At 42.4% G+C, this 72089-nt stretch overlaps 1 protein-coding gene across 4 annotated transcripts; it reads right to left on the bottom strand.

The window, feature by feature from the left end:
* Positions 1–36883: 36883 nt before the first annotated feature.
* On the bottom strand, positions 36884–55309 carry smfn (small fragment nuclease). Of its 4 annotated transcripts, none has more exons than XM_020464333.2 (8): positions 54715–55068; positions 53298–53381; positions 53017–53094; positions 49352–49463; positions 48791–48899; positions 48219–48272; positions 44104–44242; positions 36884–37503 (listed from the first exon to the last, which is right to left on the bottom strand). In XM_020464333.2, exons 1-7 carry the CDS (start codon positions 55015–55017, stop codon positions 44116–44118), a joined length of 867 nt encoding a protein of 288 aa, XP_020319922.1. In that variant the 5' UTR covers positions 55018–55068; the 3' UTR covers positions 36884–37503; positions 44104–44115. The 4 variants fall into 4 exon arrangements, with proteins under 4 accessions (XP_020319922.1, XP_020319924.1, XP_020319923.1 ...); XM_020464334.2 differs by lacking the exon at positions 36884–37503 and adding an exon at positions 43627–43864; XM_020464335.2 differs by lacking the exon at positions 44104–44242 and having other exon boundaries at positions 54715–55070.
* Between the last annotated feature and the right edge of the window lie 16780 nt (positions 55310–72089).

The following is a 72089-nucleotide window of genomic DNA, read 5'->3' as shown; positions in this document are numbered from 1 at the left end:
CCACCTACAGTATATTCATGTAACCCATCTCTGTGTGTCCATGATCAGGTGGTGGTGTGATAAACGGGGGTCACCTTGAGGGTGCAGCGGCACCTGGAGCAGAGAGAACACTGCAGAGTGGGAACACCAGCATAGCACATCCAGCTGCAGTCCACTTACAATACTATTGACACATGCAAAACACACTGCATCGTATGCAGCACTGAGGTACAACAACATGTACGTAAAATACACACATGGAAACACACACACGGAAACACACACACACACACACACACACACACACACACACACACACACACACACACACACACACACACACACACACACACACACACACACACACACACACACACACACACACACACACACACACACACACACACACACACACACACACACACACACACACACACACACACACACACACACACAATGTCCCTGTCAGTGCATCCTGATGTTCCCAGGTGATTCTCCCATTCAATGAATACAGTCTCCAACAACACATCAGTCAAAGAGCTCTGGTAGAGAAAATGAAATATAAATAATGTGTCTATATATTTTTTTTTTCTCTGTAAATTTATCCTCAAATGTATTTGTGAACGGATAATATCACACCAGACCAAAGTCCTGGGGATGATTGAGGAGCAGTGTGTGTGTGTGGGGGGGGTCTGTGTGTGTGTGTCTGTGTGGCTGCAGAGGCAGAGAGTGTGAGAGAGAGAGGCAGAGAGGGTGAGAGAGAAAGAGAAAGAGATAGAAAGAACGAAAGAGAGAGTGGGAGTGACTTTGAGGGTGTGTTCCTGAAGGACAAGTGAGAGCGGTAGCTAAAGCAGATGGTCAGCAGAAACAGCCTTGTATGTGTGAAGGACACGCACACACACACACACACACACACACACACACACACACACACACACACACACACACACACACACACACACACACACACACACACACACACACACACACACACACACACACACACACACACACACACACACAGGGCGGCTGGTGTGAGCCAAAGCAGCACAGGCACCTGCACAGAGAGAAGGGGGGTGAGGTGAGGGAGGGAGAGGGAGATAGGGACAAGAATGAGAGAGTGTAAGTGAATGAGAGAGTGTAAGAGTAGGAGGGAGAAAGAGAGAATAAGAGATGAAGAAAGGGAGAGATAGAAGTCAAGAGAACTGGACGATAATAACAGACAATCATTTCTGAATACCATATACAGTGAAAATGCTGTTTCTGAGTCAATACATTAAAGAACAAAGCATAGTTTATTGATGAAAATTATATTGTTGAATTTAAATTTCCCAAACAATATTTGCTTTTCAGTTAGATGTTATCTAAAAGACGATGTGTAATATGTACATTATTTGTGTCAAACCTGTGATTGTTTAAATGTGCAGTACACTGTATATAAAGAGCACGCAAAACTTGAATCCACTCCACTATACCTTATACGTATTGTATAAAATTTGTGCGAAAAAAATGACTTCAAATGTCATATTTATACAAGTCAGGATGAGGTCCCTGCCACCCACGTCCACTGATACAGCTCCTGGTCTGTGTGTGTGTGCGTGTGTGAACTAGTCCCCAGGCTCGAATCGCTGGTTCGACAGAGAGAGAGACAGCTGGTTAGTGTGTGTGTAGTTTGTCCTTGTGTGTTTCTCTCTCCAATGTCCACATGCACAGGGAACATGGTGTGTGTGTGTGCAACTCATGCTGTCTCTATCTCACCACCTTCACCAACGCCAACATTTAATTTGTTTCGAGAGGGAGAAAAAAAAACTAGTTAAAGACTCAATATGTTGGATAGATGGGAGGAGCGCTCTCTCTCTTTCTTGCTCTAACACTTTTGCTCGGCCGCTGCAATCTGTGGTCAGTGACTCACGACATCTGTTATTGATCAATCAGCACCGGGGACCGAAATGGCTCAAGTGTGTGTGTGGCTGTGTGTTTGTCTGTGACAGTGAGCGTGTGTGTCTGAGTGTGTGTGTTTGTGCATGTGTGCGGGTGTGTTTGTGTATGTGTGTAAGCGTGTGTGTGTGTTTCAGCATGCGTGCGGGCGTGTTTGTGTGTCCCTCTCTCCCTCTCTCTTTTTCTCTTACCGGTGGGTCTGACTCACTGCTTTGGGGAGTCTCACCCCTCTGTATGGGGGAATATCATCAAAAGGCAATTACAGTCACAAAAATGGCAACCCTACAGGCATCCCCTCCCTGGTAGCCTATAGATTTCTATCTGTACAGTAGCAGCCAAGATCATGTCAGGTGAATGCTGTGGCCCAAAAGCAATTTCTCCCAACTGGGGATAGGAGCCATCGGATTTCTCCCACTACCCCCCGGATCTATTTAAAGGATTGTTAATGATTAGCCTTCACCTGTTCAATTGTGTTTGGAATTCTAATCAAGGCCGACCGTAGTGTGAAGATAATGCAAATATCCATCCAGGTTATTTCCTATAGGTCTCTTTCCTTTTAAAGTCTTAAGTCTAGTGTAGCATGCATGACATTGTCATTTCAAGCATGTTCATGTCAATGATGTGAAGAGCCTTGGAATTGTTGGAAAGCGCTAGAGTGGGATGACCTGCGTTTGAAGTATGTAGAGCCAGAGGTGAATGAACAATAATGGGTAAGTGGGACACTGTACAAGACATGGGCACGTCCATTATACGTGATTCAAGCTTCATGCTCTGTCCGTCCCTATTCCATTTCACACAATGAGGATCTCCAGACCCACAGGCCAACTCTAACTAACTCGCCTTGCATTATTGAAAAGATTCCCAAAGAGTGTCCCCCACAGCCATTCTTGAGGTATTCTTAATGGTCCATCTCCTTCACCGGAGGTAAATGTAATTGCTCAAAGGTTTTGCATGAATAAAATAAGTTGGTCCCTTCCTGCACTGTAGCTTTTGCCCTTGCGGACATTGTTTCACTAGCTGGCAGGCAGCGCATGTCAATATTCAATCCATAACGTCACTTAGGAGATGAGACAATCCCATATAGCAGAGCATTGCATCAGCACTTTTTCACCAGGCCTGCTCATTGGTATTCTGTGCAGTGGGCTCCCATGCACATTACTCCGCTTGAACTTTCCTCCACTGAGGCCAGAACAAAAACAATCTATAGTAATTTTTTCTGATGCACCGGAGGGGATGGAAAGAGAAGGAGAGAGTGAGATGGGGGGATAGAGAAAAAGAGTTGCGCAACAGAGAGAGAGTAAAGGTGTCAGCATGCTTCAGTTCGCCTGGTGCCTAACTGAACTCAAACCGAACGAGTGTGCTCCTATACTCCCTTAAAAGACTTTCGATTGAAAAGCGAGAAAAAAGCGGCAATAATACTGTTTGTCCATTTTGAAAAGCCGTAGCCAGTATGCAGTTCCTCAAATTAGTCTGAATTGATCAAAGAAATCTGTTATTCATTTTGACTTTTTTGCCGAAGAGATCTTAGCCACGCAATTTTACATCTAAGATGTTTGGTGCAGTATTTCTCAATAAAAAAAATTGCATGAAAACGAGTCATCTCTCGTTGAATGATAACAAAGACTTTATTGAAGAATCCCTACTGTTGACCAGTCACCGCCGAAGGGGCGTAGACTCCAGAGAAAATGTTGTGTGCCTGAACAGCCAAAAAAAACCCCACAGAAGTTCAAAACTAACAAAAATGTCACATCATGTAATAATAAGCACAAATCAAATCAAATCCAAATCAAATCGAATGTATGTCACATACACATGGTTAGCAGATGTTAATGCGAGTGTAGCGAAATGCTTGTGCTTCTAGTTCCGACAATGCAGTAATAACCAACGAGTAATCTAACTAACAATTCCAAAACTACCACCTTATACACACAAGTGTAAAGGGATAAAGAATATGTACATAAAGATATATGAATGAGTGATGGTACAGAGCGGCATAGGCAAGATGCAGTAGATGGTACCGAGTACAGTATATACATATGAGATGAGTATGTAAACAAAGTGGCATAGTTTAAAGTGGCTAGTGATACATTACATTTACATTACATAAAGATGCAGTAGATGATATAGAGTACAGTATATACGTATACATATGCGATGAATAATGTAGGGTATGTAAACATTATATTAAGTAGCATTGTTTAAAGTGGCTAGTGATATATTTTACATCAATTCCCATTATTAAAGTGGCTGGAGTTGAGTCAGTGTGTTGGCAGCAGCCACTCAATGGTAGTGGTGGCTGTTTAACAGTCTGATGGCCTTGAGATAGAACCTGTTTTTCAGTCTCTCGGTCCCAGCTTTGATGCACCTGTACTGACCTTGCCTTCTGGATGATAGCGGGGTGAACAGGCAGTGGCTCGGGTGGTTGTTGTCCTTGATGATCTTTATGGCCTTCCTGTGACATCGGGTGGTGTAGGTGTCCTGGAGGGCAGGTAGTTTGCCCCCGGTGATGCGTTGTGCAGACCTCACTACCCTCTGGAGAGCCTTACGGTTGTGGGCGGAGCAGTTGCCGTACCAGGCGGTGATACAGCCCGACAGGATGCTCTCGATTGTGCATCTGTAGAAGTTTGTGAGTGCTTTTGGTGACAAGCCGAATTGCTGCTGCTGTGCCTTCTTCACGATGCTGTCTGTGTGGGTGGACCAATTCAGTTTGTCTGTGATGTGTACGCTGAGGAACTTAAAACTTACTACCCTCTCCACTACTGTCCCATCGATGTGGATAGGGGGGTGTTCCCTCTGCTGTTTCCTGAAGTCCACAATCATCTCCTTAGTTTTGTTGACGTTGAGTGTGAGGTTATTTTCCTGACACCACACTCCGAGGGCCCTCACCTCCTCCCTGTAGGCCGTCTCGTCGTTGTTGGTAATCAAGCCTACCACTGTTGTGTCGTCCGCAAACTTGATGATTGAGTTGGAAGCGTGCGTGGCCACGCAGTCGTGGGTGAACAGGGAGTACAGGAGAGGGCTCAGAACACACCCTTGTGGGGCCCCAGTGTTGAGGATCAGCGGGGTGGAGATGTTGTTACCTACCCTCACCACCTGGGGGCGGCCCGTCAGGTAGTCCAGTACCCAGTTGCACAGGGCGGGGTCGAGACCCAGGGTCTCGAGCTTGATGACGAGTTTGGAGAGTACTATGGTGTTAAATGCTGAGCTGTAGTCGATGAACAGCATTCTCACATAGGTATTCCTCTTGTCCAGATGGGTTAGGGCAGTGTGCAGTGTGGTTGAGATTGCATCGTCTGTGGACCTATTTGGGCGGTAAGCAAATTGGAGTGGGTCTAGGATGTCAGGTAGGGTGGAGGTGATATGGTCCTTGACTAGTCTCTCAAAGCACTTCATGATGACGGAAGTGAGTGCTACGGGGCGGTAGTCGTTTAGCTCAGTTACCTTAGCTTTCTTGGGAACAGGAACAATGGCGGCCCTCTTGAAGCATGTGGGAACAGCAGACTGAGATAAGGATTGATTGAATATGTCCGTAAACACACCAGCCAGCTGGTCTGCGCATGCTCTGAGGGCGCGGCTGGGGATGCCGTCTGGGCCAGCAGCCTTACGAGGGTTACCACATTTAAATGTTTTACTCACCTCCGCATGTTTTGATTGCGGGCCGTGTCAGTTGCACTGTATTGTCCTCAAAGCGGGCAAAAAAGGTATTTAGTCTGCCTGGGAGCAAGACATCCTGATCCGTGACTGGGCTGGTTTTCTTTTTGTAATCTGTGATTGACTGTAGACCCTGCCACATACCTTTTGTGTCTGAGCCGTTGAATTGCGATTCTACTGTGTCTCTATACTGACGCTTAGCTTGTTTGATTGCCTTGCGGAGGGAATAGCTACACTGTTTGTATTCGGTCATGTTTCCGGTCACCTTGCCCTGATTAAAAGCAGTGGTTTGCGCTTTCAGTTTCACGCAAATGCTGCCATCAATCCACGGTTTCTGGTTTGGGAATGTTTTAATCGTTGCTATGGGAATGACATCTTCAAAGCACGTTCTAATGAACTCGCTCACCGAATCAGCGTATTCGTCAATGTTGTTGTATGACGCAATACGAAACATATCCCAGTCCACGTGATGGAAGCAGCCTTGGAGCGTGGAATCAGATTGGTCGGACCAGCGTTGAACAGACCTCAGCGCGGGAGCTTCTTGTTTTAGCTTCTGTCTGTAGGCAGGGAGCAACAAAATGGAGTCGTGGTCAGCTTAACCGAAAGGAGGGCGGGGGAGGGCCTTATATGCGTCGCGGAAGTTAGAATAGCAATGATCCAAGATTTTACCAGCCCTGGTTGCGCAATCGATATGCTGATACAATTTAGGGAGTCTTGTTTTCAGATTAGCCTTGTTAAAATCCCCAGCTACAATGAATGCAGCCTCAGGATATGTGGATTCCAGTTTGCAAAGAGTCAAATAAAGTTTGTTCATCGATGTGTCTGCTTGGGGGGGAATATATACGGCTGTGATTATAATCGAAGAGAATTCCCTTGGTAGATAATTCGGTCGACATTTGATTGTGAGGAATTCTAAATCAGGTGAAGAGAAGGACTTGAGTTCCTGTATGTTGTTGTGACCACACCACATCTCGTTAACCATAAAGCATACGCCCCCGCCCCTCTTCTTACCAGAAAGATGTTTGTTTCTGTCGGTGCGATGCGTGGAGAAACCAGCTGGCTGCACCGACTCCGATAGCTTCTCTCGAGTGAGCAATGTTTCGGCTGGGAAGCATGCGGATACCTTAAGAAGGAAGTGGTAGAAAGAGAGGTTGTAGTTACTGTATGTTTATTCCTCTGAGCATACAGTACAATAGTTTACATTTGAGTCATTTAGCAAGACACTAACCCAGAGCAATTTGCAGTAGTGAGTACATACTTTTTAATACTTTCATCATACTGGGAATTGAACCCACAACCTCAGTGTTGCAAGTGCAATGCTCTACCAACTGAGCCACATGAGGACATCACTGTTATTAAAAGGTTTCAGCGTTTTATGAAATAGAATGTTAATATGTGTCATACACTTTTACCTGTGTGACTGCTTCATATTCTGTCTTCATAATCAATTATGACATGAAAATAACAAAATCTTAAGGGCTCATTCTCACTCATTCTCAGTGCTCATTGCATTATTAATTGCTTTTCAGCACACATTTGAATCTTCAGTTTGAACACTGTTGAACCTCCTTAAATTGAGAACTTCCTTAAACAATGAGGGCTCCTATTCTGTGAGGAGGAACAATAAAATTAAAATAAAACACGGCTAAACAAAAATCTTTTCAAACTTGTGGCCCGACGCCCCCTGAGACCCGAGTGGCACACCACGCCCCCTGAGACCCGAGTGGCACACCACGCCCCCTGAGACCCGAGTGGCACACCACGCCCCCTGAGACCCGAGTGGCACACCACGCCCCCTGAGACCCGAGTGGCACACCACGCCCCCTGAGACCCGAGTGGCACACCACGCCCCCTGAGACCCGAGTGGCACACCACGCCCCCTGAGACCCGAGTGGCACACCACGCCCCCTGAGACCCGAGTGGCACCCCTGACATTAAGATTGCACCACTCTATGGATTTCCCTGCCCACCACTGCCCATTAGGCAATAGCAGGTGTCTCTTTGCATTGAGACGGGTACTCTTCAAGACTTTTCATCTGTGACTTAATGGCTTTACTCGTCGACGTGCTGTCCTTCCTCATTAGGGCCTTTGTCTTGTACAATGTCTGGATGCATGACCTGGCTTCCACACTTGGGGAGGAGTGTGTCAGCATTATACTGCTGCTGTATCAGACCAAAGACTACTTTAAATCTTTCAAATACTGTGAGCGTTTGCTCTAGTCTGCCTAGAGTGTCAGATTGGCATGGTTTACCGTTTTGGGACTATTCTAATGGTCCATTAAGCAAGGCTAGCTCAATCAAGCAAAGATAAAGCCCTGGGTCTGGCTGCATGTCTATCCCGTCTAATCGTAGGATAAAGTGCGACTGAAACAACAGTCATGGCCAGGATGAATGTGTATGGAATGTCATTGCATGATTGTGACTGGGAATGAGAAATGTACATAACACAGCAGTTGCTGGACAACTGACTTCTAATTCTACATTTTACAGCCTTTAAAAATGTTCTCCCTAATTTTAGCTACATTAAGCTATAGCTTTCCCTAAACAATGGGCCTACAGGCCTAATGCAAAATGATACCTATGGGGATGGACAGCACCTCCAACCTACAAATGATTCAACCACCAAAAAATACAGAAATACAGAGGCGTACAGGATTGATGGATATTGAGCTACATTGATACAGCTATTACATTTTGATCTAGCATATTGACAAAGACCTCCCTACAACCATGTCAGTTGCAGGTCAATCATGGCAAACATATGGGCTACTCCAGAGGCTTCATAGAGGGTCACACCATAAAATTAGAATGAGTAGAACGGAAATAAAACCTCTGACCATGGCAGTTTGACTGGAAAACTCATGGCTAAGCTATTCATAATTGACTTGAATGGGTATTTCCGTTCTAAGTTTATGGTTCAGACCACGGTTCACACCACATGGCCGGTTACAACTCCCTCCTGGTTGTAGCAGGTCAAAGAAACATTGTTTATTAAATCATTTGTTGGGTTACTATTTTTCATCATTTGGTGACCTGGTAGGTCCAAGTGTAAAAAATGTTTTTTTTTTAAATTGTGCCACCAGGCTGGTCTGTGACTGTGTTCCAGCCAGACTAACTTGATTACGATGCAGCCAGCTCACACTTTTCATCAAAGGGATATAGCACAATAATGTAACTCCTCTAGCATGAAATTGAACAGCAGATATCATTTTTGTTGTTGTCAGCTTTGGTCATTATTTGACATAGCCAGAGGGAGGCAAGTTTTTTCTTTTAATGGTTGCTCACAATGTAAAGAGCTTTGTGATTTATGTCTGTAAATGAACAACAATTTTGTATTATTATTATTATTCCTTTCCATTTATCACCTATTTAACATGGCGAGATAGGACACATGTTATTTAGACTGTTTGTCCTGAGTACAGCTGCTTGAAGAATTCTGTCTCTAGGCCACTAATGTAATGTAACAGCCATAAAAGTAATGCCAGAGAGGCATTTATTTATTTCTAGTCCTGATGAGAAAAAAATACTGTCAAATTGAAAGTCAGGCTCTCTTTCCAAGTCAACCTCTGTTTCCATTTTCCCTGAAAACCGGATGCATCCGGTTGTTTCTGACTCGCAGAGCGTGCTAGACCACAATTCCACATCTATGCATTTCCTCAATGCAACATGAATGCAGTTGTATTCAAGTGTTGTGGAGGCACAACAACATTTGGCAAGTGCTGTCCCATTGGAAAAACAAACAAACAAAAGTCTGAGTAGAATTCCAGAAAGCAAACGAGACGAAGGCCTGGGAATATGTGTTAGGGCAGATAAACAACTCAAACGAATACATATAACGAGCGAGGCAAGGACAAAAAACGACAACAAAGGCGAAACAATTATTGACGCCGACAACTGGGAGTAACGGTTCTGGCATGATGCAGCCTTGGAAGGAACACACATAATGTAAAACACTAACATCTAATCTCTGAAGCTGGAGACTCACATCTCCCTCACTAGCTTTAAGCACCAGCTTTCAGAGCAGATTACAGATCACTGCACCTGTACATAGCCCATCTGTAAACAGCCCATCTATCTACCTACCTCATCCCCATACTGGTATTTATTTATTTTGCTCCTTTGCACCCCAGTATCTCTACCTGCACATTCATCTTCTGCCGATCTACCATTCCAGTGTTTATTTGCTATATTGTAATTACTTCTCCACCATGGCCTATTTATTTCCTTAACTTACCTCATTTGCACTCACTGTATATAGACTTTTTGTTTTCTTTTGTTCTACTGTATTATTGACTGTATGTTTTGTTTATTCCATGTGTAACTCTGTGTTGTTGTTTGTGTCGAATTGCTACGCTTTATCTTGGCCAGGTCGCAGTTGCAAATGAGAACTTGTTCTCAACTAGCCTACCTGGTTAAATAAAGGTGAAATAAAAAAAATATGTCCTATTTTGTTAAGAGCTAAATGTTTCAAATGGAGCCCTGTGAATTATAGTCTAAACTGCTCAGTCTGGTAGAATGCATCCCAAATAGTACCCTTTTCCCTATGCCGTGCACTACTTTTGACCAGGACCTACATGGGCCCACTATATAAGATGATAAGATGGCGCCGAAGAGGATGGCTGACGTTTTACATGCTCCTAACTAACTGTGCTATTTATTTATTTTTTTTGCGTTGTTTGTAACTTGTTTTTTTAACATATTTCGTACATAATGTTGCTGCTACCGTCTCTTATGACCGAAAATAACTTCTGGACATCAGAACAGTGATTACTCACCTCGAACTGGAAGAAGCTTTTTCCTTTAACTAGTCCGACTAGAAGGATATACTGCCTTCCCTGGAACAGGCCCAAATCCCTGTCATTTGCGTGAAGAAAAGACAGAGAAAAAGGGGGCGGAGGTTGGGCTGCCTTCTGAGAATTCGTAGGTGAGCGAGTAAACTCCCACTTCCATCCGTTCTATTGGATAACGTGCAATAATTGGAAAATAAAATTGATGACCTACAATTAAGATTATCCTACCAACGGGAACATTAAAAACGGTAATATCTTATGTTTCAGCGAGTCATGGCTGAACAACGACACGGGTAATATAGAGCTGGTGGGATTTTTCATGCACCAGCAGCACAGAGAAGCTGCTGTTCTATACTACAATTTATATTTTATATTTTTTAAATTTTACCCCCTTTTTCTTGGTATCCAATTGTTCTATACTACAATTGTGCAGATTCTAGTTTCCACCTTCATCCTTTGCATATACTGTGTCTTGCAAAAGTATTCAACCCCCCTTGGCGTTTTCCCTATGTTGTTGCATTACAACCTGCAATTTAAATTGATTTTTATTTGGACTTCATGTAATGGATTTACACAAACAGTCCAAAATTGTGAAGTAAAATTTTTTTTTTTTTAAAGGTTGTGGAGAAGTACATATCAGGGTTCGGTTATAAAAAATATCAGAAACTTTCAACATCCCACAGAGCATCATTAAATCCATTACAAAAAAATTTAAAGAATATGGCACCACAACAAACCTGCCGAGAGAGGGCCGCCCACTAAAACTCACAGACCAGTCAAAGATGGCATTAATCAGAGAGGCAACAAAGAGAAAAAAGATAACCGTGAAGGAGATGCAAAGCTCCACAGTGGAGATTGGAGTATCTGTCCATAGGACCACTTTAAGCCGTACACCACAGAGCTGAGCTATACGGAAAATAAATAAGCAAACATGTTTGGTGTTCGCTAAAAAGCATGTGGGAAACTCCCCAAACATATGGAAGAAGGTACTCCGGTCAGATGAGTCTAAAATGTAGCTTTTTGGCCATCATGGAAAATGCTATGTCTGGCGCAAACCCAACACCTCTCATCACCCTGAGAACAACATCCCCACATCCTCTCCAGGTCTGTGCCCAAACAGTTAAGCTTCTACTTTTAAAAATCCACCTTTCCAGAAATAAGTCTCTCACTATTGCTGCGTGTTACAGCCCCCCCTCAGCCCCCAGCTGTGCCCTGGACACCATATGTGAATTAATTGCCCACCATTTATCTTCAGAGTTTGTACTGTTAGGTGACCTAAACTGGGATATGTTTAACACCCCGGCCGTCCTACAATCTAAGCTAGACGCCCTCAAACTCACACAAATTATTATGGAACCTACCAGGTACAACCCCAAATCGTAAACACGGGCACCCTCATAGATATCATCCTGACCAACATGCCCTCTAAATACACCTCTGCGGTCTTCAACCAGAATCTCAGTAATCACTGCCTCATTGTCTGTGTCCGTAATGTGTCCGCTGGTAAAACAAACACCCCTTATCACTGTCAAACGCTCCCGAAAACACTTCAGCGAGCAGGCCTTTCTAATTGACCTGGCCCGGGAATCCTGGAAGGATATTAACCTCATTCCGTCAGTAGGGGAAGCCTGGATATTATTTAAAAGTGCTTTCCTTACCATCTTAAATATTCATGGCCCATTCAAAAAATGTAGAACCAGGAAAAGATCTAGCCCTTGGTTATCTCCAGACCTGACTGCCCTTGACCAGCACAAAAACATCCTGTGGCGTACTGCATTAACATCGAATAGCCCCCGCGATATGCAACTTTTCAGGAAAGTTAAGAACCAATATACACAGGCAGTTAGGAAAGCAAAGGTTAGCTTTTTCTAACAGAAATTTGCATCCTGTAGCACAAACTCCAAAAACTGTAAAGTCCATGGAGAATAAGAGCATTTCCTCCCAGCTGTCCACTGCACTGAGGCTAGGAAACACTGACACCACCGATATATCCACGATAATTGAGAATTTCAATAAGCATTTTTCTACGGCTGGCCATGCTTTCCACCTGGCTACCCCTACCCCGGTCAACAACTCTGCACCCCCCACAGCAACTCACCCAAGCCTCCCCCATCTCTGCTTCATCCAAATCCATATAGCTGATGTTATGAAAGAGCTGCAAAATCCAGACCCCTACAAATCAGCTGGGCTAGACAATCTGGACCCTCTCTTTCTATAATGATCCGCCGCAATTGTTGCAACCCCTATTATTTGCCTGTTCAACCTTTCCTTTGTATCGTCTGATATCCCCAAAGAATGGCATGCTGCCGCGGTCATCCCCCTCTTCAAAGGGGGAGACACTCTAGACTCAAACTGTTACAGACCAAAATCTATGCTACTCTGCCTTTCTAAGGTCTGTGAAAGCCAAGTTAACGACCATTTAGAATCCCACCGTACCTTCTCCGCTATGCAATCTGGTTTCCGAGCTGGTCATGGCTGTACCTCAGCCACACTCAAGGTCCTAAACAATATCATAACCGCCATCGATAAGAGACAATACTGTGCAGCCGTATTCATCGACCTGGCCAAGGCTTTCGACTCTTCTCAATCACCACATTCTTATCGGCAGACTCAACAGCCTTGGTTTCTCAAATGATTGCCTCGCCTGGTTTACCAACTACTTCTCAGACAGAGTTCAGTGTGTCAAATCGGAGGGCCTGTTGTCCGGACATCTGTCAGTCTCTACGGGGGTGCCACAGGGTTCAATTCTCGGGCAGACTCTTTTCTCTATATACATCAACGATGTTGCTCTTGCTGCTGGTGATTCTCTGATCCAACTCTACGCAGACGACACCATTCTCTATACTTCTGGCCCTTCTTTGGACACTGTGTCAACCTCTCTGCGCACGGAGCCCGCTAGCGGGCTGAAATTCCACAACATATGGTGATCGCTACATAAATAGTAATATTAAACATTCATGAAAATACAAGTGTCTCACATGTATCGAAAGCCTAGAATCTTGCTAATCCAACTGCGTTGTCAGATTTTAAAAAGGACTTACTGCGAAAGAAGCTACCCCTGTCTCTCTTTGCCATGCTACCTCTTTTTATCTGGTTTGTCAGTTTCTATCAGCGCAAAATATCTAAAAATGTTCACACACTCCAGGAAACATGCACTGTTCTGACCTGCAGTCCCCCTGATCTCCCGTTCCCTGAACAATACTGGAGCTACCGCCATTCTGACAATGAGCAGACTTCTCAGATGATTCTATCCCTATCGAATAGAACATTGATATTTTTTGTAATATTGATAAAACTTTTCAGAGTAAAAACTTGGATAATCTGACTATCAACTCTGATAAAATTAGATCTAAAACCTTATACAGTATATTTATAGGAAATACATTATAGAAAAGACATGCGAGAGTGATAGTTCTGACCACGTACTGTCAATAATCAGCCACCACTTTTTAATCAGCCTCTTTGATGCCAATGAGATCTATTAACGGCTAAGTATCAATACCCAGAGTTATGATGGTTGAAGGCCCTCCTGCCATCCCCTCAGTCACCTGTGTATTTTCTCTTCAATAGGAATCACAGTTAGAATACCAACACAAAGTGGTCTATCGGTCTAAGGTGCATTACGAACACATTACGAACACCTTCCTAATAATTCACCCTCTGAATGGCACTCAAAGAGGCAATTCATCTTGCAGCAGTCATAAACATATAACATATAAAAATGTTAAATAAATAGCAAAGGATATTTACAAACAAATAAGTACAATTTCATTGTGCATGTGCTTAGTGCAACATTTGTTAAGTTGCAGAATTGCATTTGGAATAAAAGAGTACTTGGCCCTATTTTTTTTAACCTGTACCTGCGTCCAGAAGGAAGGAGCTGTAATTCAGGGTGGAGTGGATAAGAAGAGTCACTATTTTTTTGTGCCTTATGGAGGGCTCTGCCCAGGTAGAGAGATGACAGTTCTTACAGTTCTTACAGTTGCTGCCCCATTATTTTTTCACAAGTCCTGACTATCTTGCCCAAACTATTTTCTGAACAACCTTGATATTCCGAAACCAGCAGGTCAAGCAGTAGGACAGAATGCTCTCAATGAATGATTTATAATAGAGAAGAACCATGATGGTTAGATCAACATAAAAAAAAGTGCAGTTTCTGTAGGAAATACAGTCTCTGTTGGCCTTTCTTAAAAATAGTGTCAGTACACTGATCCCAGGACAGCTTGTTGTCAATGACAAGCCCAAGGTATTTGTACTCCTCCACTATTTCAATAGGCTCACCTTTTATCAGTGATGGTGTGTGCATGTTAATGCCCCTTTCGAAAGTCAATCACCATGTCCTTTGTTTTTGATGTATTTAAAATTAAATGGGATGACTCACACCAGACAGTAAAATCATTCAGAGCTGGTCTGTGCTCCGTCTCATCCCCTTCGAGAAGATTGACCAAAGTAGAAACATCAGCATATTTGATCAGGTGGCGCCCTGGGAACCGGCTCCGGCAGCTGTCTGTATACAGTATGTATAGTACTGGTGAAAGAACACTGCCCTGTGGGGTTCCACCTTAAGTAGTGCGCAACTCAGAGAGTGTGTTGCCAACTCGTACCTGCTGAGACCTATCAGTTAGGAAGTTGGTGATCCATGTGATAAGCATAGCATCAAGTCCGAAGTCTCCGAAGTCTGTCTGCGAGGACCAACGGATTGATTGTGTTAAATGCAGAGGAGAAATCTGTCAACATGATACACACATGGGTTTTACTGCTGTGCAAATGCATGTGGACCAGATGTAAGAGTGAAAGGATGGCATCATCTGTCCACCTTTCTGACCGGTATGCAAATTAGAGAGGGTCAAGAAGGTGACTGGTGGTGTTGATGATGTATGTCTTGATGATCTTTTCAAGAGATTTAATCAAGAGAGAGGTCAGAGCGACAGGTCTGTAATTATTTGATGCAGACAGATGAGAGGTTTTTGGGACAAGTACAACAGATTTATTCCATAAAGATGGAATTTCCAATGTATTTAGGGACCGCTGAAAGAGAGAGAGCAGAAGACACCGCTCCGCTGAGTGGAACAGTGTTTCAAGACACGACCACTTATTGTAATGAACACGAGGGGAGACAGAGAGCTGGTTTCAAGCACAGGGTGCAGCAGGTGTTTATTGCAAAGGACCACAGGAGGAGGCAGGTAGCTGGGTCCAGGGGGCAGGCAGAAAGTCATACACATGGGGTCGAAAAGGGCAACAGTACAGGCAGGGAAAAGGCTAGCAAAGTAATCTGGGAGATCAGGCAATAGGAAGATAACAGGCTAAATTACAGGCAGGGAATAGGCAAAAGGAGTCATTAGTGAGGCTGGCAAAAACTATCATACACGGGAGTAGTAAATCACGGGAAAAACAGCACCCCGAAAGGTGTGTGTCACAAAACAAACAATACCTCACAATGATGGGGTGTAAAGAACTAAATAGTGTTTGATAAATGACAGGTGTGTGAACAGGTGATTAGAATTCAGGTGATTGGGATCTGCAGTGAGCTGCTCAGGGGATCTAGGTGTTTGAGAGTGTGAGATGGAAAGTCAGCTGTGTTCAGTGTTTGAGGGTGTGAGTTGGAAGCAGATGTTACACTTATGTTATTAGGCCCCGGGCTCTTTCTTGCTCCAGTGCTTTTGAACACTTGTGGTACGACTTCCTCATCGATGACAAGCGCACTCTTGGTTGCCATGACATCCTCTTCCAGACAGGCCAGGGAAGCGGGGGCAACCCCTGTTTCATAGCGGGTGAAGAACTTGTTTAGTTCATTGGCTGTAGAGAGGCACACCCTCTCCTCCAGGCCTAATCTGTCTCAAGGCTTAAAAATCATTCTGTAACCTGTCACCTTCCCTTCATCTACACCAATTGAAGTGGATTTAACAAGTGACATCGATAAAGGATCATAGCTTTCACCTGGATTCACCTGGTCAGTCGTTGTCATGGAAAGAGCAGGTGTTCATAATGTTTTGTACACTCAGTATATATCGCTGCTGCATGGGTTTGAATCTGGCCCACTGCTATTTCAGCATACTCTCTCCTCCTATCTGTCATCTCTATAAATAAACCTTTATTTCTCCCTTAACGTGACCTGTTCTCGACCCCCCTTCATCACTAATCCATGGCTCTCTCCCCTTATCAATGCCTGCCATATGTGATCGCTTTCTCTGCATTAAGTACATTCCAAGCTTAATTGCCCCCAACATATACTTTCCTCCTATAGATAACCATGAACTTCTGGTGTAGACTCTCTAAACTTAAGCACCCCCTCAGTGACATGAATAAGTATATTTCTGATTCTCAGAACCCAACAGTTCATATGCCTTACGACCATGTTATATAGGCCTAAAGGCCTAGACAATAAGATGACACAGTAGTAGAATAAATTCAACCACACCTTTGTCTCATCACAAAACCGGAGAGCAACCTCTGTCTGGTGAAGTCCAGAAAGCATATTGCATGTAACAAACAGTTACATGACTGACAGCATGGTCAGGCAAGTTAATGTTTCCAACATTTTCTGACTACTAAACAACTGTTAATTCAGAACCACGGCGACTTATGCAAGTTGCAAAGAAAACAGGAGCTGCCTCCACTATTCCAGCATCATTTCAACTTCAACATTTCATCATCAAATCCCCATTGCTTTGTCTAATACAGTGACTAAAATATACAAAAAAATATATTTAGTCCAATCAAAGTAAGCTAAATATGATGTGGCTGTCCGTTTTGTGTGTGTTTGTGTGTGCGTGCAGTCGTGCAAGTAGAAGAACATGTTGACTCACCCTACATGTAGAGAAATGCCAATGCCATCCTCCTCTCTTTAATGTTGATTAAATGGTCTATGACTATCATACAGAACACATTTTTGTTGTTGTTGCTGTCCTAGGCTACCTGGCTTAAATGCTTGCTCGCTAGCTAAGGAGGCCAACCACACAACGAGATGCAACAATTCAAGTTGTTTCTGTCAATTACTTATTTCTCTTGATGCGATGTGATAGGAGTGAAGCCAAATCCAAACTGGCTTCCCCTGACACTTTTTTTATTTGGTGCGCCAGGACCATTCACAGTTGAGCTCAACGCTGATTGGCTATTATTTTATACTTTTTTTTAAATCAAGGGAGGCCAAATGCTTGCTGGCTTCCCTTGAATTCAATGCTACAAGCGAAAACAATGTCATACTCTTTATAAACAGACAACATCAGATAGATGGCCTACACATATAGAGGTGCGCTGTTTCGCTTGCTCGGGCGCTTCATTCGGTGAGATACATCCAGCCAATTATGAAAACACAGTGAGGAAAGATATATATATATGTATATTGATTTGGGTCAATTTATGGGGGAAGCCACCACTGGTTTTTATTATTTATCTTTATTGAGAGCTATTTTTCTCAGCCACCCTATTATTTATTTTCATAGTAATTCCTCCATCACCCAGAGTCTGATTGATCAATACTTAATTCCAAGTGCTTGCATAATGAAGTGGATTAATTCACATCCTTCATGTGCTAAAGACCTGAAGTGCATTGTTTTTTTCCAGGCCCGTGGTGTTTTCATTTATCCTACGGTTCAAGGGAGAAAATACGTGACCGGGAGGTCAGGGCAAGGTCAGGTTTCACGGTAGGTTATGTATGCAAGGGGCTGAAACTCACTCCACCCACTAGTTCTCAGTCCACACTGTATTTCCTCTTTGAGCAGACAGGGAGAGGTTCTCAATTGTACAACTGTGTTTATGAGGTAGTTTTGGTAGGAGGGACCATAGAGATCCTATTAAATCTAGATGTAATCTTTGCTTGTGAATTGTAAGAAGGTAAATCTGTGTGTGTGTGTGTGTGTGTGTAACTGAAATATATCCCACGGTGGCAGAATACTCTCTTCTCTGAGTAGTAGATATTGGACAGACTGGTATGTTGCACTGCTAGTGACATAGCTTTGATCACAGTATGCAGTAGAGCAGAATGGTACAATATCCATGTTAGGACAGCTTCAGTCTCAGCAGAGAAGTCGTGCAGAGACTTTCCTAATATGGACACTGTATAAGTGCACTTAGTTACGATAGGTAAATAAAACAGTGGCACATGCTCCCGCTCCTTAGCCTTATGGTGAGGTAGCTGTGTTGCAAGCACAGCTTCAGGTGCAATCATTAGGCAAGGGCAATTTAAGTGTAGGAAAGGATGAAACAGCATCTGTGCCACCAGTAAGTACAGATAGCAGTATAAACCCCCTCGCACAGTCCCCGCAGCTGGACAATTTTCTCAAGGCTTCTGGAAAGAAATGCTGTCGGCATGCTCAACCGGTGTCGTTCATTCAGCCGACAAAAACTTTCAACCGGTTCTCCCCATTAAGTAACAAGTCGGAGTCAGAGGCCGAGCTTTCTCAGGTCTCACCTCCACCCGTTACGAGGTCGAAGCTGCCGAAACCTCCCACCATTAGCTCTGACAAATTGAAAACCCTAGTCATTGGCGACCCGCAATATTAGACAAAATCATCCAGCAATCATACACTGTTTACCAGGGGGCAGGGCTACCGACGTAAAGGCTCATTTGAAGATGGTGTTGGCTAAGGCTAAAACTGGCGAGTATAGAGAGCATAGGGATGTTGTTATCCATGTCGGCACCAATGATGTTAGGATGAAACAGTCAGAGATCACCAAGAGCAACATAGCTTCAGCTTGTAAATTAGCTAGAAAGATGTGTCCATATCGAGTAATTGTCTCTGGCCCCCTCCCAGTTAGGGGTAGCCTCGATCTAGGTTGAGCAAAACTAAACATGGTGGTGTTCAAATTAGCAATCTCACTGAAATAAAGACCTCCTCCATTCCTGTCGTTATTGAAAGAGATTGTCATATCTCACATCTCAAAATAGGGCTACTTAAATTTAGATCCCTCACTTCCAAGGCAGTTATAGTCAATTAACTAATCACTGATCATAATCTTGATGTGATTGGCCTGACTGAAACATGGCTCAAGCCTGATGAATTTACTGTGTTAAATGAGGCCTCTCCTCGTGGGTGCACTAGTGACCCCATGCATCCCGAAAAGGCAGGTGTTGCGAACATTTATGAAAATTCAAAAGGAACTCACACATCTGAGCTATCTGTTTTGCAGGTGCATGGTAACAGTTGAATAAGATGAGAAAAAAGAAAGAAAAAACCTGCACACTGCACTTGATAGTATCACTGCTCTTTAATAAGCTTAACGTATCGGCCTCAAGGCCTTCGTCAGAGCTTTTGGTCAGAGCTTCTATTCATGAAATCTATGCAGCCTACTCAATCACTTTTTATAGCTACTGTATACAGGACTCCTGGGCCGTATACAGCATTCCTCACTTAGTTCTCTGAATTCGGCTTTTGATGATCTTTGGTTGGGGTCTGAGCAGACTATTTGTTGTGATTGCAAACCTAATAAGATGGTGGTCTGATAGTCCAGGATTATGAGGAAAAACATTTAGATCTACAATATTTATTCCACGGGACAAAACTAGATCCAGGGTATGACTGGCAATGAGTAGGTCCGGAGACATGTTGGACAAACCCACTCAGTCAATGATGGCTTTGAAAGTCTTTTTGAGGGGATCTTTCGACTTTTCCGTGTGAATATTAAATTCACCAAAAATGTGAATATTATCAAAACCCTCAAGCTGCATACTGGACCCTATTCCAACTGAACTACTGAAAGAGCTACTAAAGCCAAATCTTGAACCAGAAAATGTTTAAAAAAAGATTGGCCTATATGAAATCTCCCATTTCTCTCAAACATTTTAGAAAAAGATGTCACTGCCTTACTGAAGACAAATAATGTATATGAAATGCTTCAGTCTGGTTTTAGACCCCATCAATAGCACTGAGATTAGAGGTCGGCCGATTATGATTTTTCAACGCCGGTACCGATTATTGGAGGGCCAAAAAAGGCGATACCGATTAATCGGCCGGTTTTTTTATTGTATTTATTTGTAATAATGACAATTACAACAGTACTGAATGAACACTTATTTTAACTTAATATAATACATCAATAAAATCTATTTAGCCTCAAGTAAATAATGTTACATTTTGTTTAAATAATGCAAAAACAAAGTGTTGGAGAAGAAAGTAAAAGTGCAATATGTGCTATGTAAGAAAGCTAACGTTTCAGTTCCTTGCTCAGAACATGAGAACATATGAAAGCTGGTGGTTCCTTTTAACATGACTCAATATTCCCAGGTAAGAAGTTTTAGGTTGTAGTTATTCTAGGAATTATGGGACTATTTCCCTCTATACCATTTGTATTTCATTAACCTTTGACTATTGAATGTTCTTAAAGGCACTTTAGTATTGCCAGTGTAACAGTATAGCTTCCATCCCTCTCTGGGCCCTAACCAGCAACACAACGACAACAGCCACCATCGAAGAGGCGTTACTCATGCAGAACAAGGGAAACAATCACCCCAAGGCTCAGAGCAAGTGATGTTTGAAACGCTATTAGAGCGCGCCAACTAGCTAGCCATTTCACTTCGGTTACACCAGCCTCATCTCGGGAATTGATAGGCTTGAAGTCATAAACTGCGCAATGCTTGACGCACAACGAAGAGCTGCTGGCAAAACACACGAAAGTGCTGTTTGAATGAATGTTTACGCGCCTGCTTCTGCCTACCACCACTCAGTCAGATACTTAGATACTTGTATGCTCAGTCAGATTATATGCAACGCAGGACACGCAAGATAATATCTAGTAATATCATCAACCATGTGTAGTTAACTAGTGATTATGATTGATTGTTTTTTATAAGATAAGTTTAATGCTAGCTAGCAACTTACCTTGGCTTACTGCATTCGCGTAACAGGCAGTCTCCTTGTGGAGTGCAACGAGAGAGGCAGGTCATTATTGCGTTGAACTAGTTAACTGTAATGTTGCAGGATTAGATCCCCCGAGCTGACAAGGTGAAAATCTGTCGTTCTGCCCCTGAACAAGGAAGTTAACCTACCGTTCCTAGGCAGTCATTGAAAATAAGAATGTGTTCTTAACTGACTTGCCTAGTTAAATCGGCAAATCGGCGCCCAAAAATACAGATTTCCGATTGTTATGTAAACTTGAAATCGGCCCTAATTAATCGTCCATTCCGATTAATCGGTCGACTTCTAACTGAGACTGCACTCGTGAAGGTGGTAAATTACCTTTTAATGGCGTCAGACCAAGGCTCTGCATCTGTCCTCGTGCTCCTAAACCTTAGTGCTGCTTTTGACACCATCGATCATCACATTAGAAACCCAAATTGGTCTACACGTACAAGTTCTTCCCTGGTTTAGATCTTATCTATCGGAAAGATATCAGTTCACCTCGGACAAATCAATTGTACGTTTCGGTGTTCCTCAAGGTTCCTTTTTAGGACCACTATTGTTTTCACTATATATTCCACCTCTTGGTGATGTCATTCAGAATCACAATGTCAACTTTCACTGCTATGGGGACGGCACACAGCTGTACATTTTGATGAAACATGGTGAATCCCCAAAATTGACTAGCCTGGAAGCCTTTGTTTCAGACATACAGTTGAAGTCAGAAGTTTACATACACTTAGGTTGGAAACATTAAAACTCGTTTTTCAACCACTCTGAAAAAACTATAGTTTTGGCAAGTCGGTTAGGACATCTACTTTGTGCACGACACAAGTATTTCTCCAACAATTGTTTACAGACAGATTATTTCACTTATTATTCACTGTATCACAATTCCAGTGGGTCAGAAGTTTACATACACTAAGTTGACTGTGCCTTTAAACAGCTTGGAAAATTCCAGAGAATTATGTTATGGTTTAGAAGTTTCTGATAGGCTAATTGACATCATTTGAGTCAATTGGAGGTGTACCTGTGGATATAGTTCAAGGCCTACCTTCAAACTCAGTGCCTCTTTGCTTGACATCATGGCAAAATCAAAAGAAATCAGCCAAGACCAAACCAGAAAAATCTGGTTCATCCATTGAGCAATTTCCAAATGCCTGAAGGTATCACGTTCATCTGTACAAACAATGCAAGTATAAACACCATAGGACCATGCAGCCATCATACTGTTCAGCAAGGAGACGCATTCTGTCTCCTAAAGATGAACGTCCTTTGGTGCAAAAAGTGCTAATCAATCACAGAACAACAGCAAAGGACCTTGGAAAGATACAGGTACAAAAGTATCTATATCCACAGTAAAACGAGTCTTATATCAACATAACCTGAAAGGCCGCTCAGCAAGGAAGAAGCCACTGCTCCAAAATCTCCATAAAAAGCCAGACTACGGTGTGCAACTGCACATGGGGACAAAGATCGTACTTTTTGGAGAAATGCCCTCTGGTCTGGTCTGACAAAAACAGAACGCATCATCGTTATGTTTGGAGGAAAAACGGGGAGGCTTGCAAGCTGAAGAACACCTTCCCAACCGTGAAGCACGGCGGTGGCAGCATCATGTTATGGGGGTGCTTTGCTGGAGGAGGGACAGGTACTGGCGCACTTCACAAAATAGATGGCTTCGTGAGGAGAGAAAATGATGTGGATATATTGAAGCAACATCTCAAGACGTCAGTCAGGAAGTTAAAGCTTTGTCACAAATGGGTCTTCCAAATGGACAATGACCCCAAGCATACTTCCAAAGTTGTGGCAAAATGGCTTAAGGACAACAAAGTCAATGTATTGGAGTGGCAATCACAAAGCCCTGACCTCAATCCTGTAGAAAATTTGTGGGCAGAACTGAAAAAGCTTGTGCGAGCAAGGAGGCCTACAAACCTGACTCAGTTACACCAGCTCTGTCAGGAGGAATGGGCCAAAATTCACCCAACTTATTGTGGGAAGCTTGTGGAAGGCTACCCAAAATATTTGACCCAAGTTCAACAATTTAGAGGCAATGCTACCAAATACTACTTGAGTGTATGTAAACTTCTGACCCACTGGGAATGTGACGGAAGAAAAAAAAGCTGAAATAAATCAATCATTCTCTCTACTACTATTCTGACATTTCACATTCTTAAAATAAAGTGGTGATCCTAACTGACCTAAAACAGGGCATTTTTACTTGGATTAAATGTCAGGAATTGTGAAAAAGCAAGTTTAAATGTATTTGGCTACGGTGTATGTAAACCTCAACTGTAAGTAAGTGGATGGCGGCAAAAGTTTTACTTTTCAACTCGGACAAAACAAAGATGCTTGTTCTAGGTCCCAATTAATCTTGATGGTTGTACAATCGTCTCAAATAAAACTTTGAAGGAACCTCATCGTTACTCTGGACACTGATCTGTCTATTGACAAACATATCAAGAATATTTAAAGGACAGCTTTTTTCCGATCTTCATTACATATCAAAAATCTGAAACTTTTTGTCAAAAAATGATGCAGAAAAGATAATCCATGCTTTTGTCACTAGATTAGACTACTGTAGTGCTCTACTCTTTGGCTACCCGGATAAAGCACTAAATAAACTTCAGTTAGTGCTTAACACGCCTGCTAGAATCTTGACTAGAACCCAAAAATGTTATAACATTCCTTCAGTGCTAGCCTCTCTACACTGGCTTCCTGTTAAGGCTAGGGCTGATTTCAAGGTTTTACTGCTAACCTACTTGCTCCCACCTATCTCTCCGATTTGGTCCTGCCGTACATACCTACAAGTACGCAATGGTCAAAAGACGCAGGCCTCCTTATTGCACCTAGAATTTCTAAGCAAACAGCTGGAGGCAGGGCTTTCTCCTATAGAGCTCCATTTTAATGGAATGGTCTGCCTATCCATGTGAGACATAGACTCAGTCTCTACATTTGTCTTTACTGAAGACTCATCTCTTCTGTAGGTCATATGATTGAGTTTAGTCTGGCCCAGGGGTGCAAAGGTGAACTGCAAGGCACTGGAGTAACGAACCGCCCTTGCTGTCTGTCTGACCAGCTCCTCTCTCTTCCCTGGGATTCTCAGCCTCTGACCCTATTACAGGGGTTGAGTCACTGACTTACTAGTGCTCTTCGATGCAGTCCATAGGAGGGGTGCATCACTTGAGTAGTTTAAGTCACAGATGTGATCTTCTTGTCCGGTTTTGCGCCCCTCTGGCTCGTGTAGTGGAGGAGACCTTCATAGGCTATACTCAGCCTTGTCTCAGGGTAGTCAGATGGTGGTCTGTTTGTATTTGTATATTTATTATTTATCTCCATTAGCTGCTGCCAAGGCAGCTACTCTTCCTGGGGTCCGGCAAAATGAAGCCAGTTATATAATTTTAAAAACATTACAATACATTCATTACAGTCACAACACATTAACCAGTTAAACATTTTGGATGAAAAACGTTCCCGTTTTAAACAAGATATTTTGTCACGAAAAGATGCTCGACTATGCATATAATTGACAGCTTTGGAAAGAAAACACTCTGCCGTTTCCAAAACTGCAAAGATATTGTCTGTGAGTGCCACAAAACTGATGTTACAGGCGAAACCCAGATAAAAATGCAACCCGGAAGTGCCGCATTTTTTGAAACCGCCTCATGCCAATGACTCCTTATATGGCTGTGAATGAGCTACGAATGAGCTTACGTTTTCCACGTATCCCCAAGGTGTCTACAGCATTGTGACGTCTTTTTAGGCATTTCCATTGAAGAATGGCCGTCAGGGACCATATATAGCATGTGGTCACATGGTGTCTCCCGCAGAAAATCTTGTGTAAAATACTGAGGTAGCCATTTTTCCAATCGCTTCGACGGATATATTATCGAATATATATGTTAAAAACACCTTGAGGATGGATCCTAAACAACGTTTGCCGTGTTTCTGTCGATATTATGGAGCCAATTTTGAAAAAAGTTTGGCGTTATAGATGTAGCATTTTCCCGGTCGATTTCTCAGCCAAGCATGATGAAGAAACGGGAGCTATTTCGCCTACAAAAATTTAATTTTGGGAAAAAAAGGAACATTTGCTATCTAACTGGGAGTCTCCTGAGTGAAAGCATCCGAAGTTCTTCAAAGGTAAATGATTTAATTTGGTTGCTTTTCTTATTTTTGTGAGAAAAAAAAAATGAAAAAAAAAGTGTTGTTAACAAAAGGCTAAGCTTGTGTTTGAATATATTTATTTCATTTCATTTGCGATTTTCATGAATAGGAAAAGTTTCTAGGGGTATTTATGTCCGCTGCGTTATGCTAATGCATTTGAGGCTATGATTACGCTCCCGGATACAGGATTGCTCGTCGCAAGAGGTTGTGTGTGCCCTCAGGACCATACTCCACTACCACACATCTACAACGCAAAATCCATGTGTACGTGTGTGTATAGTGCATTTGTTATCATGTGTGTGTATGCATGTGTCTGTGCCTATATGTGTTACTTCACAGTCCCCGCTGTTCCATAAGGTGTATTTTTACCTGCTATTTAAATCTCATTCCACTGCTTCATCAGTTACCTGATGTGGAATAGAGTTCCATGAAGTCATAGCTCTATGTAGTACTGTACTGTTGATATCTCTATAGTGGTGTGGGGGGGCTGTGCTTTGGCAAAGTGGGTGGGGTTATATCCTGCCTGGTTGGCCCTGTCTGGGGGTATCATCAGACAGGGCCACAGTTTCCCCCAACCCACCCTCCAATAGTCTATGTCCCGGGGGGCTAAGGTCAATCTGTTATATCTGGTGTAATTCTCCTGTCTTATCTGGTGTCCTGTGTGAATGTAAGTATTTGTTTTATTTTATTTCACCTTTATTTAACCAGGTAGGCAAGTTGAGAACAAGTTCTCATTTACAATTGCGACCTGGCCAAGATAAAGCAAAGCAGTTCGACAGATACAACGACACAGAGTTACACATGGAGTAAAACAAACATACAGTCAATAATACAGTATAAACAAGTCTTTATACAATGTGAGCAAATGAGGTGAGAAGGGAGGTAAAGGCAAAAAAGGCCATGGTGGCAAAGTAAATACAATATAGCAAGTAAAACACTGGAATGGTAGTTTGGCAATGGAAGAATGTGCAAAGTAGAAATAAAAATAATGGGGTGCAAAGGAGCAAAATAAATAAATAAATAAAAATTAAATACAGTTGGGAAAGAGGTAGTTGTTTGGGCTAAATTATAGGTGGGCTATGTACAGGTGCAGTAACCTGTGAGCTGCTCTGACAGTTGGTGCTTAAAGCTAGTGAGGGAGATAAGTGTTTCCAGTTTCAGAGATTTTTGTAGTTCGTTCCAGTCATTGGCAGCAGAGAACTGGAAGGAGAGGCGGCCAAAGAAAGAATTGGTTTTGGGGGTGACTAGAGAGATATACCTGCTAGAGCGTGTGCTACAGGTGGGAGATGCTATGGTGACCAGCGAGCTGAGATAAGGGGGGACTTTACCTAGCAGGGTCTTGTAGATGACATGGAGCCAGTGGGTTTGGCGACGAGTATGAAGCGAGGGCCAGCCAACGAGAGCGTACAGGTCGCAATGGTGGGTAGCATATGGGGCTTTGGTGATAAAACGGATTGCACTATGATAGACTGCATCCAATTTGTTGAGTAGGGTATTGGAGGCTATTTTGTAAATGACAATGCCAAAGTCGAGGATTGGTAGGATGGTCAGTTTTACAAGGGTATGTTTGGCAGCATGTGTGTGTGAATGTAAGTATGCTCTCTATAATTCTCTCTCTCTCTCCCGGTGGACCTTAGCCCTAGGATCATGTCTCAGGACTACCTGGCCTGATGACTCCATTCCACCTGGTCATGCTGCTGTTCCAGTTTCAACTGTTCTGCCTGCGGCTATGGAACCCTGACCTGTTTCACCAGACGTGCTACCTTGTCCCGGACCTGCTGTTTTCGACCTCTGAATGCTCAGCTATGAAAAGCCAACTGACATTTACTCCTGAAGTACTTAACTGTTGTACCCTCTACAACCACTGTGATTATTATTTGACCCTGCTGGTCATCTATGAACATTTGAAAATCTTGAAGAAAAATCTGGCCTTAATGGCCATGTACTTTTATAATCTCCACCCGGCACAGCCAGAAGAGAATGGGACACTCCTCAGAGCCTTGTTCCTCTCTAGGTTTCTTCCTAGGTTCCTGCCTCTCTAGGGAGTTTTTCCTAGTCACCGTGCTTCTCCATCTGCATTGCTGGCTGTTTGGGGTTTTAGGCTGGGTTTCTGTATAGTACTTTGTGGCATCTGCTGATGTACACAGGGCTTTATAAATACATTTGAATGATTGATCCTAGGCGAGGACAATACACCAAGATGGTGGCTGTTGGCACATGATGAGAGCCCACAACAACAAATCAAAAATGAAAGCAGACAAATACCAAACAAAAAGTCAGAGTAACAACGAGTAAAGATTCAGTCACCCGAACTAGCAATGAGGTGGCAACAGTTTCAACATATCATCATGAAAATGGTCACGGTTGAGAGAATTATTGAGCATGACATGATTGGTGGAATCAACGCAGGGGAACACTTGCTCTCAACAATCCAATCATGCTTGATCAGTGATTACTTCAAGGAAGACCAAGACAAGGATGCATTTTAGAAGTATTCAATCAGGGCCCCTATCAAACCTAATGGGGGTCATGTTTGGATACTAAAATGCATCCTTCCAATACCCTAATCACTCCGAAAGAAAACACTACTTTCCTGCTGGCCTATCTTTCCCGTTCTTTTTTCTTTTTAAAGAATAGTGAACATGCACTATCCTTTTGTATATTTTCTTTGTTGTTTAGGTACAGAATGAGATGGGGAAACAGATATGGGGAGACAGAATGAAAGGTTGCAGGGCGGGTTTTGAACATGTCCAAGGGGGCAGGAGTTGACACTCGGCAGAACTACCACTGGACCAGACATTTGTCAGCCTATCTTTTTCCTGTGCCCAGTGCTGTCTGGTCTGCCATGTCCAGTTGCGGTACATGTTGCTGCTCAGCCTTCAAAAGAGCTGAGTTCCCAGGTCTGTCCCTTAACTGACAAGGTCAGACAGGTGATTGACAACCTGACAAAGGGCCCTCCCCCTCCCGGTTGATTGACAGGGTGACTGTTGATGCTGCTCCGGACAGGATGTGTGAGAGGGTGTGCATCCTAAATGGCACCCTATCTCCTACATAGTAACTACTTTTGACCAGAGCCATATGCGCACTTGTCAATGTAGTGCACTATATAGGGAATAGGGTGCCATTTGAGCCACAGTCTATGTTCCTGTCCAGGGCGACCTGACAGTGCTTTGCCTAGCTGAAATCTTAAGTCAGTCTTATGACATTTTCAACATGGGGAATTACTATATGCAGGTGTTTGATCAAACACACTGTGGACGAGTCTTCTAGATATGTCCATTTACATGGAAAACTGTCCAATATGTCTAGCTGAATTTAGCTTCAGGTTCGCGGCAGCCTGAAATTCATGACAGCTCTGTCAGTTGGGCCTTGCTTGTCCCCCCTATCTGAGATATTTACTGCAGCCCTCATCCTCCACATACAACACCCGTTCTGCCAGTCACATTCTGTTAAAGGTCCCCAGAGCACTTTATTAAAAGTAAGTGGACACCACTTCAAAATTAGTGGATTCGGCTATTTCAGCCACACCAGGATGCTGACAGGTGTATAAAATAATTATTTATTTCAGATCTACAGGAGGGCAAGTTTCACCACGGCACGGACCCTGGTGATACATTGGCACATGAGAATTATTAGAATATGGCAAAATTATTAAATGATTGCATTCTATCCATGCTGGCTTGTAGTTTTTTATATTTTTTATCCTTTTAAAATTATTTTTTTACCTTTAAAAAAACTTAATATCAGGGAGTCATACTGAGACCAGGGTATATTTTAGAGATGAGCCTTGAATTACAGAAATTACAGAAATACAGAAATAAAAAAAATGTAAGCAGAAAGAAAAACACTGTCATAAAAAACAAACATATTCATCAGTAATAATGTTCTCAATCAGCTTTCTGAATTTTTATTTTATTTTATTTTTATTTCACCTTTATTTAACCAGGTAGGCTAGTTGAGAACAAGTTCTCATTTGCAACTGCGACCTGGCCAAGATAAAGCATAGCAGTGTGAGCAGACAACAAAGAGTTACACATGGAGTAAACAATTAACAAGTCAATAACACAGTAGAAAACGAAGGGGGGGTCTATATACAATGTGTGCAAAAGGCATGAGGAGGTAGGCAAATAATTACAATTTTGCAGATTAACACTGGAGTGATAAAAGATCAGATGGTCATGTACAGGTAGAGATATTGGTGTGCAGAAGAGCAGAAAAGTAAATAAATAAAAACAGTACGGGGATGAGGTAGGTGAAAAGGGTGGGCTATTTACCAATAGACTATGTACAGCTGCAGCGATCGGTTAGCTGCTCAGATAGCTGATTTTTGAAGTTGGTGAGGGAGATGAAAGTCTCCAACTTCAGCGATTTTTGCAATTCGTTCCAGTCACAGGCAGCAGAGTACTGGAACGAAAGGCGGCCAAATGAGGTGTTGGCTTTAGGGATGATCAGTGAGATACACCTGCTGGAGCGCGTGCTACGGATGGGTGTTGCCATCGTGACCAGTGAGCTGAGATAAGGCGGAGCTTTACCTAGCATAGACTTGTAGATGACCTGGAGCCAGTGGGTCTGGCGACGAATATGTAGCGAGGGCCAGCCGACTAGAGCATACAAGTCGCAGTGGTGGGTAGTATAAGGTGCTTTAGTGACAAAACGGATGGCACTGTGATAGACTGCATCCAGTTTGCTGAGTAGAGTGTTGGAAGCCATTTTGTAGATAACTAACCTGAACAACAGTATACAAGGCATATTGACATTTGAGAGAGACATACAGCGAGGCATACAGTAATCACAGGTGTTGAATTGGGAAAGCTAGCTAAAACAGTAGGTGAGACAACAGCTAATCAGCTAGCACAACAACAGCAGGTAAAATGGCGTAGACTAGGCAACGGGGCCAACAGATAAAACAAACAAGCAGAATGGAGTACCGTGATTAATGGACAGTCCAGCGTGCATCAGCTATGTAGCCAAGAGGTCAGTGTCCAGGGGGCAGCGGTGGATGGGGCAGGGAAGCTGGACTGGCGAGTGTTATCCAGGTTTTTAAAAAACTAACAATGACTAAATAGCTTGTAGCTAGTTAGCTTCTGGAGGTTCTTGAGTGTGTTCTAAAAATAAAATTAAAATAATAGCGATTCCGTGTCACATTGGGTGAGGCAGGTTTCCGGAAGGTATAAACAAATTAAAAGTCAAAAGAGATAGAAAGTAAATATGGGTCCAGTGAGAGTTTTGGGACGCGGCGATTCAGGCAGTTAGCAGGCCTGTGCTAACAAGCTAACAGTTTGTAGGCCCGGGCTAGACAAGGTAGCAGTTAGCGGACCGGAGCTGGACAAGCTAGCAGTTAGCAGGCCGAATTAGCAAGCAGGGAGATAGCGAGGGCTAGAGAGTTAGCCGTTGGGGGACGTCGCGAAGGGGTGAGTCTGTTTATTCCTCTTCATGCGGTGACATCGATAGACCGGTCGTGGGCCCGGGTATTGTAGCTCAGGAGTATGCTACGGTGGTAGCACAGGTGCGCAAGCTAAGTGGGTGGAAACGCTAGCCAGGAGTAATCATCCGGGGTTGCGGTTTAGCTAGATAGCTAGTTGTGAAGATCCAGCTGAAAAATCCAGCTGAAAAAATGTTCAGTTTGCGGTGGGAATCCGGGGATGAATCCGGAGATGAAAAATAAATAGGTCCGTTATGCTCTGGTTAGAGTCGCGTTGTTCGAACTGGCGAGAGCTTTCCGAACTAAAGGTTAGCTGATGACCGGTTAGCTGAAGACCGCTAGCATAGCTGGTGGTTAGCTGGCTAGCTTCAGTTGAGGGGTTCCGAAGTGAATATAAATACTTTAGGAAAAATAGCTACATTGGGTGAGGCGGGTTGCAGGAGAGTATTTGGAAGCTTAGGTTTAGCAAAATGTTTTTAAAGAGATATGCGGAGAAAAATATGTAAAAAACGAAAAAGAAACGAAATATACAGGGACACGACACGACAGGACGACTTACTGCTACGCCATCTTGGGACCAGTTGCCCTAGAGGCATAAGAACTTCACATTCATCAGTAATAATGTCCTCAATCAGCTTTCTGAATTGCCCTAGAGGCATAAGAACTTCACATTCATCAGTAATAATGTCCTCAATCAGCTTTCTGAATTGCCCTAGAGGCATAAGAACTTCACATTCATCAGTAATAATGTCCTCAATCAGCTTTCTGAATTGCCCCAGAGGCATAAGAACTTCAAATGTAAGAACATTTTGAAGATTGTTCTACAAATAAGGTGCAAAACTAAAAGCTGATTTACCTAACTCAGTAGACACCAAAGGCATTTCCAGAGTTAACCATCCCTGAGACCAGGTGTGGAAACTTGTAGGTCTAGTTCAGTAAAGATGTTAGGTACAGTGGCACTTTTTGTGAAATGGATTTATAAATGAAAACATAGTAATGTACCAACCTACGTGACATTAAAGATGGCCAAACAACTTTCTGGTAGAGAATGCAGTGATGAGTACAAAAATTGGTGCCCGTAATAAAGTGCAGTGTGTGATCAACTGCATCTGACAGCATTAATGAAGTTGCAGCTGTGTTCATATAGATGATGTCGCCATAGTCCAGGACCGATAGGAACGGTGACTGAATAAACTGCTTTCTACTATTTAGAGAGTGGCAGGACCTATTTCTATAGAAGAAGCCTATTTTTATTCTCAGCTTCTTAACTCATTAATATGCTTTTTATAAGACAGCTTTTCATTTATCCAGATATTTGTAAGCAGGGGCACGATCAATACGGACACCAAAGTACATATGCTGGCCACCTGAGACATGAAACAGATAGATGGGAGGACATACAGGCTGTCAGCAATTTATTAATCTGTAATATGCTTAAACGGATAACACTTCAACCACTTCCATTTTATTTGACACTATGTTTTTGCTAAAACATATTTTTTAAATGGGGTGTGACGTCATTACATTCAGCAATTTCTTTTTATTGACAAGACAGTTCAATGGAAATGCACGCTATATTCTACGAAAACTTAATAAATGTAATAAAAAATAAAAACACTGGACAAGTTCATGGAAACTAGCTACTGAAGCTGTTCAAAGAAAAGTTTGCTTGTAAAAAAATGTATGGCTATGTTTTAACTTGAATTTGTGCAGTGAGTATGTTTCTCATAATAATTGTTATGGAATTTGACATTTTCAGGTGCGCATACCTTCGGTTTATCTCTGAAAACATTACCGGCAACAGATCCTCATATGACCGCCACCAGAAACAGACTAGACTTGGGGCAGTTCGGGCTAATGCCTGGTGGGATAGTCCATCGTAAGCACACTTTTTGTGCGGAATAATCATAATTTGGCTAATTAGCTGCTGTCCAATTTCACAGACACCGGCCACAAAATAGTTTATTGGAACGGCCCATCCATGAGAATGGGCCACGAGAAAATAAATGGGACAGTGTGTCAGAAATGCCTGCAACGATGTCTGGTCCGACCGCCCCTGACCACCACAAAGTCCGGATGTGTTTGCTATATTATATGACCAACACTGTACTGAACATTGCACATGCCACTTAATCAGGCATTTAGCATTGTGCTCTTCACTAAATAACTAGCTTTAGTATTTATACACGGCTCATTCTCAGTACAAATGCACTCTATTAAATGCCAGTAATTGGGATAGAATTAATCATGGGTTAATGTAAACCCTCACTTTTGATGAATCTAGTCATTCTGACAGACTGGGGGTGATGAATAGCAGCATAGGCTTTGAGTCATTTAGCTACAGCTCTGTAAGTCAAGCGTATGGATTCAAGAGGCATCGATCCATCCCATCCGACACCCATTTCCTTAGGTAGGCCACACAAATTCATACTTTCCCCAAGCATTTATTCAAGATGTGACAAGAGAAATGAGGAAGATGTTTTGGCTACCTGCCTGTGTCGGTCAATAGGCTAGATGTTAGAGGCATTTCTGCTGCTCTTTAATTATTTCTTACTTTTTTTATAGGTATTTTCTTAAAAGGGCTTGTAAGTAAGCATTTCACTGTAAGGTCTACTACACTTGTTGTATTCGGCGCATGTGACAAATGAAATTAGATTTGATTTCAAAACGCAGAGGTTTCTTCCAAAATGGCACCCTATTCCTTACAAGTGCACTACTTTTCACCAGAGCCCTATTTGGGATGCAGCCCGAAGACAACACAATGGTCTTTCATGTGGTATACAGGGCTGTGTGTGTCTCTATCCATTTTATTCCCATCTGAAACACTACACATTGTACCTAGTGGATATTACGTGATAGTACATGAGGTCTGCAGCCTCTGCGTTAAAAGGACTAACATGTCAACTACAGAACTAAGCCAACCTCAGCGTGAGCTTTGGTTGCGAATGGTATGAACTTTGAACTCTTATTTACTACAAAAGTGATAACTCCTAGCCGTTGAGTTAGCAACAGCAGCTACAAACGCGGGCTAGGAAAGAACAGACAGAGTATCCCGTCTACCACACAACAACGTTACTACAACGTATCCAACTGACCACCAGAGACATTCTTCAAAGGACAAAGGACTCGGTTTGGCAACACGGCCTTCCATCTACCACCAACCTACCGAATCGCAGCTCAGAGTAAATATTTATTGCATTTTCCTTTTCCAAATGGGAGGTAATTTTTGTAATTTGTCCCTCAGTCTTCCCGCTCTTTCACTCAAACCCAGCCCCTTTTCTTTTGTGTAACCAGCTGTCATATCTGTTCCGCCCACCAGGGACGTTTTCCTTTATGACGTAATTTGTAATGAAGGTATAATTAATTCTGTGTATATGTAATTCTGTGTGATTAGTTAGGTATTTAGTATATTAATAATTAAACCAAATTTTGTATTGCTGATTCAACTTGTTAGGCAGGGTTCATGAAGATAACCCAGAATTTACAACTTTCAGATGAGACTGAATTAAGGTGACTATTAATATTGACTGCTATTGATGTAAAATATTACTAGGTCTTTAAGAGTTTATTCGGAAGATAACAGCTCTATAAATATTATTTCGTGGTGCCCCGACTCTCTAGTTAATTACATTTACATGATTAGCTCAATCAGGTAATATTAATTACAGGGAAAGGATTTTATAGAATAGCATGTCATATAACTTAATCGGGCATAGCCAAAGACAAGACAGTTGTCTCCATTGGAGAAATGAAAAAATATGAAACTACCCTTCCTTTAGAGCTGGTGATCCAATCAAATTCAGAAACTGGACAAAAAGGATCTTAGTCAATGAGGTGACCAAGAATCCAATGACCACTCTGACAGAACTACAGTAAAAATGCCCAAAGGATTACATGGCCAATTGTAACGGTTTAGGCCAAAGTACATGAACATTATTCATGTGGTTCCTGCCTGTTCACCATCAGATATTATCACAGTCACTCAAGACCAAAACCTCAAAAAAATACGCTGATAACATTCAAAGGTTGGATTTGCCCATTACCTTTAGCATATGTTGGAAACCCAATGCAGGGATGAGATTAACACAACATAGGGGGAAAATCTGAGGGAAAGACTAGCAATCTATATCAATTACCGCAGATGTAATGAAATAGCATTCCTTAATTAATCAGTGCAAAAATCACATCTCAGCAATGACATCTCTATAAAGGGGGCCTCGTGCCCTACCAGTGCTAGTGGATCGTTAATTCTCCCTGGGCAGTCACACAGAGTGAGCAAGCGAGGGGAACACAGATTTAGTTGAGGATGAGAAAGCTGCTGACGACATGAACACTGCCTCCTTCCAGGCAGGTAGTGTCCCAAATGGTACCCTATTCAATATGTAGGGCACTACCCTACGGGGACCCATATGGACCCTGGTCAAAAGTAGTGCACTACATAGAGACTAGGGTGCCATTTGGGATGCGACACGCAGTCAGGGGCATATGGGAAGTTGCCTCTCCTGATTCCATCTATTGCGCCGCCTGTGTCCCTATCCTATCAATCCCCCTAATCACAGCTCTTAATCTGTGTAATCAAACAGCTCTTCTAATGGGGTTCTGAGGACAATCAGTGGCATTGGGGCGTAGGCTGCTAGTGCAGAGTAGTAGTCGCTGTACAGGAGGCGAAGTATGAACAGAAGAGCATTAAAAGAAGGACCTAAATCGGGTGCCAGTGGGTGTTCGGGGGTTTATCGATAAGACGGATGTGGGTTTTGAGTTTGCCTCAGAGGTGCCGATTCACCAATCCCAAATCGACAACTAAGGCCTACGCACTTGAAGATCAGAGGATTTGATTGGTAGAAGCAACATGGTGAAACTTCCACCTAGCCTATTCATACGGTAAGGTGGAGCTACAGTAGCTTTAGAAAGTATTCATACCTTCGACTTATTACACAGTGTTACAGCCGCGATTAAATATATATTTTTAAATCTTACCCATCTACAAACAATACCCCATAACGACAAAGTGAAAACATGTTTTTAGTAAGTGTTCGCAAATGTGTTGAAAATGAAATACAGAAATATCTAATTTACATAAATATTCACACCCCTATGTCAGTATATGTTAGAATCACCTCAGCGATTACAGCTGTGAGTCTTTCTGGGTAAGTCTCTAAGAAGCTTCACACACTTGGATTGTAAAATATTTGAACATTATTATTTCAGAAATTCTTCAAGCTGGTTGTTGATCATTGCTATACAGCCATTTTCAAGTCTGGCCATAGGTTTTCATGCTGATTTAAGTCAACACTGTAACTAGACCACTCAGGAACATTCAATGTCGTCTTGGTAAGCAACTCCAGTGTATACTGTATCTGGCCTTGTGTTTTAGGTTATTGTCCTGCTGAAAGGTGACTTGTAAGTTGGAAGGTTTTTGCCTGTGCTTAGCTCTATTCCTTTTATTTTGTATCCTAATCTTAGTCTTAACTCCCTAGTCTTAGCATACCCATAACATGATGAAGCCACCATCAAGCTTGAAAATATGAAGAGTGGAACTCAGTAATGTGTTGTGTTAGATCTGCCCCAAACATAACGCTTTGTATTCATTACATAAAGTTAATTTCTTGGCCACATTTTTTGCAGTTTTACTTTAGTGCCTCATTGCAAACAGGATGCATGTTTTGGAATATTTTTTATTCTGACAGGCTTCCTTTTCACTCTGTCATTTAGGTTAGTAATGTGGAATAACTACAATGTTGTTGATCCATCCACAGTTCTCTTAACTGCTTTAAAAAGTCACCATTGGCCTCATGGTGAAATCCCTGAGTGGTTTCCTTCCTCTCCAGCAGCTGAGTTGGAAGCCTGTATCTTTGTAGTGACTTGGTGTATTGATACACCATTCAAAGCGTAATTAATAAATCACCATGATCAAAGGGATATTCAACATCTGCTTTTTTATTTTGACCCATCTACCAATAGGTACCCTTCTTTGTACCCTTCTTTTCAACAGTGGTTGAAACTGTGTTTGAAATGCTCTGCTCAACTGAGGGACCTTACAGTTAACTGTATGTGTGGGGTACAGAGATGAGTTAGTCATTCAAAAATCATGCTAAACACTATTATTCCATGCAACTAATGTGACTTTTAAGCACATTTTTATTTAAAAACAAAGGGGTTGAATACTTATTGACTAAAAACATTTCAGCTTTTAATTGATTACATTTGTAAACATAATTCTATTTTCACATTATCGGTTATTGTGTGTAGGCCAGTGACACAATCTAAATGTAATACATTTTAAATTCAGGCTGTAACAACAAAATCTGGGAAAAGTCCATGGGATCTCTACAAGTGAATAATGTGTAGGGCTTAGTGGTTGATTTGGCATTGGGCCTGTATGGGAGGGGAGGTCGCGCATGGATGCCGACTTTCTTGAGTGAGTGGTTTAATTCTGACAGATGCAAGATAAAACGTTACAACATACATACTCAGAGCAAGTCACAATATAATGATCTGCTTTCCTCTATACTCTAAGAGATACAGTATGCAGCATAAGGATGTAAATATGACAATGTATGACCCAAAGAGTGTTCCTAGTAAGTATATTTTTTTGTCCATCCCTCTTAGCTGTGTGCCATTGCAGTAAAATTGACAGCTCACATGGTCCGGAACAGGTGCAGGGTAAAACGCCTCACGCTTGTCTCATCAAGGTTACGTGATGAGTGACAGGTGGGTCACATGTCTGGAAGGAACAAAAAGGAAGTTAACGGAAAGACAGGCTAAGGCACGTCTCTGTCAGCGTCAGAAATTGTACCCCATTCCCTATATACACTACATGACCAAAAGTATCGTCGAACATCTCATTCCAAAATCACGGGCATTAATATAGAGTTGTGCCCCCCTTTGCTGCTATAAATAGCCTCCACTCTTCCGTGAAGGCTTTCCACTAGATGTGGGAACATTGCTGCGGGAAATTGCTTTCATTCAGCCACAAGAGCATTAGTGAGGTTGGGCACTGTCATGCTGAAAACTGGAAAGGGCCTTCCCCAAACTAATGCCACAAAGTTGGAAGCACAGAACAGCATAGAGTGTTACTGTATGCGGAAGCATTTAGATTTCCCCTCACTGGAACTAAGGGGCCTAGCCCGAACCAAGAAAAACAGCCGAGACCATTATTCCTCTTCCACCAAACATCACAGTTAGTACTATGCATTCGGGCAGGTAGCATTTTCCTGGCATCCGCCAAACCCAGACTCGTCCGTCAGACTGCCAGATGGTGAAGCGGGATTCATCACTCCAGAGATCGCATTTCCACTGCTCCAGAGTCTAATGGCGGCAAGCTTTACACCACTCCAGCCCACACTTGGCATTGCGTATGGTGTTCTTTGGCTTGTGTGCAGCTACTCGGCCATGGAAACCCTTTTCATGAAGCTCCCGATTAACAGTTGTGCCGACATTGCTTCGAGTCAGTTTGGAACTCGATAGCGAGTGTTGCAACCGAGGACAGACAATTTTAACGCATTGTGCGCTTCAGCATTCGGCAGTCCCGTTCTGTGAACTTGTATAGTCTACCACTCCGCAGCTGAGCCGTTGATGCTCCTAGACATTTCCATTTCAAATTAACAGCACGTCCAGTTGACCGTGGCAACGCTAGCAGGGCAGATATGACGAACTGACTTGTTGGAAAGGTGGCATCCTATGACGGTCCATTTTAAAAGACACTGAGCTCTTCAGTAAGGAGATTCTATTGCCAATGCTTGTCTATGGAGATTTCATGGCTGTGTGCTCGATTTTATACACCTGTCAGCAACGGGTGTGGCTGAAATTGCTGAACCCACTAATTTGAAGGGGTGTACACATACGTTTGAATATATAGTGTAGTGCACTATTTTTGACAGGAGCCCTATGGGATCTGGTAAAAAGTAGTGCAATATAAAAGGAGGCTACTTCGGACGCACCCTTCTCCTTGTGAAGCCAGGTCAGATGTTTATCTTTCTTCTCCCCCTCTCTCTGACCTGCCCGGTCAGATTAGTTTGAATCCCAGAGAGCTGAAGCACGTCACACTGCATGTCCTCCAAGGCGGTGAGATTGCCCCTTCATCGATTTGTACTTGAGGAAAAGAGCGCACAGGTGTTACCTCTCCGGGGGCACGGACAGTTGAGAGAAGGAAGTGAGGGGATGAATCAGCGCCGAAGTGGCAAGAGACACACTTACTCAGGAAGAGTAAGACTCAAGAGTGTACGCACAAACTGTAAACCCACACTAGTACACAAGAGAACACACTCACTGGCATACACAATACCTCACATGCACACTCTCTCCCTCAAAAGCTCGCTCTTAGGCTTCTGCTGCTTCTCAAACAGACAGGCTGTGTGAAATCAAGTAAGGATTGTTCAAAGCTAGAGACTCACATAAACAGTCCCCCCAGTATACAGACCATCATATGCCTCCAACCAACCCAACCTCCCAATGGTCTGCACCAGTATACCTGCAGGACATGCTTACTGTACAGTGGCACCCTATTCCTGTCATAGTGCCCTGGTCAAAAGGAGTGTATTCCCACTAATTTATTTAACTTTACAGTTTATTTTAGGAATAAGGCCTGTTTTTCTTTTGAAGCCAGGAGGCTAGTATCAGCTATATTTATGTCTTTACTAGACTATGGGGATATTTTATATATGAATGCTTTATATATGATCTCAAACACTCAGTGTTTGAGATCAATTGACACTCTTTACCATGGCACTTTGAGATTTTTTTTAACTGCAAAACCCTTACGCACCACTGCACTTTATACTTTTATTTACAAAGCCATTTAGGGTTTATTACCTTTTTATTGTTCAGAAATGTGGTGGTTACTCTCTTCGTTCGCTGGACTTTATCCTGCTAACTTCCAAATGTCCGAACTGAATTTGGTAAAAGGGCTTTTATGTACTCTGCGCCATCGTCTTGGAACACCTTACAAAATACTTTTAAACTGGAAGAACTTGTCCCGATTGCTGTTTTTAAATCACTGATGAAGGATTTTGAGGCTGATTCCCTGACCTGTCAATGTTTTTAATTTGCTGTTTTATACTCTTGTGAATTCAATGGTTTTTACTAGATTACTTGTAGTTTTTCATGTTGTCGGTCAAATTTTTTTGTAATGACTTGGTGCTGTCTATCTTGGCCAAGGTGCTCTTATAAAATATATTTTAATCTCAATGAGCCCTTCCTGGTTAAATAAAGGTTAAATGAAATAAAAAAATAACTAGGCAAGTCGGTTAAGAACAAATTCTTATTTACAATGACGGCCTACCCCAGGGTAAACCCTAACCCGAATGACACTGGGCCAATTGTGCACAGCCCTATGGGACTAAGAATCACGGCGTGTTGTGATACAGCCTTGAATCGAACCAGGGTGTCTGTAGTGACACCTCTAGCACTGAGGTGCATTGCCTTAGACCGCTGCGCCGCTCGGGAGCCCAAAGGGAATATAGGGTGCCTTTGGGATGTGGTGATCATCTGCTGATTGATTGTCTGTCCCGTATAAGAAGCCTTTGAACAGGAACGAGGACACTTGAATCAAAGTGGGGTTAGGGTTAGTGGGGCAGCCAGATATTTTGATGAGGCCTGGCAAGGTAACTCACGTCATTTCTCGTCTCCTTTTCGAAACGGTGGTGTCCGAATACCAATACTTGCGTTCTAAATAGTACTTTTTGATGACACAAAACTAGAACATTTTATAGTGTGAAATGTTGGAAAAAGAAAAAAAAATAAAGAAAAAAATGTCCCTTTTTCAGGACCCTCTTTCAAAGAAAATTCATAAAAATCCAAATAACTTCACAGATCTTCATAGTAAAGGGTTTAAATACTGTTTCCCATGCTTCCCATTATGTTCAATGAACCATAATTAATGAACCACCTATGGAACGGTCGTTAAGACACTAACAGCTTAGACGGTAGGCAATTAAGTTCAGTTATGAAAACTTAGGACACTAAAGAGGCCTTTCTACTGACTCTGAAAAACACCAAAAGAAAGATGCCCAGGGTCCCAGCTCATCTGTGTGAACGTGCCTTAGGCATGCTGCAAGGAGGTATGAGGACTGCAGATGAGGCCAGGGCAATAAATTGCAATGTCCGTACCGTGAGACGCCTAAGACAGCCCTACAGGGAGACAGGACAGACAGCTGATTGTCCTCGCAGTGACAGACCACGTGTAACAACACCTGCACAGGATTGGTATATCTGAACATTACACCTGCGGGACAGGTACAGGATGGCAACAAGCACTGCCCGAGTTACACCAGGAATTCACAATCCCTCCATCAGTGTTCAGACTGTCCGCAATAGGCTGAGAGAGGCTGGACTGAGGGCTTGTAGGCCTGTTGTAAGGCAGGTCCTCACCAGACATCACCGGCAACATCACCTATGGGCACAAACCCACCATCGCTGGACCAGACAGGACTGGCAAAAGTGCTCTTCACCGACGAGTCGCGGTTTTGTCTCACAAGGGGTGATGGTCGGATTTGTGTTTATCGTCAAAGAAATGAGCATTACACCGAGGCGGGATCTATTTGGAGGTGGAGGGTCCATCATGGTCTGGGGCGGTGTGTCACAGCAGCATCGGACAGAGCTTGTGGTCATTGCAGGCAATCTCAACGCTGTGCGTTAAAGGGAAGACATCCTCCTACCGCATGTGGTATCCTTCCTGCAGGCTCATCCTGACATGACCCTCCAGCATGACAATGCCACCAGCCACACTGCTCGTTCTGTGCATGATTTCCTGCAAGACAGGAATGTCAGTGCTCTGCCATGGCCAGCGAAGTCCATGAGGAGGAGATGCACTGCAGTACTAATGCAGCTGGTGGCCATACCAGATACTAACTGTTACTTTAGATTTTGACCCCACCCCCCCTTTGTTCAGGGACACATTATTCCATTTGTTAGTTACATGTCTGTGGAACTTGTTCAGTGTGTCTCAGTTGTTGAATCTTATGTTCATACAAATATTTACACTAAGATTGCTGAAGAAAAGAAACGCAGTTGACAGTGAGGACGTTTCTTTTTTGGCCGAGTTTAGTATGCTTAACATGCCAGGATGTCATCCTCATTTAGGCTTATCGTCTAGTAGAATTTGCTGCACATGATTGAAGATATTTTTTGAACACTGTTTTTTCTAAACTGTAGGTTAAATAGTATATAGTACTATAAATAGAGTACACTAAATACATTTTTAAAAGTATTAGTAATTTAGCAGACGCTTTTATGCAGAGCGATTTACAGGAGCAATTAGGGTTAAGTGCCTTGCTCAAGGGCACAGACATTTTTCACCTACTTGGCTCAGGGATTCAAACCATCAACCCTTTGGTTACTGGCCCAATGCTCTTAACCGGTAGCCTACCTACCGCAGTGAACAAAGAATTTATTTATTGTGTTATTTGTTCTATATTTCTCTCTATATTGCTGGGAATGGCCCGTAAGTAGGGATTTCACTGTTACTATTCTACACCGATTGTTTAAGAAGGATGTGACAAATCAAATTAGATTTCTGTAGTTTTAGTAAGGAGTAGGCTAGACAGACAGGTCATGGCCTGTGTTTTAAAAAACGATTCTCCCAAAGTCTCAGTGGGTTTAAAAAAAAGCAGAGGTCAAGCAGGGGGTGTAAAAAAAGCCTGGAGTTATCCACCTGGCTGGCAGTCCCAGAGAAGGAGGGAGGTAAGGTTAGAGGAACACTATAATAAAGACAGGCCATTAACTCCACACTGCAAAGCACACACACAGATCAACCATTGGGAAATGCATTTGGTTACATTTCAAATTCGCACAGAATTTGTTCAAGACAAGTTGTGTTTTAAATATTGCTATGATGATCATACTTTCGGCCTACTAACAGTTCCTGAATAATTATCTAGCCCAAAGGGGAAGCAGCTGGATGTTAAGAGTTGGTTGCTGTGTAACCTACGGTGTAGCTTAATTAAGAGGTGTCACGTCGCTGTACAGAGTGCTGTAAGTCTTGCCTTAAAGCAGTGTGTTATCTTAATCCTAATAAAAGCCCTTTGAGACACATGCCGAAAATAACACAGTGGAGATTGTTATATGATTGTCAACTCCCATCGCTCTGAACCTCAGCAGAAATGCGTTACTGGCCAAGGTCATTCGCTCGATGATACAGTTGTTTACTGAAGTCTTGACATTTTTGATGTGTTGTTTTTCATAAAGTAAAGAGCATGGAAACCCTGCCTCAAGTAGTATTTTACAAACACACACCCACCCTTCAACAATTGCAAGCTAAAATGCACGAAGATCAAATTACCTTTGAAAACCTTCAGATACGAAAAGTAGTAGACAACACTTTGCTCTTCAATTGAACCAAGACGATCTGGCTAAAACAAGGGCTATGCTCAGATAGAAATACATTGTGTAAAGAATGAGTGGCTCTGCTCTGACAAGGAATCGGTTCAACTCTATTAATAGCATTTCTATCTGCAATGTTATATGTTGCACCCTTCTAAACAAGACCATGTTGTCACCTCAGGGGCTTAGGTTAACCATCAGTTGTGTGTTTTGTCGTCAGTCTAAGCAGTTTTTCCAGTCACCAGGGTGACATTTCCCTTAGGTTCAGATCTAGGATTAGCTTCCCTTGCCCAATTTTTAAATTTACACAAAATGACCCAATTTGACTCAAGATCAGTGTCTAGAGGAAAAGTCACCCTACACCAACTGGCATAGTCAGACAATGACTGAGTGGATAGACAGTACACACTACTGTCTATTTGTGTGTCGGATTTCTTAATATTGGTATCCCTTATATAAGCACAAACTGCCATCTAGTGTTAGAATCAGTACATAAAATTTAGACATGCCAGAAATTTGCACAAGATGGTTCAAAGAAAATGGAGTTTATTGTATCTGGTATAATCTGATAAAATATGAAAATGATGAATCAATCCCAGATAATATTGGCAACAGAACTGAAAGGACATATTTTAGATTGACAAAATCACAACGGCTAAAAGCCATAAAAAGCCAAAACAAGTGCAAAGCAGCTTTTTTCCAAACAAGGAAATGTCCATGTTGAACCTGGAAACCAAGATGCCTTTGCAGCCAAATGCAAATAGGAACTAAAAACAGATTGAGGAAAGACAGGTGTGAATAAGAAAACGATGATCACAGTTTTCTTGGCAGACTGGAGATTAAAGTTCAAATTCAGCTGTGCAAATTGTATTTATTTTCAGAATCTAAAACCTTGGCTGCGCACAAATGGCACCCAATTCCCCATGTCGTGCTCTACTTTTGACAAGGAATTAGGGTGCCATTTGGGACTCAAGCAATACCTCTTACTCCATCTCTTAACACCCACCTTGAAACCCCCTCAAACACTTTTGTTGCTGTCGCAATTTTGCAATATCTTGCGCTTCTTTTCCTCTGTTTGCGATTTGAAAACATGTGCTCTGTAGAAGTGCAGTTCCTTGATGCTCTCCTGAATATCGCCCAGTGCTCTAGAAAGGGAAAGACGATAACAAGATGGCACTTTATAACTCATACACAATCTGTATAATCATTTTAAGCTGTTCTATTTTGGGTATATTCTCCATGACTTCTAACTCTACACTGTATGTACACACAGATGTATACATAGAGAATATTCAGTACCAGTCAAAAGTGGACACCTACACATTCAAAGTTGTATTTTTTTTAATGTATTTTTAAAAACTATTTTTTACATTGCATAATAATAGTGAAGACATCAAAACTATGAAATAGACATGTAGTACCAAAAAGTACCAAAAAGTGTTAAAAATGAAATACATTTCATTTGTTTGAGATTCTTCCAAGTAGCCACCCTTTGCCTTGATGTCTAGTTAAATAAAAGTTCAAACATTTTAAAAAGACAGCTTTGTACAATTGGCATTCTCTCAACCAGCTTCATGAGGTAGTCACCTGGAATGCATTTCAATTAACAGGTGTGACTTGTTAAAAGTGAATTTGTGGAATTTCTTTCCTTCTTAATGCAATTGAGCCAATCAGTTGTGTTGTGAAAGGGTAGGGGGTGGTATACAGATGATAGCCATATTTGGTAAAAGACCAAGTACATATTATGGCAAGAACAGCAAAAAGAAACAGTCCATCATTACACAGACATGAAGGCTCAGTCAATGCGGAACATTTCAAGAACTTTTAAAGTTTCTCCAAGTGCAGTTGCAAAAACCATCAAGTGCTATGATGAAACTAGCTCTCATGAGGACTGCCACAGGAAAGGAAGACGCAGAGTTCATTAGAGTTACCAGCCTCAGAAATTGAAGCCAAAATAAATGCACCAGAGTTCAAGTAACAGACACTTCTCAGCATCAACTGTTCAGAGGAGACTGCGTGAATCAGGCCTTCAAGGTTGAATTGCTGCAAAGAAACCACTACTAAAAGGCCACCAATAATAAGACTGGTGGAAATCTGTCCTTTGGTCTGATGAGTCCAAATTTGAGATTTTTGGTTCCAACCGCCGTGTCTTTGTGAGACGCAAAGTGGGTGAATGGATGATCTCCGCATGTGTAGTTCCCACCGTGAAGCATGGAGGAAGAGGTGTGATGGTGCTTTGTTGGTGATTTATTTAGAATTCAAAGCACACAACCAGCATGGCTACCACAGCATTCTGCAGCGATTCGCCATCCCATCTGGTTTGCGCTTAGTGGGACAATCATTTGTTTTTCAACAGGACAATGAAACAACACACCTCCAGGCTGTGTAAGGGCTATTTGACTAAGGAGAGTGACGGAGTGCTGCGTCAGTTGACCTGGCCTCCACAATCACCCGACCTCAACCAAATTGAAATGGTTTGGGATGAGTTGGACCGCAGAGTAAAGTAAAAGCAGCCAACAAGTGCTCAGCATGTGGGAACGCCTTCAAGACTGTTGGAAAATAATTTCAGGTGAAGCTGGTTGAGAGAATGCAAAGAGTGTGCAAAGCTGTCATCAAGGCAAAGGGTGGTTAGAATGAAAAACAAATCAAAATATATTTTAGTTTAACACTTTTTTTGATTATTACATGACTTTCATAGTTTTGAATGAAACCCTTGAATGAGTAGGTGTCCAAACTTTTGACTGGTACTGTATCACATCTGGCCGTGATTGGGAGTCCCATAGGGTGGCGCACAACTGGCCACTGCGTTGTCCGAGTTTGGCCGGAGTAAGCTGCCATTGTAAAATGAGAATTTCTTCTTAAAACTTGTTTGGGATAGGGGGCAGTATTTTGACGTCTGGGTGAAAAGCGTGCCCAAAGTAAAGTGCCTGTTACTCAGGCCCAGAAGCTAGGCTATGCATATAATTGGTAGGTTTGGATAGAAAATTCTAAAGCCTCTAAAACTGTTAAACTGATGTCTGGGAGTATAACAGAACTGATATGGCAGGCAAAACACAGAGGACAAACCATCCCACCACTATTTACAATGGCTATCACTTTTATTATAAGGCGAAGTCCTCCCAGATTGCAGTTCCTAGGGCTTCCACTAGATGTCAAGTCTTTAGAGTTTCAGGCTTTCAGTTTCAGTTTTTATGGATATAAAGAAGGACATTATCGAACAAAATGATTTTTGATGTAACTGGGGCCTTTTGGAGTGCCAACAGAAGAAGATCAAAGGTTAGGCATTTATTACATCGCTATTTCTGACTTTCGTGTCGCACCTGCCTGGTTGAAATATGTTTTTCATGTGTTTGTATGCGGGGGCGTTGTCCTCAGATAGTCACATGGTTTGATTTCAAAAAAGCATTTTTGAAATCTGACACCGCGGCTGGATTAACAAGAAGTTAAGCTTTATTTTGATCTATTACACTTGTGATTTTATGAAAGTTAAATATTTATAATACTGTAGTTTGAATTTCGCCGGATGTTGTCGAGGTGTCCCGCTAGCGGCACGCCTTTCCCAAAGAGGATATTATTAACCGACTTGCCTAGTTACACAAAAGGTAAAAATAGAAAAAATTGTAAATAGTAAAAAAGGTAAATATAGAAAAAATAGAATAGTAAAATGAACATTTTTGTTTTATTCTATAAACTACTGACTACTAACCCTAATAAGTTCATATTCATTTTTAAACAATACTAATATTTGAACCTAGGAAGAGTTCAGAAATCAATATTTAGTGGAATGACCCTGACTTTCAATCACAACATTCACACGTCTTGGCACGCTCTCCACCAGTCTTTCACATTGATGTTGGGTGACTATGTCACTCCTGGCACATTTGTTTGATGGCTTGTGACCCATACATCTTCTTCTTGATCACATTCAAGGTTTTTGGCATGGAGCATTGTCCCGCTGGAAAAAACAAACCTCAGAGTTGGGGAACATTGTCAGAGCAGAAGGAAGCAAGTTTTCTTCCAGGACAACCTTGTACGTGGCTTGATTCATTCATTTATTTGGAATAAATCTTGTCAGTAGTTCATAGAATAAAACAAAAATGTAAATTTTACACAAACACATACCTATAAATAGTAAAACCGGAGAAAATTATAATTTTGCAACTCTGCCTAGAAGGCCAGCATCGCCTCTTCACTGTTGACGTTGATGCTGGTGTTTTGCAGGTACTGCCATTTAGGTTACTAGTATGTAGTAACTACAATTTTGTTTTGAAACTCTACCTAGAATGCCAGCATCCCGGAATCGCCTCTTCACTGTTGATGTTGATGCTGGTGTTTTGCAGGTACTGTCATTTAGGTTACTAGTATGGAGTAACTACAATGTTGTTGATCCATCCGCAGTTTCTAATCATAGGCATTAGTCTGCAACCGTCTTAAAATCACAATTAGCCTCATGGTGATCAAGCCTCAATTTCCTTCCTCTCCATTAGGAAGGATGCCTGTATCTTTGTAGTGACTGGGTGTATTGATATTGACACCATCCAAAGTGTAATAACTTCACCATTCAACTTGTTAAGCAAATGTTTACTCCTGAACTTATTTAGCCCTGCCATAACAAAGGGGTTGAATACTTACTAACAAGACATTTTAGCATTTCATTTTTAATAAATAAAAAAGTCTAAAAGCATAATTCCATTGACATTATGGGGTAGTGTGTGTAGGCCAGTGACAACATCTCAATGTCATCCATTTTCAATTCAGGCTGTAAGACAACAAAATATGAAAAAAGTCCAGGGGTGTGAATACTTTCCTGAAGGCACTGTATTTAAGGGTATTTTATAAATGTATTGATAGTTCTGAAAAAAAAAGAAGAGCGGGATACAGGCAGGTGGGAAAAACAATGGAAAGGGTGGGCATGGGAATCGAACCTCAGTCCCCATTTGGGAGATTCATACAACAGTAACACTTCTATGCATCGATATCTACTTGATCCAATGCTCTTACTGGACGGTTCAATTTGCGTATAACATGGCACAGCTCATAGACATCTGTCAAAGGCCAGACATTTCTAACATGACCATGGTACTTTGAGCTTGACTCTTAAAACACTTCTGTCAGACTTGCCTGTGAGATGCTTTCTTCTGTGGTGCGAGCTTGTATTCTTCTGGAAACCACCGTCTTGAGTAGCGGGACACGTACACAAATTAAACTCTGCGCATTCTCAGAAATGACATCACATAACAGCAATATTTGTCTGTTTGAAGACACTGTTTTACATTTATGAAGTAAGGCATTGAACAGGTCATTTGCCTTTAGAAAGTTAAATTGAACCTCGTACAAGGAAGTTGCTAAGCAGAAGAGAAACTGCTAAATTAACAAAATGCATGAATACCACAGTTCACATCAAGGCACGTGAAAATGGATAAATAGCCATTAAAGGAGTAGTTCACTATTTTACAACTTGATGTTCGATGGTTTCTCACCCTGAAAGTAGTCTATGGGCTGGGAGAAACTGAAGTTCATGGTTCAGCTCTCTTTAAACAGTCATTACAAACTTCAGCTAACTTAAGGCCTGTTCTCTATCCATCTGAGTTGACTGAGCCAGAGACACATTGGACCGACCACTCTCTCTGAAGACATACCGACTGACATGGGTAAACAGGTGAAGTACCTATGCCTTATCGACACACACACACCTGCAAAGCTCCTTGATCGTGCTCACGTCGATGATCCTGTAGTGGAGATGGTGCATGAACTGGGGCATGTACTTGTCCAGGAACTTCTTGTCAGCATGCACAGAGTTCCCTGCAGGGAAAAAGAAAGCATCAGCCATTCAGTTTTGGATGTGCCGAAAGGGCTACAATGCTTCCTCAGCAAGAAAAATGTATATTTTCCACTCAGTGGCATAGGAGGACCTTTGCATGGCAAAGGATAAGTTCAATTTTGCAAAGTGACAAAATAAAATGGTAAGTGTTAAAAACATTCTAAACAAGGTGGAACCAAAAACACCTAGCCTTGTCCTAGAACGGTTTGTGCTCCTGCCAACTCCATTGCTTATTGTCAAGTCAAACATGTTTGGCATGACAACGAGTGACAAAGAGTCTGCATGATTACCCAAACAGATCTGGCACCCAGGGAAACTCCCCGTTTCACCCTGTTTTCAGAGTGTTTTCTACTGAATACGACCCAGGTGTGACAGTGTTTTAATGACGGCGTTCTCTACGTTTATAGTCCAGTGAAGAAAGAGGGCCACTCACCTGCAAGGGGACAGTGGCCAGGTGGGGTGTGCTGTCTGATGAAAGAGAGGAACTCGTACTCAGCCTGCTGCAGCGAGATCTTACTGTCCCTCACTGCCTGTGTCAACCCAGACTGGGAAACAGAATGCACAGGGGTAAGTATACACTATTAAAACCAAAAAAATGTGTTTTTTTTCTGAATCCGAAAAAGTGGAATAGGCATTGCGGTGCTCATTATTTTTCAGCTTCAGACCAATGCCTATTCTCATTTTTTTATGGTTTTTACACCGGAAGGTGATTATGCAACATTATTATCGAACATTATAAAATAGCTTAACACATGCTCTCCTTGTGAACCCTACAAAGTTGTGCATTTTATTTATTGATAAGATCCCAGCTCATAATCCTACTGATCATTGCTCAAAGCAAATTGAGAGCAAGGAAACAAAGACTGAAGCAAATATTTACTAGGCAATTTAATACACAATGTAGATGGCTAGATGACAGCGTAAAATATGGATGAGCTGTTCTCAATGGAAGGGTTCTGAAATATTCTCTTGCTTGAGAGTCAGAGCTGAGCCGTATCCACAAAGCGTCTAAGAGTAGACAACTGGTCATAAATGCTGAGCATAGTGACAACATAATCTAGACCAGGGCTTAATTTTAACACCTGCGGGTAGATTTTGACATTGGTGGGTAAAATGTCAATTTCATCAGCCACATCGGTGGGTGTCAGGGTTCCACATGCATTTCCGAATAAAAATAGTCAAGTATGATTAAATGTATAGTAAAATAAATGCTGCAGGAGCTGTTCAAAAAAGTATTTCTGCCGTTTTGTTTCATAGCCGGTAAATGAATCGCACAAAGTCAAATAACTACGAATCCTGTAGCCTATTCCAACTCGCGCTGCAACACTGCCTGGCTGGGGGCTGTGCGCACGTGAAACAATCATTTTTAGAAGCACTGCGCACAGGCATGAAATTGGTTTAATTTACTTGAAACGAAGGTCTACTGTGAGACTATGGCCTTGTGTTTCTTGGATATTTACATTGTTTTGTTCACAAGCTAGGTTGTTTTTCTATGTTTGCGCATCAACTATTAGGGAAGACGACAACGCTTCTACTAGTCAGACTCAATCACATTGGCACAAACCCGACTACAGTCACGTTACTGGAGTAGTGAAAATGTGTCTCATGTGTGATATTTTAGTTTAAAAAACTCAGGCAACAAAAAATCTAATTAAACAATATACCACGACTTCTTACTAGTAATACATTTACTGTTTTAGAAACATTACAAAGCATGCTCATCCGTTTTTTGTTTTGTTAGAGGCAAAAAAGAAAATGTGGCGTGTAAAAAAATCTGAGTGGCTATTTGGAAGGGCACACACCTGTCTATATAAAAGGTACCACAGTTGACAGCGCATGTCAGAGCAAAAACCAAGCCATGATTGTGTTGAGGATGGATCTGGGGAAGGGTAACAAAAAAAATGTCTGCAGCATTGAAGGCCCCCAAGAACACGGTGGCCTCCATCATTCTTAAAATGGAAGCAGTTTGGAACCACCAAGGCTCTTCCGAGCTGGCCGCCCAGCCAAACTGAGCAATCGGGGGAGAAAGGCATTGGTCCTGTAACTGACCAAGAACCTGATAGTCAATCTGTCTTTGCAGCACTCCACTAAATCAGGCCTTTATGGTAGAGTGGCCAGACTCTGGTCTGATGAAACCAAGATTTTAACTCTTTGGTCTGAATGACAAGCGTCACTTCTGGAGGAATCATGGCACCACCCCTACGCTGAAGCATGGTGGTGGTACTATCATGCTGTGGGGATGTTTTTCAGCAGTAGGTACTGGGAGACTAGTCAGGATCGAGGGAAAGATGAACAAAGCAAAGTACAGGGAGATCCTTGCTCCAGAGCACTCGGGACCTCAGACTGGGACAACGGTTCACCTTCCAACAGGACAACGACCCTAAGCACACAGCCAAGACAACACAGGAGTGATTTCAGGACATGTCTGAATGTGCTTGAGTGGCCCAGCCAGAGGCCACACTCAAACATCTCGTTTTGGATAGCCTTCTACAAGTATCCCACAATAAGTTGGGTGAATTTTGGCCCATTCCTCCTGACAGGGCTGGTGTAACTGAGTCAGGCTTGTAGTCCTCCTTGCTTGCACACACTTTTTCAGTTCTGCCCACAAATTTTCTATGGGATTGAGGTCAGGTCCACTCCAATACCTTGACTGTTGTTCCTTAAGCCATTTTGCCACAACTTTGGAAGTATGCTTGGGGTCATTGTCCATTTGGACCAAGCTTTAACTTCTTGACTGATGTCTTGAGATGTTGCTTCAACATATGCAAATAATTTGTCTTCCTCATGACGCCATCTATTTTGTGAAGTGCACCAGTCCCACCTGCAGCAAAGCACCCCCACATCATGATGCTGCCACCACCGTGCTTCACGCTTGGGAAGGTGTTCTTCAGCTTGCACGCCTCCCTGTTTTTCCTCCAAACATAACGATGGTCATTATGGCCAAACTGTTCTATTTTTGTTTCATCACACCAGAGGACAATTCTCCAAAAAGTACTATCTTTGTCCCCATGTGCAGTTGCAAACCGTAGTCTGGCTTTTTTAATGGCGGTTTTGGAACAGTGGCTTCTTGCTTGCTGAGCGGCCTTTCAGGTTATGTCGATATAGGACTCATTTTTATGTGGCTAGAGATACTTTGTACCTGTTTCCTCCAGCATTTTCACAAGGTCCTTTGCTGTTGTTCTGGGATTGGTTTGCACTTTTCGCACCAAAGTAAGTTCATCTCTAGGAGACAGAACACAGACGTGGTACCTTCAGGCGTTCGGAAATTTCTCCCAAGGCTGAACCAGACTTGTGGAGGTCTACAATTTTCTTTGAGGTCTTGAATTATGTTATTTAGATTTTCCCATGATGTCAAGCAAAGAGGCACCGAGTTTGAAGGTAGGACTTTAAATACAGCCACACATACACCTTCAATTGATATCAATTAGCACATCAGAAGCTTCTAAAGCCAAGACAACATTTTCTGGAATTTTCCAAGTGGTTGAAAGGCACAGTCAACTTAGTGTATGTAAACTTCTGACCCACTGGAATTGTGATACAGTGAATTATAAGTGAAATAATCTGTCTGTAAACAATTGTTGAAAAAATTACTTGTGTCATGCACAAAGTAGATGTCCTAACCGACTTGCAAAAACTATAGTTTGTTAACAAGACATTTGTGGAGTGGTTAAAAAACGAGTTAATGACTCAAACCTAAGTGTATGTAAACTTCCAACTTCAACTGTATGTTCAATATGAATGTGTTAACTATTCAGCTTGCTTGGTTTATGTATTGAGTAATTAAACTGATTACTTTTGAATTAGGAGACTTATTTGTGCTGGTGCAGCATCTTGTTCATTAAGCAAAACGCATCTGACCATTTTAGTGTGTCTGAGACAACTTGCAATGAGGTGGCATAGGCAGTCCCAATTCTCCATCTTTCTCCATTCACTTGCAAACTTTCTAACATGGATTTTTACAGTGGTGCTAATTTCTTCCAGCCAACATTTATACCAATGCTATGCTTTGAAATCCATGACAAGGGAGTGTTAAAGTTCACATTTCAGGAAAAAGGTAGAGGATCAGGACCTAGACAAAGTTCCACAAGTTATGCTTACATTGCCATGATGTTCTTTACACCAGTTGTCCATCCCATCCAGCAGTTCGCTGGTTGTGTTGATTATCAAATTGGGACCCTGTCAACATAACCTTCACGTCATTCTTCACGTAATGTACAGAGGAATTAAATGCAACCAATTGAATGACAGTCTAGCATCCCAAATGGCACCCTATTCCCTGTGTAGTGCACTACTTTTGACCAGTGCCCTTAAGGCTCTGGTCAAACATAGACCACTAAGTAGGCAATAGGAATTTGGGTGGCAGCCAGAAAGCAAATTACCTCAGCTAAAACATTTAATTCTGAATCTGTTATGAGGCACGCCATCTCAATGATCTGGTCCTTCTCTATGTCCAGTCCTGTCATCTGAAAAAAGAATGTACACAATAAGAGAAAAGGGTGTAGGTCTACTGTAGCTAATATGCATAAAGACAACATTCCCATTCAAAATGCTATGCTATATAGTAAACAACTACATCACAGAAAATGCACCATCATTCTGCTCTGGCCTTTTCTTGCTTTCCATAACATGCAAGAGAATCATGAGATGTTTAAAATTGAAAAGCTAACGTAAACATTCAAACGAGGCTACAAAGAAAACTATTGGGACTGTAGCCACTGTGTTGACTTCAAAATCGGGGGTGTGAACTAGGTTTCTATTCAAGCGTTGATTGACATGGTAATGGCTCTATAGTATTGGAGAAAAGTTGAAAAAAACGGACCCGTTACATCGTGACGTGGCATGTCATAACGTACAGCAGGCATAACGCAACTATTTCTGTCTTACAATCTCTCTCCACCAGGTGTAGCACTTCTCCCATCCTTTAAAAACAAGAAATGGACAGCGATAAGGTGATAAGTTGGACAGAACGAGTGAAAAAAAGTAGTTTTCCCACACAACATCTCTCCTTCTCACTATCACGCATTACTTTCGCTTCCCCACCCGCCATTTTTTTAAAGACGCGACGGGGCTCATTGTCTGCTTGAATTATACAGAAACGGGCAGCGTTTAGGTCATGTCATTTATTTTGTTGGAAAGGGGAGAAATTGTGCTTTACAATGGTATTGAAATTACAGTTGATCTGGAATACGTTTTTGGGGCGCTAAAATAAGGTAAATTGTACGGAGCAAGGAGATACTAACGTTACTAACGATACTAACGTTAATCATGACACTTAAAATGGCACGCATGTTTAGCTAGTTAGATACAGTACAGCATTACAACAGTACAGAATCTCAGCCTTCGAAAACCATTACATTACACTGAAAAAATAATGACTAGGTTGACAGCTCACTGCAGTGGGAGTGATGAATTAGTGGCAAAACGCATGTATAACAGATTTAGTAATTTGCTAGCTAATAAAGACAATAACTAACTATGACGTCTGCAAAAATTATTATATGAGAGAAGCAGACATTTGATGTGGACTAGCTAAAAAGCTAACACCATGGTGTTAATTATACTAACACTAGTTAGGTATCCATAGCTGGCTGGCTGGCTAGCTATCAAAAGTTGTTAGCCGCAAATTACCTCATTACAGTTGTCAATGTCAGGCCAAGTTCTATCTGAACAGCTAGCTAACGTTAGTATGTTTTTGTTTAGCTAACTTAGCTATAGCCTACCTAACAGCTAACTACCAGTAATGAACAAACCCGTTGAAACTCCTAGCTTCTAGCTAGCAAGGCACGTTAACGTTACCTCCAAGTCCACCCACACCATCCTCTGCCTCATGCCAGGGTCTGACCGCGAAGATGACATTTTCTTGCGGTATGTGGAGATATTATGTACAAAAATATTCAGCCCGGTCCGTCTTGGCGCTAGGCCTTTCCTCTGCTCAGAAATAGCGCAGTTCAGACTTGTGCTTGACTGCAAAAATAAATGTCGACTTGCTGAAAACCTTTGACTGCTGCTTGGGCGAAGAGTAGGAAAATTCGCAAACTTGCAAAGAAGTTTCGAGCTGAAAGACCACGCTGATGCTCGAGTGCACAAGAACGCCGGCATCCTGGATCAACTTCCGATCAAAACTGTCGTTAAACTGTCGTAAAACCATTGCGTCAGCAACATCTCAAGCGTGTATGGAATGTTGTTGCCAAGCATTCCTACTTAGATGTAGAAAGTATTTTCCGATTTAAATAAGCAAATAATCGGGTATTTAACAAGGCATGGCATTAACTATTGTTTGTCCTGAATGGTTGTAACATCGAAGCAATGGCATGGTTTGAGAGAGGTGGGTGCTGCTCGACGTGTTGTGTATAACTGTGCCCCAGATGTGACATTACACTCCCTTTCTTTCTCCCACTACCCACAACTCCCATTCAAAACGAAAGAACATCACAATATTGTGCAAGAAAAACAAGTAATTACAAGCAATCAATATGCACAAGGGGAAATAGTTTGTAACAAAACGGAACACTGTACATGTGAAATAAATGTATATTGTTGTGTTATGTATGTTTTTTCCTAAACTGAGTTGAATGTGATTTAAGAAAATTACATGAATTGCTCAATATGTATTGTATATAAAATACGTATATGTATATGTACAACACTACATTTTCATGCCAAGATGAAAAATACATGGTTGCATTGAGGAAGTGTGTCACCTATTTTGGTACTTAACATCCAAAAAGTGTTTTCTGAAAATATATTGAGATTTTATATAATTAAAATATATATCTAAAACCAAGTGCAGTGCAGATAAACAGGAGCGTCTGTCAGGCCGTCACACAAAACAGCTTACAGCAGACGCCGACAGGTTTGATCCACTTTGCTGGATGGCTAAACAGCAGTATTAGCCAAGTACATAACAACAAGCAGTTTCCGTAGACACTCTTCAAAGTTTAATCCACAGTGGGGCTCACACAATCAAATCCCCCTGTTTCTCACATTCTAAAACATAGAAAAACTAAATCCAGATCCTGATGTACATTGCTGTTGTTGAAGAAACTGCCATAGGCATATTTGTATTCAGACTGAGGAGAAGCAGTTGTCTTCTTCACCGCTGTGAATGAACTCTAGGGCACAGAATGATGTATGAGTCAACATCTGCCTTGGAAATGGCACCCTATTTCCTATTTAGTGCACTACTTTTGACCAAGTTACATAGGAAATAGGGTGCCATTTGGGGCGCATTTAAATTCACACCAGTTGAACTCTGGGGCCATCTCCATGTCTGAAGTGATACTGGCCGTATGTGACAGCATCAATGTTCTTCTGCCCGACCAGACCATGGGACATGGGTTGTGACACCAGCGAGACAGGAAATTGCACCAGCTGGCCCTGGCAAGTGAACAGTGTAAAAGTCCAGGGACATCTGGGTCTTATTCACTAGGCACCAAATGGAAGAAAACAGACTAAAACGGGGAGGGACTATGCCAGCACTTTTCCAATAAGAAACACTATTTTTTGTTTTCCGTTTCAAAACATTTCTCTACGGTGTGCACTAATGAATATGACCCATATTCATTGGGCACCAAACAAAAGGTGGCTTGGTCAAAATAAGTGCACTATATACAGAAAAGTGTGCCTTTTGGGACAGAGTGTTGTCATCACAGCAATGTGATGCAACACTAATGCAACAGATAGTCAGATATTGCGTTCACTTCTTTGCAGCACAATGTGTGCAATGGGACATGACAGCACAGGTTGACGTAAAGTGATAGCCCTGTGTAGCATAAATGTCCTGCAAAATGCATTCAAGATGACTTCTGAATAATACAGAGGTAATTTAATATGCTGTACAGGTGCTAAAGGCTGCTTCAGTGTCCTGCTGAGACAGGCTGAACAAATATGGACACAGTACAGTTGCATGGCACTCATTGAAGGTCCTACTCAAACTTGGATATAATCTTTTTTTCTGCATGACATAGTTGATTTTGATTCGGCTGGAGATCTTGTCTGAGTTACAAATGCACTAGCTGGTTCATTCCCCTCAGAATACCCAGTAGCCAGAAATGTATAGGCCTATGTACTGTAACGATATGGCCACATATTCTGTATTGGTCACAGGAGCAGGAGTAAGTTGCCTCTATTGCTGATCTTGGGTAGGCTTTGCATTTTCCTCACAAATGGTAAAGGTCAGGATTGGGCGAGGGGAAGCTGATCCTAGATCTGTACCTAGAAGAAACTTCACCCCGGAGCTTGGTCGTAGCTGCATGTTTTTAACAAGGATAGTTCCAAACTGAGCCTTTGGATGGTGCAAGAGCAATGCTAATGTTTCATATTGCTGTAAGTGTAAAAATGGTTGGAAGATCTGTAAACAAATGTTTATAATTACTGTATTGCAGTGTCCCTTTTGGTAGGTACTTTATTGAACCAGAATAGTCTTTGTATCCGGTGCATGTGACAAGTACAATTAGATTTTTCCTTGTCAACTCACGTGGTCAGGAAAACATCAGGGGAGTACTGAGATGTGAACTGACGCTTTAATTCAAATTCAGGTTTAGCTTTAGCATAGATTTAGACAAGTGAAGAATAAAACAGTTGTTTTTATCTGAAAGCATATTGGAAAGCATCCATATAACAATCGGTTTATCTTCCTCTCCAACTCACTCCATGATTGACTTCATGACTGAAGAAGCTAGAAAAGGAACACTTGATTATGACTCAGTATGAAAGTAATTTTATTGTGCCTAATTTTTTTCAAGACATACTGTTCTCTTCCTATGCTCTTTTGACCCTGACAACAGATAATTGGCTTTGCTGTAACGATCATTTTGCATTAGAAAGACGAAGCTTGAAATCGGAGGAAAAAGTAAAACAGGGACGACGAAATGAGAAATGAACCAATCAGACAAGCCTTGGGAGGTTTGCTAAGTTTACCAGTGTTATTTGGTGCATTTGATGTGCTTTTATTTTGTGATGTGCTCTGTTCATCATTTGTATGTAGGTACTGTAGACCTATGTGTACACCTTGGCCCTGAGGCCTGAGAGGAAACCTCTTTCTATCTCAGGCCTGAACTACTATCAGAGGCAGACGATGCCAGCCCTGTGTGTGTGTGTGTGTGTCTGTATCTGTACATGGAGTACCTTGATATACGCAGGTATCTGCACTTCATATATGCAAGTATGTGCCTCATGTTGGGTATGCTAGAGAGGACCTGTGTATCTTGCTATAGTCATCAGGCAACACTATCTTCTCAGTGTGAGAGCATGCTTTCAATTTACACAGATCACTGCCCAGGGGGCGTCTAAAAAGTAATAACCCAGGGCCTTGGAAAAGCAGTGATGGGTGAAATTGTAAAAATAATCGCATTTACTATTTGCCATGCAAGTCTTCTGACGATACTAGTGCTATAATTAGCAGAGGAAGAAATTGTAATATTGTTGTATAAAGAATATGACAACAATAATGAACATATCTCCACAATGGCCCTTGAATGAGACCTTGGAATTACATTAATTACTTGTGGTAAAAGAGAATGCCTGTCACGCCCTGACCTTAGTTATCTTTGTTTTCTTTATGAATTGTTTTGGTCAGGGTGTGACAAGGGTGGTGTGTTTAGTTTTTGTATTGTCTAGGGGGTTTTGTATGTCTAGGGATTTATCTAGTCTAGGGGTTTATATGTCTACGGTTGCCATTCCCAGAATGTTGTATGAAAAATAACCATAGGACAGCCACACTCTCACCAAGCTGTAAGAAACATATGGTTCTCAGAACTTTATGTGCTAGCTGGGAAAGGAGCAGGGTGACAACCCCTACAGCAAAGCAAGGACTTCCTCATAAATCTGTCAACAAAGTAAGATAAGAATGTGTTCTTAACTGACTTGCCTAGTTAAATAAAGGTGTAACATTAAAATAAAAAATGTATATTGTCAATTCTAATTGTTGGATGTAGATTGGTTCTCAATCAGAGGCAGCTGTTAATCGTTGTCTCTGATTGGGAACCATGTTTAGGTAGCCATATTCCTTGGTTTATCTGTGGGTTATTGTCTATGTATAGTTGCCTGTGTCAGCACTAGTGTTTATAGCGTCACATTTGTTTTATTGTTTTGTTCGTTTGTTTAAGTATTCTTCGTTTAATAAAGAGGAATATATTCTCATCACGCTGCGCCTTGGTCTCCTCGTTACGATGAACATGACAATGCCTACAAAAGCAGGGATGAAAGAAAGAGACAGAAAGAAAGTGAATGAGTGGTAATACATACTAAGCTTGATAGGTGTGATTGTTTGGTGCTGGTGAGCTGGCTTTAACTGTAACTAAGAGGAAAGTGTTGCTAGGGTGAACATGTAGTCATCCCAACAATCACAAAGTTCTGCAGTGCCCCAGGTCTTGAAAAGGAAAAATGTAACTGATTTAAAGTATAAGGGGATATCTGTGAACAAATGCCGTGGTCAAGGCTACGATGGGACCAGTACAATGAATGGAGAATACTCAGGTGTTCGAAAGCTCATATCATACCGAGAGCCCAGTGTTTATTATGTAGGCTAGTTCTTTCTGAATTTTAGTAAAAAACAATCTCTCTGTAGGAGAAACAGTTACAGGGATGGTATAAACAGCTTGATTGCTGTAGCAACATCTGTGAAAAAGAGAGGAGTGCTTCAAATACAGCAGATCTGCAGCATCTTTAATTGAGCCTCTCATTCTCCTTAATTGCCGGCCTCAACACGTTATGTAAAGAGATGAACTGTATAGGAAGCTCTGGGGAAAGGTATATCTGGATACTGGACAGCAAATAAACTGGCAGATGCAAAGAGATTATCATATTTAGCTGACAACAGTTTTTGAGGGCTTGAACAAAAGTTGTTTGAGTTGTGTGGTAGCGATATCAACAGTCTCTTATCTCTGGCATACAGTGCTTTCGGAAAGTATTCAGACCCCTTGACTTTTTCCACATTTTGTTACGTTACAGCCTTATTCTAAAGTAGATAAAAAATATATACACATTCAACAATCTACACACACTACCTCGTAATGAAGTGAAAAAAACAGAAATACCTTATTTACATAAGCATCCAGACCCTTTGCTATGAGACTCCAACCATCTCTGTAGCACTTCACCAATCAGGCCTTTATGGAAGAGTGGCCAGACTGAAGCCACTCCTCAGTAAAAGGCACATGACCAAAAGGCACCTAAAGACTCTCAGACCATGAGAAACAAGATGGTCTGCTCTGATGAAACCAAGACTGAACTTTGGCCTGAAGGCCAAGTGTAACGTCCGGAGGAAACCTGGCACCATCCCTAAGGTGAAGTATGGTAGCAACATCATGCTGTGGGGATGTTTTTCAGAGGCAGGGACTGGAAGACTAGTCAGGATCTAGGGAAAGATGAACAGAGCAATGTACAGAGAGATCCTTGATGAAAACCTGCTCAAGAGCACTAAGGACGTCAGACAGGGGCGAAGGTTCCACTTCCAACAGGACTACGACCCTAAGCACACAGCCAAGACAACACATGAGTGGCTTTGGGACAAGTCTGAATATCATTGAGTGGCCCAGCCAGAGCCCGATCGAACATCTTTGGAGAAACCTGAAAATAGGTGTGTAGCAATGCTCCCCATCCAACCCGACATAGTTTGAGAGGATCTGCAGAGAATGTGAGAAATTCCCCAAATACAGGTGTGCCAAGCTAGTGTCATACCCAAAAAGACTTGATGCAGTAATCACTGCCAAAGGTGTTTCAACTTTACTGAGTAAAGGGTCTGAATACTTTATGAATTTGCAAAAATGTTTTTTTAAATAATCTGTTTTTGCTTTGTCATTATGGGCTAGATGTGTAGATTTAATCAAACATTTAATACTTTTTACAATAAGGCTGTAAGGTAACATTTTGAAAAAGGGGTCTGAATAATTTACATCGGCACTGCATCTTGGCATGTATCATTCAAGACTAAGTTTCAATTGTGTGCAGTACAATGGATATATAATGCACAATGAATGTCTCAGGAAAGACTATCTGGGTTGGCAATACTTAGTATAGAAAACAGTTGAGCGAGCACCCTGGACCTACAGGCACTGGTGAAAACGTATGCACACATGAGTACTTCAGGAGAGTCTCTCAAATTGGATTCAATTTGATTTACCTTGAATATTGCAGCCCATTTGTGTAGGCTATTAGCCATATAAAACTTTTACGTGGAGCAGCATAGGGGAACCCAAGAGCAGACTCAGACGAGGAAACAGATGAATGAACCAAGGTATTTATTGTAATGGAGTGCAGATTCAGGGAATCCGGGGAAGCTTGGATGAGTTGTAGGAAACTAGATGTGGAGGCTGAGGTTGGAGTGTGCTGGATTGGGACAGGGTAAACAGGTCCGCAGGGGAATCCAAGGGATTGGTGGTGTGGTGAGTCCGGAACAGGGTAGCAGGGTGGTGAGATGTGGAACAGGAGACAGGAGCCCGTGTCAGGGCGGCAAAACTCCAGTGAGAGGATAAACAGCGACAAGCAGGGAAACAGGTACAGCAGGGTAACAGGATCTTGAATAATAATGGCTAGAAGCATAAACCGACTGAGCAGAGATTACGATCTGGCCGGGTGCCACCTGGCGCACAACCTGGCTTGTCAGGGTGTGAGGTATGGAAATCCTTTTGACCTGGAGTGTAGACTGGAGCTGAAGCATGGCAACGGTTAGCTTGGGTTTGGGTCCTGGCGGAGACACAAAGAACTGACTGGTCCATCCTCCAGGTGCAATGACAACAGTGCCTGTGGTCCTGGACTGAGTTACGGCAAGAGGGCGAATGGGAAGAGGGCGAAGCCGATCGGATGTAGGTTTGATGTAGGTTTTGTTCCGGGCACAGACCGAGCAGGCTGAGATGAATTCCCGAGCTTCTCTCACCATGGTGGGCCACCAAAAAAACACAAAAAAAGCTGCCGCAGGAAGGCGACAGTCCAGTTCATGCCAGAGTGACAAGTGAGGTGAGTAGCATGGGCCCACTGAAGAATTTCAGAGCGAACTGAATCTGGCACAAACAGAGCCTTACAAGGACCGTTTCCTGGATCAGGCTGGCTCAGCTGAGCCTGACGAGCACGGGACTTGATCTCCCAGGAGACAGCAGCAACGATGCAGGAGGATGGCATAATGGTTTCTATCTCGGTACTGATGTTGTATGTGGTGAACTGACAGGAGACGGTGTCAGGTTTAGTATTCTTAGATCTGGGGCGAGAAAGGTTATACAACCTGCTACTGGGGAGGGGAGCTCCAGGCTTGAGGTCAATAGCACAGTCGTATGAGCGATGAGGCGGCAGAGACAGGGTGTGGTGCTTACTGAACACAGGAGCTAAACTGTGATACTCTGGAGGAACAGAAGACAGGTCCGGGGGTTTTGGAATGGACTGGGGTACAGACAAGGCAGGTGGAAGGACAGAATGTAGACAATTGGAATGACAAAATGCACTCCAAGTTGTAACCCTCCCGGTGGTCCAGTCAATCTGTGGGTTGTGTAGTTTTAACCATGGATGGCCCAGAACCAGAGGAGAACAGGGACTGTCGATTATGTGGAAACTGATCTTTTCTTGGTGATTACCAGAGAGACGCAGGATGACTGGAATGGTTCTTACAGACACGGGAGAGAAGCTTACCATTGAGAACGTAGGCATCGACAGGTGAATTAAGTGGAACAGTGTCCAGGCCCAACTGGTTGACAACACCTCGGTCCAGAAAGCTCTTGTCGGCACCTGAATCTAAAGGAGCTAGAGGAAATGCCTGACTGCCACACAAGGTTGGCCTCAAACAGGGGTCTAGGGGAAGATTGGCAGGAAATTTGACCCAATAGTGTTTTCCCCATAATCACCCGAGCCTCTTCTTACTGGATGCAGGGAACAAGTGGAAAACAGGTAACCAACCTGACCACAGCATAGACAGCTCCTAGCATCGACACGCCGCTGTCTCGCCTCTGGAGATAGATAGGTCCGGCCGAGCTTCATGGGTTCAGGTTCAGAACATGCCTGGGATACAGTCGGAGGAGAATAACAAAGCACTGAAGTAGATGTTTGCACCCTTATCTACCCTCTCCCTCTGCCGCTCCCAGAGACACTTGTCAATGCGGATAGTGAGAGAAATGAGTTCATTAAGATCCTCAGGCTCCTCCCTGGACACCAACTCGTTCTTGAGGGTCTCAGTGAGTGAGTTACAGAATGCTCCCTGAAGAGCCTCATCCCAGCCGCTCTTTGCGGCGAGGGTGCGGAACTCACATGCCATTTCAGCAACACTCTGTTAGCCTTGACAGAGGGACAGGATTCGTTTAGCGGCGTCTTTCACGCAAACCGGGTGGTCGAAAACCTTCTTCATCTCCTCCGTGAACCTACTATAGGAGAAGCAAATAGGTGACTCTCTCCCACACATCAGTGGCCCAGGAAAGCACTGCTCCACAGAGGCAACCAATCAAAAACAAAATCTAGGCTCGTTCACTAGCATAAGAGTTGGGCTGTTGCTCAAAAACTAGTGAACATTGTACCAAAAAGGCTCTGCAGGTTCCGAGATTACCATCGTAGCGCTCTGGAGTAGGAACAAATGGCTCCCGGAGCTTGGTCATGTTGATTGAGCAGGGCGCCTTGACCAATGAGCATTTGATGGACAGTATCCAAGTCCGCTGGGTTCATATCTTGGCCAGATCGTCCTGTTACCCGGAGCAGCACAGGGGATCCCAAGAGCAGACTCAGATGAGGAAACAGATGAATGAACCAAGGTATTTATTGTAACACAGGGAGATATGGAGTGCAGATCTGGGGAAGCTTGGATGAGTTGTAGGAAACCAGATGTGAAGGCTGAGGATGGAGTGTGATGGGTTGGGACAGGGTAAACAGCTCCAGAAGGGAATCCAAGGGAGTGGTGGTGTGGTGAGTCTGGAACAGGGTGGTGAGTTGTGGAACAGGAGACAGGGGCAAAACTGCAGTGAGAGGATAAACAGCGTCAAGCAGGGAAACAGGTACAGCAGGGTAACAGGATCGTGAATAATAATGGCTAGAAGCATAACAGACCCCTACCAGCCGCAACTCGTTCCATTATCAACACCTCTGCAAATAATCAGTTCTCCCACTTCCACTCTGAGTGGAAGTGGCAGAACTGAGTATTTGTAGAGGTGTTGGTAATGGAACGAGTTGCGGCTGGTAGGGATCTGTTCTGACTCCAGCACACCCGTCTCCAACCACACAATCACACACAAACAGAAAGGGAGGGGGAGAGAGAGAGTGTACTGGGGGAATGGCTGCAGGTCAAGCAGACACTGGATGACCACTAGGGGGTGTGGCAGGAGCAGATGTGACAAAAACCCGCTGAGTTCAACAAGAAATAGTGGCTGAATTTATCCTCAAGCCGATTCATTTTTCCTAATTGTTAGGCTATTTGATGTGTAATTTTTAGCACCTAAATCTCAGCTAAAGACAGTATATACTGTAGGTTTAGATAGTATACTACATAATGAAACAATCTGTAGTTAGCTAGTGTGGACTGACTATTATTTGACATTAATAGACTGGTTTTTCCTCACAACAACTTTCTATCCATGCTGGGAGAGGGCGCGAGGACAGCTCATGTCATGCAGGTCCAGGTAGCCTATACAGGACAGCTGTATATAAAAAAAATCAATTGGTAGCTGATTAGTATTCTGTTGTAACGAAAATTGATTTGCCAATCTGCAATGTTTGAATTTCCAACTTTAATTACTGAAAAAGTAATTACATTATTGCCACCAGTCAGCAGTCTAAAAATGGCAGCATTGCGGAACTGTATAGCTTTGTGAAATGTTAGGCAAATGCCGACCTTACAAGGGCCCAGAGAAACTGCGTTACGCCAGTGCTGCAGTGTATTAGTGGAAATCTATTGCAACACAGCTCTGCCTTGGCAAACGCACAAGAAACTAGCAATGGACTAACAATGGTGCTTTTAATCAGACGATAACAGCATCACTCTTCAGCTTTAAAACAAGCATTTCAGAGCATAAACCAGTCTGTTTTTCTACAGTCCAGGCAGAGTTGTAGGATAGATAGGGGATTTAACAGAAACGAGTCACCTCTTACCGGTACACACATTTCAAAGATTAGAAGCCAATCCTGCATTTCAATGTGAGGCAGAGAGGGTAACTAGGCCCCTTGGGTGTCCAACTCAATAAGGAGCCAAGTCTGCATTTTCTTTCCCTTACTTTTGATTGCAGCTGGCAATTTTTGCATGTAAATCTTGGTGGGGAAACTAACTTTTTTTTAATGCATGCCAGCCAAGCCAAGCCACTACACAACACAACACAACACAACACTAAACAATACATTAATTACACTATAATGGTGCCAAACGGTGCCCACAAACTGTTAGGGCCTACATAAAGCTGTCCCCGAGTGGCACAGCGGTCTAAAGCACTGCATCTCAGTGCTAGAGGTGTCACTACAGACCCTGGTTCGATTCCAGGCTGTATCACAACAGGCCATGATTGAGAGTCCCGTAGGGCTGCGCAAAATTGGCCCAGCGTTGTCTGGGTTAGGCCGTCATTGTAAATAAGAATTGGTTCTTAACTGACTTGTAGAGTTAAATAAAAAAATAAACAGCAGAGCTTTCTTTTCAGCACCATGGAGCGAATCCTTAACACTGCTACACCTGGCTATCAGCGGAGCCTTGTCTGAACGCAAAACATTTCATTCAGCCTCATTTATTGCTTTAAAAAAAGTAAATGTGGTTTCTACTGACAATTGAGATTTACAAACTATGGCTTGAGGGAACGATGAGTGAATAAGTCGCAATAAGTAATTCTGATTAAGACATTAATGAGCGAGCTAAGACAGGCCTGGTCAATTGAACTATTTGTTCAGCACTTTTGAAATGTACAGCGACAGATTTCAGAACATGGGCCATTCTTACAGTATTCTCCCTGTACACCAAGTCTGAACCGTAGGATAAGGGTGCATATAAGCAGACAATGAAGCTCTTACAATATTTGATGACAACACACCGTCATTTTGGAGCTGCCTTACTCAAGAGAGCAAAAAAGAGACGCGGCTTTATTAACTCTATATATATATTTTTTTTACATTGTTTGTAAACTGATATGTGACACGTATTAATGCCAAAATAACATGCAAAAAAGACAACAGGCAACAGGTGGGGCACCTTCCCTGAATGATCGGTTGCCACTGCAGCTGTCTAATAAAGCATGGAGAGAACTCTAATTAGCAACACTAGCAGCAGTAGCAGCAGCATGGCTATCCATTTGATACCTCTCCACTTCTGTATCCCACCACTGCTATAACCGTAGATTATACCTAGATTATATAGTATGTATCAAGCATATCAGAATAGAAGAACTGATGTAACTTTATTCATTGTGACTTAAAAGGCTAAACTGATCTTAAATCAGCACTCATATGAGATGCTTCATGAATATGAGCCCTGTTCTCGCATTACTGTCTAGGACCACCAGGTGGCAGTTGCTCACTCCTTTAACCCATCACTGGAACACACAATGCCTTTGTGTGTTCTGAGCACTCTCCGTCTCTAATCTCTCTCTGTTTTGAGATCTATCGCACCCCCCCTCCCTCTCTCTCTCTCTCTCTCTCTCTCTCTCTCATGCACTCTCTTTTTCTCTGTCTCTGTATGCCTTTCTATATCTCGCTCTCTCTTCTCTCTTTCCTTCAACCCCACTCTGTCTATCCCTCCCTCTGTTTCACTCTCTCTGTCCCTCTTTTACATACATACATGCATGCACACATTCTCTCTCTCTCTTTTTCTGTTCTTTTGGTGAATTCTAACAGGCATAATGACAAAAAAATATTAAACAAATAAGCACTTACTGGGGAAAATACTCTCTAAACCTTGTGGATATTAGTATTGACATTATTTGAGGTTGCCAAGACTAGAATTGGAGCGACCACGTTCATATCCATATTAATGCATGTTGACATACTTATAATATAACATAATATATTTCATGTGTTTAGGAATAGCATTACATTTACTATGGATAATAATGATGAGAATAGCTGTGGGAATTAGTAGATTTAAGTGTTTTCTCACTGCTGTGTGTTGCGTTAGGACATTTTCTTCTTCTCCGCTACCTTTTGTTGTTGGTTTATTTCACACGGATGCTTGTGGAATAAAGTTAAATAATTTGACAAGAAAGATCAACTGGCATCTGAATGAGTAAAAACAGTGTTATTAGTGCCTTCGTGTAATGGTCATTTAATGTACAGGTGCCATGAAGGCTGCTTCAGTGACTATACAGTTGTCTGGTGACCTGCTGAGAATATCCTAATATGGACACCGTACAGCTGCAAGGCACTTATTAAAGGCCCTACTTCTGGATTACATAGTTCATTTTGATTTGGCTGGAGATTTAGTCTGAGGTACGAACACATTAGCTGATTCATTCCCCTCAGAATACCCAGTAGTCAGACATGTATAGACCTATCTACTGAAACAATATGGCCACATATTTTATGTTTGTCACAAGAGCAGGGTAGTTTTTCTCAAGGAGAGTTCCAATCTGAGCCTTTGGATGGTGCAAGAGCATTGCTAATGTTTCATATTGCTGTGAGTGTAGAAATGGTTGGAATATCTGTACATTTGTTTGTATAATTACTGTATTGCAGTGTCCCCTTTGGTAGGTACTTTATTGAACCATAATAGTCTTTCCCCCTTTTTTGAATACTACAAGGTGATGCTTTTTGCATCAAATCATGCGTCAGGGCAAGTTTCTGCTCTCCTGTAAGTGTTTTATCTTAAAAAGTTGAACTTTTTGGGGTTTATATTTACAGTGGACTAATTGACAAAATACTAAAATATAGTTTAGAGTGTCAAATTCCTTTAACAGTATCCATGTCTGCAAGCCATCACCCCACTGGTAATACATCAAATCAGTATAAGACTGTCACGTGTTGGAAATACGTATATTATTCAACCATATACTGTTATGTTAGATATCCATACAACATATTCTCATTTTGTGAAATATCAGATGACAGGTTTTCAGAGTTTTTCCTACAACTGGGGCTTGGTCAAGTCCCGCGGTCATGATAACCACATGGTAGTACTGAGGAATTAAGTAATGAATTACAGTTTTTCTCAATTGCTAAAACACGAAAACCCATTGGCTGAACAAAGTTCTCAGTTGCCTGGACTCATTTAGCTAATTATGCAGTCTGTTGTCAATACCTTAAACCATTTCACATGGTAAAACACAATTTGCAGATCTCACTTAGACTTTTCAGCAAAACTCATTCTCATTCTCAAAACACATTCTGCACTCTAATGCACATGTCATCCATACTGGTAAACACAAGTGGCAACAATCAAATACAAATAGAGAACATATGTCATTGATTGAACACAACCACTCAAAATTGATTTAACCTGTTTCAAATGATGTGACACAACCAATATAAGCCAGTTCAGAGAGCAAACAGGTTGTTGAAGGTGGGAAAGTCTGAGAATGGATACTGTAGTACAGTGCATTGTAGACTGTATACTGTACAATGGACAAATTGTATGGCCCTGAACATTGTGCTTTCCATTTATTAACAGTACTGACTGCTCAATGTTTAATTTTGCAAGAGGAGTCAGAGGTTATGTAAATAGGGCTTGAAGATGAGGTTTTGTGTTGAATGTTTTCAGGAAATGGAGTAAGGTTTCAGAAATGGTGTTTTAGCAATTGAGAAAAACTGTAATACCAGTTGAACTCTGAGCGGTTGTTTTGGGCCCAGTGAGCTTGGGGGTTACCCCCCCCCCAAAAAAATATTAATCAGAAAACTGAAAGTGACATGTCATAAGAGAATGGCACAGAAGGAGATGGCTGCCGTTTTACGATCCTGTAACCAATTGTGCATGCTTTTTTGCGTTATTTGTAACTTATTTTGTACATAATGTCTCTGTCACCGTGTCTTATAACCGAAAAGATCTTCTAGATATCAGGATAGCGATTACTCACCCCGTACTGGAGGAATACTTTTTCTTCAATGAGACAGACGGAAAGGATTTACAAGGCCCTCAACCTCGTCATTCGCAGGAGAAAGAGACAGAGGTATCGTGGAAGAAGGTCCCTGTTGCCGAGAGGGTAATCTACCTTTACTATCGGTCCGATTAGCCAACGTACAATCAATCGATAATAAAATAGACAAACTATGATCACGTATATCCTACCAACGAGAAATAAAAAACTGTAATATCTTATGTTTCACCGAGTCGTGGCTGAACGACGACATGGGTAATATACAGCTGGCGGGTTTTAAGCTTTTTCGGCAGGATAGAACAGCGACCTCTGGTAAGACAAAGGGTGGTGGTCTATGTATACCTGTAAACAACAGCTGGTGCACAAAATCTAAGGAAGTCTCGAGGTTTTGCTCGCCTGAGGTAGAGTATCTCATCATAAGCTATAGACCACACTATTTATCATGAGAGTTTTCATCTGTCTATATACCACCACAAACCGATGCTGGCACTAAAACCGCACTCAATGAGCTGTATACGGCCATAAGCAAACAGGAAAACGCTCAACCAGAGGCTGCGCTCATAGTGGCCTGGGACTTTAATGCAGGGAAACTCAAATCCGTTTTACCTCATTTCTACCAGCATTTTAAATATGCAACCAGAGGGAAAAAAAACCTCTAGACCACCTTTACTCCACACACAGAGATGCGTACAAAGCTCTCCATCGCCCTGCATTTGACAAATCTGACCATCATTCTATCCTGGTTCCTGCTTCAAAGCAAAAACTAAATCTGGAAGCACCAGTGACTCAGTCAATAAGAAAGTGGTCAGATGAAGCAGAAGCTACAGGACTGTTTTGCTAGCATTGACTGGAACACGTTCCGGGATTCTTCAGATGGCTTTGAGGAGTACACCACATCAGTCACTGGCTTCATCAACAAGTGTACTGATGACATCATTCCCATAGTGACCGTACGAACATACCCCAACCAGATGCCATGGATTACAGGCAACACCCGCACTGAGCTAAAGTGTAGAGCTGCTGCTTTCAAGGAAAAAGGACACTAACCCGGAAGCTTATAAGAAATCCCGCTATGCCCTCAGACAAACCATCAAATAGGCAAAGCGTCAATACAGGATTAAGATTGAATCATACTTCCCCGGCTCTGACGCTCGTCGGATGTGGCAGGGCTTGCAAACTATTCCAGACTTCAAAGGGAAGCACAGCCGCGAGCTGCCCAGTGACACAAGCCTAAATTAATTCCATGCTCGCTTCGAGGCAAGTAACACTGACACATGCATGAGAGCATCAGCTGTTCCGGACGACTGTGTGACCATGCTTTCCGTAGCCAATGTGAGTAAGACCTTTAAACAGGTCAACGTTCACAAGGCCGCAGGGCCAGACGGATTACCAGGACGTGTACTCCGAGCATGTGCTGGCCAACTGGTGTCTTCAATGACATTTTCATGTCTGGCCCTGACTGAGTCTGTTATACCAACATGTTTCAAGCAGACCACCATAGTCCCTGTTCCAAAGAACACTAAGGTAACCTGCCTAAATGACTACCGACCCAACAGATCCACAGATGATAAAATCTCTATTGTACTCAACACTGCCCTTTCACACCTGGACAAAAGGAAGACCTATGTGAGAATGCTAATCATTGACTACAGCTCTGCGTTCAACTCCATATTGCCCTCAAAGCTCATCACTATGCTAAGGACCCTGGGACTAAACACCTCCCTTTGCAACTGGATCCTAGACTTCCTGACGGGCCGCCCCCAGGTGGTAAAGGTAGCTAACAACACATCCGCCTCACCAATCCTCAACACGGGGGCCCCTCAGGGGTGCGTGCACAGGCCCCTCGTGTTCTCCTCGTTCACTCATGACTGCACGACTCACAGACACGACTCCAACATCATCATCAAGTTTTCCGATGACACAACAGTGGTAGGCCTGATCACCAACAGCGATGAGACAGCCTATAGGGAGGAGGTCAGAGACCTGGCCGTGTAGTGCCAGGACAACAACCTCTCCCACAACGTAATCAAGACAAAGAAGATGATTGTGAACTTCAGGAAAAGGAGGACCGAGCAGGCCCCCATTCTCATTAGAGGCGGCTGCAGTGGAGTAGGTTGAGATTTTCAAGTTCCTTGATGTCCACATCACCAACAAACTATCATGGTCCAAACACACTAAGACAGTCGTGAAGAGGGCACGACAAAGCCTATTCCCCCTCAGGAGACTGAAAATATTTGGCATGGGTCCTCAGAGCCTCAAAATGTTCTACAGCTGCACCATCAAGAGCATCCTGACTGGTTGCATCACTGCCTGGTATGGCAACTGTTCGGCCTTTGACCGCAAGACACTACAGAGGGTAGTGTGTACGGCCCAGTACATCACTGGGGCCAAGCTTCCTACCGTCCAGGACTTCTATACCAGGCTGTGTCAGAGGAAGAACCTAAAAATTGTCAAAGACTCCAGCCACCCTAGTCATAGACTGCTGTCTTTGCTACCGAACGGCAAGTGGTACCGGAGTGCCAAGTCAATCTTCAAAAGGCTTCTTAACAGCTTCTACCCCCAAGCCATAAGACTCCTGACCAGCTAATCAAAGGGTTACCCAGACCCATCTTTTGCGCTGCTGCTACTCTCTGTTAATTATCTATGCATAGTCACTTTAACTCTACCTACATGTACATATTACCTCAATTACCTTGACTAACCGGTGCCCCCGCATATTGACTCTGTACCGGTACCCCCTGTACTGTATGTAGTCTCACTATTGCTAAATTTACTGCTGCTATTTTTACTTAAATATTTGAAGCATTTTTGGTTAAGGGCTTGTAAGTATGCATTTCACTGAAGCATTCGGCGCATGTGACGAATGTTTTTTTGTTGATTTGATTTGATCGTTTGAAATTTGAATTTTTGGAATTTGATCTCAAATCTTACTGCTGTCAATGTCATAAGAATCTCTCCCCCCCATAAAGGTCATAAATCATGCGCTGTGGACATATTAATAGAGTATGCAATGTAGGTCAAGTCACCAAAAGTGCCAACATTTAATATGCATTGAAAGGGTACACCCTGATGATCATTGTAAAGCAATACATTTCATTCTCCATCCACATTACCTTGTATGCATCCTCCATATGCACTGTTTAGTTACCTCGTCTTTTACAATAGGAAAAGTGAATAGGAAAAGAGGTTTGAAGTTTCTTCACCTGT

The sequence above is a fragment of the Oncorhynchus kisutch genome, linkage group LG28 (genome assembly GCF_002021735.2).
Source record: "Oncorhynchus kisutch isolate 150728-3 linkage group LG28, Okis_V2, whole genome shotgun sequence".
Classification (NCBI taxonomy): Eukaryota; Metazoa; Chordata; class Actinopteri; order Salmoniformes; family Salmonidae; genus Oncorhynchus; species Oncorhynchus kisutch.
Note: the sequence above shows the minus strand (reverse complement) of the source record. Positions and strands in the feature narration are given on the sequence as shown.

Coding starts and splice junctions, on each gene's coding strand:
- smfn (XM_020464332.2), bottom strand. CDS start 55,017: ATGCCGGCGTTCTTGTGCACTCGAGCATCAGCGTGGTCTTTCAGCTCG. Junction 53,382..54,714: donor TGGTGTGGGTGGACTTGGAG/GTAACGTTAACG, acceptor TTCTTTTTTCAG/ATGACAGGACTGGACATAGA. Junction 49,464..53,016: donor GTAAAGAACATCATGGCAAT/GTAAGCATAACT, acceptor TCTGTTTCCCAG/TCTGGGTTGACACAGGCAGT.